At 34.5% G+C, this 60,948-nt stretch overlaps 6 protein-coding genes, 3 long non-coding RNA genes and 1 pseudogene across 15 annotated transcripts; 5 read left to right on the top strand and 5 right to left on the bottom strand.

Annotated features, from left to right (window-relative positions):
* The first annotated feature begins 5,161 nt into the window (after positions 1-5,161).
* LOC129896453 (LOB domain-containing protein 41-like) lies at positions 5,162-6,377 on the top strand. The gene is made up of 2 exons (XM_055972365.1): positions 5,162-5,475; positions 5,565-6,377. Exons 1-2 carry the CDS (start codon positions 5,286-5,288, stop codon positions 6,098-6,100), a joined length of 726 nt encoding a protein of 241 aa, XP_055828340.1. The 5' UTR covers positions 5,162-5,285; the 3' UTR covers positions 6,101-6,377.
* Positions 6,378-8,968: 2,591 nt separating this feature from the next.
* LOC129893780 (uncharacterized) lies at positions 8,969-9,519 on the bottom strand. Its single transcript, XR_008767591.1, has 2 exons — positions 9,386-9,519; positions 8,969-9,188 (listed from the first exon to the last, which is right to left on the bottom strand). It is a non-coding gene; the product is annotated as an uncharacterized LOC129893780 (long non-coding RNA).
* Positions 9,520-18,700: 9,181 nt separating this feature from the next.
* Positions 18,701-21,223, top strand: LOC129895568 (uncharacterized). Of its 2 annotated transcripts, XR_008767804.1 has the most exons (3): positions 18,701-18,882; positions 19,782-19,832; positions 20,923-21,223. It is a non-coding gene; the product is annotated as an uncharacterized LOC129895568 (long non-coding RNA). The 2 variants fall into 2 exon arrangements; XR_008767803.1 differs by lacking the exon at positions 18,701-18,882 and having other exon boundaries at positions 19,673-19,832.
* Positions 21,224-22,909: 1,686 nt separating this feature from the next.
* Positions 22,910-24,675, bottom strand: LOC129896452 (zinc finger protein CONSTANS-LIKE 16-like). Its single transcript, XM_055972364.1, has 2 exons — positions 23,464-24,675; positions 22,910-23,304 (listed from the first exon to the last, which is right to left on the bottom strand). The coding sequence occupies exons 1-2, from the start codon at positions 24,433-24,435 to the stop codon at positions 23,059-23,061; spliced, it is 1,218 nt and encodes a 405-aa protein (XP_055828339.1). The 5' UTR covers positions 24,436-24,675; the 3' UTR covers positions 22,910-23,058.
* A 3,844-nt stretch (positions 24,676-28,519) lies between these two features.
* LOC129895196 (lysM domain-containing GPI-anchored protein LYP6-like) lies at positions 28,520-30,743 on the bottom strand (annotated as a pseudogene).
* A 311-nt stretch (positions 30,744-31,054) lies between these two features.
* On the top strand, positions 31,055-31,396 carry LOC129893895 (uncharacterized). Its single transcript, XM_055969320.1, has one exon. It carries the CDS (start codon positions 31,055-31,057, stop codon positions 31,394-31,396), a length of 342 nt encoding a protein of 113 aa, XP_055825295.1.
* Positions 31,397-31,450: 54 nt separating this feature from the next.
* On the top strand, positions 31,451-31,897 carry LOC129893894 (uncharacterized). The gene has a single exon (XM_055969319.1). The coding sequence runs from the start codon at positions 31,451-31,453 to the stop codon at positions 31,895-31,897; it is 447 nt and encodes a 148-aa protein (XP_055825294.1).
* Positions 31,898-33,333: 1,436 nt separating this feature from the next.
* LOC129896891 (uncharacterized) lies at positions 33,334-36,016 on the bottom strand. 2 transcript variants are annotated; one of them, XR_008768067.1, is made up of 3 exons: positions 35,862-36,016; positions 35,680-35,752; positions 33,334-33,544 (listed from the first exon to the last, which is right to left on the bottom strand). It is a non-coding gene; the product is annotated as an uncharacterized LOC129896891 (long non-coding RNA). The 2 variants fall into 2 exon arrangements; XR_008768068.1 differs by lacking the exon at positions 33,334-33,544 and adding an exon at positions 35,166-35,216.
* A 4,695-nt stretch (positions 36,017-40,711) lies between these two features.
* LOC129894416 (carbon catabolite repressor protein 4 homolog 5) lies at positions 40,712-47,550 on the top strand. Of its 4 annotated transcripts, none has more exons than XM_055970106.1 (14): positions 40,712-41,139; positions 41,298-41,413; positions 41,856-41,921; positions 42,018-42,070; positions 42,286-42,367; positions 43,078-43,124; positions 43,266-43,347; positions 44,409-44,501; positions 44,582-44,614; positions 44,724-44,800; positions 44,958-45,063; positions 46,233-46,318; positions 46,420-46,504; positions 47,097-47,550. In XM_055970106.1, exons 1-14 carry the CDS (start codon positions 40,806-40,808, stop codon positions 47,163-47,165), a joined length of 1,329 nt encoding a protein of 442 aa, XP_055826081.1. In that variant the 5' UTR covers positions 40,712-40,805; the 3' UTR covers positions 47,166-47,550. The 4 variants fall into 4 exon arrangements, with proteins under 4 accessions (XP_055826081.1, XP_055826080.1, XP_055826083.1 ...); XM_055970105.1 differs by having other exon boundaries at positions 41,250-41,413; XM_055970108.1 differs by having other exon boundaries at positions 40,887-41,101.
* Positions 47,551-48,170: 620 nt separating this feature from the next.
* On the bottom strand, positions 48,171-50,441 carry LOC129896904 (ethylene-responsive transcription factor RAP2-2-like). Of its 2 annotated transcripts, XM_055972895.1 has the most exons (3): positions 50,333-50,418; positions 50,082-50,129; positions 48,171-49,863 (listed from the first exon to the last, which is right to left on the bottom strand). In XM_055972895.1, the coding sequence occupies exon 3, from the start codon at positions 49,695-49,697 to the stop codon at positions 48,462-48,464; it is 1,236 nt and encodes a 411-aa protein (XP_055828870.1). In that variant the 5' UTR covers positions 49,698-49,863; positions 50,082-50,129; positions 50,333-50,418; the 3' UTR covers positions 48,171-48,461. The 2 variants fall into 2 exon arrangements, with proteins under 2 accessions (XP_055828870.1, XP_055828869.1); XM_055972894.1 differs by having other exon boundaries at positions 50,082-50,441.
* Positions 50,442-60,948: the final 10,507 nt, after the last annotated feature.

The following is a 60,948-nucleotide window of genomic DNA, read 5'->3' as shown; positions in this document are numbered from 1 at the left end:
GAATAAAGAACTTTCAATAAGTTCTACCGATGATGAGATAAATTTATATCGATCCAAAATTATGGTGGATAATATTTTTGCATATAATATTACAATTAACATTATACAAGATAGTGAAAGTCTTGAGCCTAATTCCGTCGAAAAATATCGACGTAGATATGATTGGCCAAAATGGCAAAAGGCAATTCAATCAGAATTAGATTCAATTGCTAAACGTGAGGTTTTTGGACCTGTAGTCCAAACCCCTGAAGGTGTAAAACTAGTTGGCTATAAATGAGTTTTTGTGCAAAAATAAAATGAGAGAAATAAAACTGTAAGATACAAGGCATGCCTTGTTGCACAAGGATTCTCTCAAAGACCCGGGATCGATATCTCATCTGTTTAGTTGTACATATTGAAATACATCTAATGGATGTAGTTACAGCTTACCTTTATGGTTCACTTGATAATGAAATTTACATGAAATTGCAGAAGGATTAAAATTGCCTGAAATATGTACTAAGTCTCGGGAGATGTACTCAATAAAACTACATAGATCATTATATGGTCTGAAATAATCAGGACGTGTGTGGTATAATCGACTTAGTTAGTATTTGATAAATGAAGGTTATATAAATGATGTCATTTGTCCATGTGTTTTTATTAAGAAAACAAAATCAGAGTTTGTTATACTCGCCGTTTATGTTGATGACATAAATCTCATTCGAACCCTTGAAGAGGTCCAAAGGGCGATTGAATATCTAAAGAAAGAATTTGAGATGAAAGACCTTGGAAAGACAAAACTTTGTCTAGGTCTCCAAATTAAACAATTAGCAGATGGGGTCTTTGTCCACCAATTTGCCTACACTAAAAAAATCTTAAAACGATTTTACATGGACAAAGAACATCCATTAATTACTTCAATGGTTGTTCGTTCACTTGAAGTGGATAACGATCCATTTTGACCCCTAGAAGAGAATGAAGAACTTCTTGGTCCTGAAGTATCATATCTCAATGTTATTGGTGCACTTATGTATTTTACTGATATAACATTTTCTGTTAATTTGCTGGCAAGGTATAGCTCATCCCCAACGCGAAGGCATTGAAACGGTATCAAACATATTTTGCGATACCTAAAAGGTACCATTGATATGAGTTTGTTTTATACTAACAAATGTTGTTCAGACCTTATTGGTTATGCATATGCAAATTATTTATTAGACCCACATAAAACTCAATCTCAGACAACCTATCTATTTACATACAAAGGAAATGCTATATAATGACAATCTACAAAGCAGTCTATTATTGCTACTTCTTCGAATCATACTGAAATAATAGCAATTCATAAAGCAAGTAGAGAATGTGTGTGGTTGAGATCGATGATACAGTTTATCAAAGAAAGATGCGGCCAAGAAAATAATGTCAAAGTACCCCCAATTATATTTGAACACAATGCCGCATGCATAGCTCAATTGAAATATGGTTTCATAAAAGAAAACAGAACGAAACATATTTCAACAAAATTATTCTTGACACATGATCTTCAGAATAATGGTGATATTGATGTACTACAAGTTCGTTCAAGTGATAATCTTGCAGATTTATTCACAAAGGCATTATCAACATCAACTTTTGAGAAGCTAAGATATAAGGTTGGAATGCGTCGTCTTCAAACTATCAAATGAAGTTTTCATCAGGGGAGTAAAATATGCGCTGCACTCTTTTTTTCCTTAACCAAGGTTTTATCCCACTGGATTTTTTTCTAGTAAGGTTTTTAATGAGGCAGCAATCAAGGCGTATTACCAGATGTGTGTACTCTTTTTTCTTTATTAAGCTTTTTTCCAGTAGGTTTTTTCTTATAAGGTTTTAACGAGGCACAACATTTATGGATGTTCTGGATAACTATGTATATTTGTTCTTTCAATAGAATTTTCTTTTACACATGGACATCCAAGGGGAGTGTTATAAAAAGTAGTAGTGTATGTCCATGTTATGAGACCCATTTTAGGAGAAAATTTACACACTCTCCCTTGTCCCTTAATAATTTAGGCTATAAATAGCCTTACGCATATAAGAAAAAATAGACGGAATTCTCTGAATTCTCTCATTCTCTTACTATCTCTTTTTCTTATTAATTTATTTTATAACACTATGAACATTTTGAGGGTCAATTTACATCATGCTTCAACCCAACACAATTTCTTTCACCAAAATATAAAGTATAGATTAATACATTTGTTGTACGCATACACTAGAGAGAGAAAATAAATGAATAACAAATTAAATTATCATGATGATAGTCTTTTATTATCGAAAAAATCTCCTTTTGATCGTGAGATTACTATCGAAATCTGCTCTAACAAAATACAATAATAAGTATATCCAACGTAATTTAACAAATATAATTTAGCGAGAATAGTATAAATTAGAGTTGAAAAATAAATAGTCCGAGGTGGATCTAGTAAGACTATAGCACTGTATAAGATAAATTCTATTTCAGTTAGGATTTTCTTGGAGGCTAATCTACACTAAATCCTAATTTATGCCTATATAAAGGTTATTATATTTTCTTGAAAAAACATCTCAAAATTTCCACTCAATGAAATATTCATAAAGAGATCAAAATATGTCAAACTCCTCTTGATAAATCAAAATATTCATAAAGAGATCAAAATTCCACAAATTAATGAAATATTCAAAAAGAGGCCAAAACATGTCAAATTACTCTTGATAAATAAAATACTTCAAGAAGATCCACAAATCTTTTCATGGAGAACAAGTTCAAATCATCCTAGCTAGTTCGAGAAATACGCTACTAACAGCCTTTGAATCACGAAAGAGATCAAATTCAAATCATCCTACATTTGAGAAATACGTCACTAACTGCACTCGAATCATGATGAAGATCAAATCTAAATCATCCTACGTTCGAAAAATACGCTACTAACGGCCCCCCTCGAATTATAGAAAAAATCTAAGAAAAAAAATTCAATGGATTAATAGATTTGTACGTGCACATTTTATTAATAAAATTATGTTTCTTCATATTTTATGTATGATTGATTTATTTAAAATAATTGCAAATAGTGTCACGTGACACGGCTTCGTCAAAAAATATTGTTCAATATGTATATATAATGGAAAGCCATCAGAAAAGATATGATATATATATAGCAAGTGACATTATCCGTAAAAAATTTTGCGTCCACCGCTGAATAAAGAAAAAATGGTTTGGTTTAGAGGAGAAGAAAAAAGAAATGAGTAGGAAAAAGGTGAATTCCAGGAAAATAGGATAAGAAGTATGAGGAAAACCAGAGAAGCAGTTCTAAGGGCGCCCATAGTCCCCCGCGTACGGTATTCCACTTAACCGGGAATTCTTTTTTTCTTCGGTCCCCCCATTCTTTTTCACTTTACCTCCACGCGCCTCTTTTAGTTTTTATTTTTTTAATTTCTTATTCGATAATATCCATCCTATTTATGAAATTTTACTCATATATTATTATTTTTATTGTTGTTGAAAAATTTCAGATTATTTGAAAATTAATATCCAAAATATTTATTGTTATTGATCATTGGAACATTCTCGATTACATTATTCCTAAGTCATGCTGATTTACATCCCTATTTCAAGTCTTGAATGGAGAGGCACCAAAAATTAAACATGATCAAGCACTTTATTCAATGTCATTTTGTTGAGCTAGATATAATTAGACTATAATTGCCCTACGTTACCTTCTGATATATCCAAATTTCGAATTCATATTTTGACTTATACAAGCATTATAATTAATCCTAGATAGTCTTGTACTTCCTTTATCTATTCTCAAATTGAATTTAATTTTGTTTCAAATTCGTATGAGTTTTTAATCTTAAAACTGTCTTATAAGTTGCTGGAAAAATTTATCTTGTATTTTTAAAAATTCTATATATAATCAAACTATATTATATAAATCAAAATTCCAAAGATATTAATGTGAAGTGCGTGAGTGAATATGCAGTAAGAGAAGTATGTGGCGAGCCGCCATGAGTTGTGGGCCCATGTCGACAGGCTTTACACGTGTCATTATGCTACAATCCCTGGTTTTGGACCAATTTGCATGTCTTCTCCGCCTTATTAGGCCTTTACGATTAATTTTGTTTCCTGTGAACATCAAAATGACCAAATTACCCTCAACATTCGTTTTGTAAAAGATTGCACCAAGAGTGCTGAAATTGTATAATAAAAATTAGTAATACAACAACAATTAAAATTATAAGAATTAATTATTGTTCTGTTGAAATCATTTGACAATATTAATAAAGTGAAGCAGAAGAAGTATGGAATAAAAAATCTTGTATTAGACAACAAAATAAAGATGTATTTATTAGTTAAGTTGAGAGGACTACATATGTGCCTTGATTATTACTTTTTGATTATATACCTTCCATTGGAAACACAGATGTAACAAAGATCCGTTTCTAAATCATCAAGAGGAGATATATTAGATGTTTTGAGAAATGGGTAACACTATTACAAGTTAAGATAAATACAATCCTGTTTATGGATCATTCATAACCAAGATAACAACATATAAACATTCAAAATTCCCAACAAAAAAAGAACATTCAAAACTCGTAAAAAAATAAAAAAATATAGAGTGTATTTTGAATACATATAAGTAATTAAGTATGAATGTTTACTTATTACTTTCACAATATATAAATAATTGTATGAATAGATTTCTTGAAATAATTTATGAATAGATTTGAAATTCTTACAAGTGATTATTTACAACTAACTTTGCTTTCAGCTTATATGTACCTATTTGCAAGTTATTCACAAATAACTTTTACAAGTTATTTTCGTTCTTCTATAAAAAAAAAATGAAAAATCTAATCTATCTATATGTCAATTCAAAATTGAACAATATAAAAGTCTTTTTCCCTATGTTTACTTTATAGTATGTATTTTATAGCAAGAATTTTTGTAATATATATTTGAAAATAAATGATTTATTTAACAGAACCAATTATAAATTGATCGACAAGTAAGCAGGGTTAAAATGGAGATTGCAGAAGTAGGTGAATGAGTTTTCCCAAATACTTGAAACTGCTCAAAATGATTTGAAATTTCCCAGGATACCACTGTTTAAAAACCACTTGCGGCGCCCTTTATAACTTCCAATCCCCTCACATGGAAAATCAATTCCTTCATCTCCTTCAACAATATATTTATATATATATATATAAAATATAACTCTTTCCCCTTTTCAACTCCCAAAAAACTCTTTTTCATTTCTTCAACAAAAAAAATTGATTAAGCTATGCGTTTAAGCTGTAATGGTTGCCGGGTTCTCCGGAAAGGTTGCAATGAAAAATGCTCCATTAAACCTTGCCTTCAATGGATACAATCTCCTGAAGCCCAATCCAACGCTACTCTCTTTCTCGCTAAATTTTACGGCCGTGCTGGTCTTCTCAATCTCATCAATTCTGGACCTGACCATTTGCGTCCTGGTTAGTTAATTTCTATACTATTTTGAAAGTAAAAAAAATGTACAAATACAATTGTATGTGGTAATGATTTTTTACTTTACTGATTGCAGCTATTTTCAGATCGTTGTTGTATGAAGCTTGTGGGCGTATTGTAAATCCAATTTACGGTTCTACCGGTTTGTTAACTTCCGGCAACTGGCATCTCTGTCAAGCTGCTGTTGAAGCTGTTCTTAGCGGTGCGCCGATAGTTAAACTTTCACCTGATTCGGCTGCAGATGCAACGAGCCCTTCGCTTAAAGCATGTGATATTCGCCACGTGTCAAAGGAAAATAGCTCGGATCCTGATCTGCACAAGGTTAAGTCGCGAACCCGGTTTAAGAGGGTTTCGGCGAAGCCGCAGCCGAGGAAACAGTCGCCGGATGTGGATGATGCGGCTAGGGTCATGTGGAGTTGGTGTCATAAGGAGGAGGCAGTCGGGTCGCCGAGCCTCAATTCGGGTCTGAGTCAGCAGAGGACGGAAGAGCCGAGCCGGGAAGGAGAAAACGGTGACGTGGATAGCGGCTCGGTGGAAACTGTAGAAGCCTCACCGTTGAAGCTGGATGAGAGCGATGTTGGCTTGGAACTAACGCTGGGTTGCTGCCGTTGATGAGAAGCTGATGAAGAAAATAACGGCCTGGATGAGGCCACGTGTACAATATTGATCAGCTGGAGCTTATTTTTGACGGGTTTAAATTTAAGATAATCCTGTGTGAGCCCCCAGTTTTTGGAAGGTGTTTTTTTTTAATATATATATTATTAGAGTTTATTACTAGCTTTTAGATTTGTATTTTGTTTTAATTCTTTTTGCAGTTAAGAAGGGCATGTGGAATGTGAATGTTATTTTAGATAATATAGAGAAATGAATATACAAATCTAAGTTACAACTGTCCTTTCGTTTATTTAGATTTATTACCCCTCCGTTCGCTGCAGTTTTATTAAAAATTTTCTCGTTCCAAGTCCGATATCTATCTAGATCCAAATTAAATCTGGATTTGAGAGTCGGTGTTAATGACCACAATCCATATAAGTGTATACAATATTTTAATTTTAAGTTACATGTTTTGGGTGCTGCTTATATACTTCAGATATACTTGTTTATTGGAGTAAGGATGACCTTTGTATTCAAGTAAACTTTAGTTTAGTACGTACCAATTGTGATGTGACGTTAGGATTTATGTAGTTGATATTAAGCACACCATTGAGAGGTTAACTTCTGTTCAAATTTATACATTTTCCATGTTTCTTAATACTTTTTTTAAAAAAATTGAATAATGTTTGGTGGGTTACAATCTACTTTTTTCCCCTCGAAGTTTCTGGTTTATTCACCTGTTATATCGTACAAAAGAAACAATATTTGTCATGTACATCATCACAACTATTTTGACATTATTTAAGTTATTTTGGGGGTGGGGGTTTGTAAAATGCCAAATGTAAAAGTAATTGGTTCTCTCCTCTTATGTAGCTGCTTTTTGAATTAGTTGGTTTGTAGAGTTTTCGTCCAATACAAATTGTAATGGTCTATCTATCTAGGTAGGCAATTGCTTATTCTCAAATTTATTTTAAGTGAGAGTTTGACCATGAAAAAAAAACGATTCTTTTATTTTAAATTTTTTAATTTGAAGTTGTGTTTAATTATATTTTGTAATAAAATATTTAGAATTCAAAGGATTTCTTATAAATAAATTTGAAAAAGTGAAAAAATAATTTTTATAAAAAAGTGGGAAATCCTCATGGCCAAAGGGGTGCTAAATGTCGACTGATTTCTCATTAGGTCCAATTCAATCTGTATATTGCCGTTGGATTCAGCATAAATTGTACGTCCATGTCAAATGTGATGGATGTTACCCGCTGAGTTGGACTTTTTATGTATCTGAATCCATACAAAATATAAAGGGAAAATTTTCAAAATAGCGACATAGCATTTAATATGATTTTTTAGCTACACTTTCAATATTTATTAAAAATAGTTATATTTAGTTTGTTATTAGATCTATTTCTTTAAAAGTTTCAATTAACAGGAATACAAATAAGAATTAACCAATTAGAGAAAATCAGAGAAGACAATCTTTTAAAATAGGTAAAAATGCTTAAATTTCTCGGTATCTTACAAAGATTAGGAATCTCAAAATAGGAGATTCTCCTTCTTTCTGAAACACAATAATCGATCGAAAATTTATATTGGATTGAATTCTCCATTGATAATCATTCTTCTTCCTCAAATTCAATTCAGGCAATCAAATGTTGTTGCTAGAATAATAAAAATCTTCATCGATCTGTAACGAACTGTTAGGTCGTTTTGAACGTACTAGACCTATTTCTTTCATAAAAGAATTATCGTTGTATTTCAAGTTTGATCTTCTAGCTCTACTCTAAACTACAATATTTCAAAAGTTTTGTTGATTAACCTATAAGGAAGAACAAATAAGTTTTAAAGAAAGAAACCATTAATTTGAAAATGATTACAAATTTCATGAAAAAAAGACCAATGTAGTATGCAAGATACAACATGTAAAATTGAATTAAATACAAATACAAACCATCTATAAACTTGAATGAATACAGTTTCAAAAAGGATGCTAAATTTTGAAAAATACAAATAGACTGTGACAAAAATGCATGGATACAATCATGCTTAAATAAATACAAAATCAAATGGCATACATATGGAAATAATATAATTTAAGAAATGATACTATTCTGAAAACGTACAAATAGATTGTGAACAATAGGATACATATCTGCTTAAAAATCCTAACCAGCATACCTATTGACTATTGTAATGAATACAATCTACAAATAAATACAAATTTATCTGAAAACCCAATGTGGTATGCAAGATACATCATGGACATTATAATTAATACAAATACAAAATAGCATAAATATTGTAAAGAATACAACTTGATAAAAGATACAATATGTTGAAAAGTGCAAATAGATTGTGAAAAATACAAATGCTATGTAAAGAAAAATAGATCACAAACAAAAATTGATATTAATACAAACTAAAAAAGAAAGACAATATTCTTAACAAAATACAAATGTTATGTAAAGGAAAAAATGCTATGTTCTTCCTCAATTTGATCTTCAACAAGTTCTTCGACTTCTTCTTCAAATGCTATGTTATTCCTCAAATCTCTAAAAATTCGACAAAATCGTGAAAGATATATGCTGAAAATTTATTTACCTGAATCAATGAGATTGTGATGTATATCTTTTGGAAGAATTTAACAATTTTTGGTAAAAAAATCGTGACTTTTGATGAGAGAGAAGTGGGAGTTGAAATTTTAATAATGAAACATGGAGGGATTGGAATGAGGAAATAGAATGAGAGAGAACGTGGGTAATTATTAGGTGTTGTAGGTTTCAGTTGAAAATAATATTTTTTAAAGTGTAGCTATTTTTAATAAATAAGTTAGAAATTTTGACTAATTTTCCCAAATATAAATAATAAAAAACTGAAGACGGACGAATCTTACTGGGCCCAAAATAATCTCTCATACTCAACAAACACAAGAAATGGGTTGAGTCCCAACTAAATATGGCCTTTCATGTCTAAAAAACAAAAGGAGAACATGTAGTTTACAAAGAGCAAGTCCTAACAATTTAATGTCTTATAATGTACTATACATTATTGCATTGCTCATTCTTAATTTGTGTTCCTCCACGCCTTGCTGATGTCTCTCTTCCACCCTCTGCCACCACAATAATTAGAGATTTTTCCATTCATCTTTAAATAACAAGAATACGACAGATATTAACAGGAATTAAATGGTTTTGTGAGATACATAATACATATATACCACTAATTAATAAGGCCATCAAGCAGAGTATTAATTATATACTGATATTAATCAATGGTAGATTTAAAAAAATAAGGAAAGAGGTTTACCTTTATCAAAAAGTTGAGAGCCATGGAAAGGTCGATAAAAAAGTTACCTAACTATTATCAAAATGTTAGTAAGTTGCCTAATCAATTATTACAAACATATATGGCATGATCATCTATCTTTTTCAAGCTACAAATTGCACGTGATATTATATGTGAAAGGTGATATTATACAATATTGATTGAGTATATATGATGACATATAAAATTTAGGAGGAGCTCCCTTCAGTCCAATAAGTGGGACAAGTTAGCGGAAGTAGTTGCTCCCTTGGCATGCAACTGGTTATACTTAACACTATATTTATTTGTTTGTTAAGCTTAGCCAATATGCATGACTAGGCAGCTCTTGCCGCTTCTCGTCCCTCGGTCTTGGCCTGAAAGGAGCTCCTACTTACATCTACATATTCTAACTATAACTAGTTGAGCAACATTTCTCTCTTTTTTTTTTTCTTTTTTTGTGTGAATTTGTGGGACTTAAAGCTTTCCTCCCAGCTCCTATTTATATATAGTAATACTAGTTAATTAAAATGCTGGGGTAGGTAGGTGTGGAATCTTTGAGCTACCTAGTAACCTATAGCAATAGGCAACATAGCTTATGCCACTTCTAATCATTTTTTGAAGTTTGGGAATCATGATTTATGCAGAGACGTGTCTGTCCATTGCCTAATACATACTTTGACTGAAGAAGCTTATCATGCCAGGCCACATCTGGACAAAAATGCCTATATTAAATCATCTCTATGTGACGTTATCAAACCTTTCAGTGTCGTTTGCTTTTGTCACTTGATATGACTCTACATGGAAAAAAAGGCTGGCACAGTACATTAGTAGTAACATTACATGTAACTCACAAAAAGAAAAAAAAAATCTTTGACAAAATCTTGACGTACTAATATTGCTCTGGCGATAATGCTTGAGAGTAGCTACGCGTGCATCATTCAAACTTTTTCTTGATGAGAATGTTTACAATAAGGGAGCATACATAGTTCACTACTAATAAGGTAAAAATTCATATAGCCGATCATATAAATTTTCACATTATTAATGAGAATTTGATTTTCTATCTCATAATCCCCATATATATGACATTAGGTAATTATTTCAACATTCTTCATCCAGTAATATTGACAATGGTCTTTTTGATTGCGTATGGATGCAACATTATACAACATATTCATAAATCCCTAATGTTAGGTCTTTTAAAATTGATTCAATTTTGAAATCATACTATATGTGTATTTCAAAAATAGCGAATTTTCTTTAGGCATATCAAATTATCAATTCTAAATTTAATTTGAAAACCCCTTAGCTTAAAACAAGTTAATGAAGTAATCCTTTTCTAACATTTAACTTGGGAGTGTTTTGTTCAAATGATGAATGAATGAAAAAAATGAGACTACAATCCGAGGTCGTACAATGAGTTAGTATTTTGTTTCCTCCCTCCGTGACTAAATTGTCCTTCCCTTTTTTGTAAGACTGTCTACAACGGGACTTTTGTATTTGTCTTCCTTCTAATTTTTCAGGATCCCCATTCTCCCTTTTTCTTGACATTGTGACATCACCTTATTTTTGGATTACTTCTTCTCTTCCTCTCCTCATCTGCTTTGGACGGGTGATCGACTTATATGAACTTTGATAATCCCTTCCTAAGCTAACATTTGGAATTGAAATATGCCTATGCTGAAGTTATGCTTCTATGTAATGGTTCGATTTTGTTTCTTTTCGCTTGTCGGATATCATTTCATGAGCCCTCACAGGGATACTAAAAATTTGCCTAAATTATGATCATAATTGAGGATGCATCATATTTTCCCCTCTTTTGAATCTTGATATTTTATGTATAGGGTATTATTTTTTCGTATTGTCCGTGAGCATGGTGTCCAACCATTGCACTTGATATGTCATTAGCCATATTCTTGCACTTGATATATCCAAAAACTCTTTATTTGTGACATTGACATTACAATAGCGCCTTACTGTTTGCACTAGGTACGGGTATCAAATGGGCAAGTTGGGTTGAAATTGAGAATATTAAAATAGGTTGAAATAAAAATTGGGTAGGATCATAACCCGCCCAAATTAAATGGGCTAAAATTTGGGTTGGGTCATGACCCGCCCAATTTGACCTGTCTAATCTCAATAATTTTAACATGTTATTATTTACAGTAAAACCTCGATAAAGTAATATTCGATAAAGTAATAATTTCGCTAAATGAATATTTTTCTCCGGTCCCAACGTGGGCCAGTTATATTAAAGTAATATTTTCTCTAAACGCACTAGATAATAATTAAAAATAAAGTATTAAAGGTTCAGAAAAAATATAAAGTAATAGTTACTAGAATACATCACGAATTTATATATATTTAATTAGTCAACTATACTAGACCAATAACTATTTCTTGGTGAGAAGACATTATATTTGGATTATAATTTTTAAACATTTAACTTTTTCCTTTTATAGTTAACATAAAACCTCTTCATATTCTATATACATGAATATAATTAGAAACATTAAACTTCACTAAATTCGTCTAATTTTCCTAGATTTAAATAATAAATATGCAAAGACTACACTTTTTAGTTTCCTAGATTTAAACTTTTGAAATTCTTAATTTAAATATTTTTTTCTTTCTTATGGCACATACTGCAAAGTACTCTCTAAAATAATAAATATTTATTTATCGATAAATAAATATTTTATGCATTTATCGATAAACTAATAGTCTCGATAAATGAATATTTTTTTTCCGATCTCAAGCATATGCATTTATAGAGGTTTTTACTGTACTTTTTATAACCACAATTTGAATTTCAACTCAAGAAAATAAAAATAAAAATTTACATATGGATAGATTAATCCTAAAAGATATAAAATAGATAGTAATTCATACATTTAATATGAGAACATATATTACACCAATGCAAATAAAAAAACTTATGACAGATTGAAATGGGGATTAAGTTGGCTCAATTGAAGATGTTTTTTTTAATGGGTTAAAACTTGAATGGGTTGAGATTGAACCCAATACAAATTAGGGAAATTTACATAAATGTACTACATTAAGAAAATATTTACCATTTATAACAATAATATTTTTTTCCCACTGAATACTTATAATACAATTTTAATATATATTAGCGAGAATAATTTATAAAACTCATATAATACAAGTTTTATTCATGGATAATATATTTATAACATACTTTAATACACTTATAATACATTGTGTCAATTTCTTACCAAACAAGTATAATATATTTTAAAACACTTATAATACATTTATATTGCATACATAATTTACTTTTAATACATGGCAGATAGCCAGATATATAATAATATTGTTATATATTGTTATAAATGGTAATAAATAAAAAATATCGCTAAAATTAGTAATTATTTATTAAAAATTGTTTTCCTAGTAATTTTTCCTACAAATTATCTTAATCCTAACCCATAAAAATTTAAATGAGTTAGATCGATTACCTATATTTGTTCTCTAGTTTGCGCTGGTAACACTTGCGCTCGACATGTCACTAGGCAACGGACTTGTCCTTGACAATTGACATCCCAAAAAAATCTCTACTTTTGATGTTGACATTAAAATTAAATAACTTTTTTTTGTAGTGGTGACAAATTAAATAGGCAATACGAATGGAATTTGAGTGAATTGACTTGGGTCAATATGAACTGACAATGAACACTTGATATTTTATTTGAATAATAAAATATCTATATAACAACAGGATTAACTATTAGTATGGTAGAAAAAATAATGTAATAAAATGTAGTACTAATTAATAACATTAATTCATGGGAATATGATTATGTGTGCTAAGACATTTTATTTAGATCATGAAATGTTAGTAATAAACTAATAATGTAACTAAAAAATTCCTTAAAGAAAAAGCACCAATAATTTTAGGAGGGATGATTTTGCATCAAAGATGTAGCCTAATAATTAATAATGTGAGCGCGATAAAATTCAACGTCTTAATGGGGGAGGGTGTGTGTGTGTGTCCCATGTATTAATGGACTGAATTTGAAGGAACGATGAATCCAATATGTGTCACTCTCAATTTGGGTTTACAGTCTATTCCAAGTTCCCACATGCATCCCCATATATATATACTAGCCTTCCCAAACATTTCCGTTTTTACTTTATTGTATTCTTGGCATGGTCCCCATTAAATTAAATACGTATGTATATATATTAATCAACCTCACGCGTGTGTATGCACTGTCTTTTAAGGATATTACCCTCATACATTATCATCGCCATTTATTAATCAACCTAAATGAGAATTTTTAGTTTGACTGCATGTGTATGTATGTCTTTAAGGATATTACACTCATACATTGTCATCGCCATTTTGGTCGTAGAATTTCACTATTGAATCAGTATATTTTTGGGATTCAACAAGCTTGTCCAAATATTCATTGGTAATAGAGAATCTCACGAAGGAGAATACAAGAAGATATTAAACAAAGAATGAATTGGAAAATTTTGTGAATAGCTATCAAAATACCATGTATATAATCCACGAGGGATATTCCCTTTTGATATACAACTATTCCTCCAACTAATAATTTATCTTTGCTCTATCTTCCTCTTCTTTACTTTGTTACTTTGATTTTAAGGAATACGATAATAGCAAACTTACTTTTGATTTGGTGCACGAGTTCATGGAAACCCATGCCTTTTAATCAAGTTGTTAGGGGTCGTTTGATAGGACGTATTAGTCAAGGTATTATTTAATTCTTTGTTTGGTAGAATTTTTACTCTGTGTTACTAATACATGGATAAACATGATTAAAGACAACTATGTCTTTAATATACCAAATCAAACAACAACAACAACAACAACCACCCAGTGAAATCCCACAACGTGGGGTCTGGAGAGGGTAAAATGTACGTAGACTTGACTCTTACCAAGGTAGGACGGCTGTTTACGAAAGACCCTCGGCTCAGTAAAATCATAAAAAGAAGTCAGATAAGGATAAGAAGTACAAAGCGATATGGCAAAACAAATAATGAAAGCAACCCAGGTAAAATAGAGCAAATCAAAGTACAGAAAGTAATAGATAATATCAGAAATCGGACCACAAGGAGTTATAGTGCGCTAATTCGCCTACTAAAAAGGAAGAATAACGAGACTATGAACTAGCCTTCTACCCTAATGTGGGTCCTCCACACCCTCCTATCTAAGGTCATGTCCTCGGTAAGTTGTAATGCGCCATGTCCTGTCTAATCATCTCTCCCCAATATTTCTTCGGCCTATACAATATTGTTCTTATACAATCTACCGAACAATCCCTTAAAAGTTATCTATAAGATATAAGCATAAATACTAGAGAAGATAAATATTTAATTTGCCTGTTATATATCTGGTAATGCATGCAGTCATGCACTAGCGGGGCGATTTATGTATTGCTAGGGTACAATTAATAATGTGTTTAGTAGCATGAACTTTTGAAATTGAAGTTCTTGCAGATTGAATATATCTTCTTCAATTTTCGACTTTATAAAGTTCAACTCATTGAATGCTTACATATGATATATACACAAAAAGAAATTAAACTTCTACCAGTCTACTACTATGAAAAGTAAAAATGATATCCAGTTAGATGTTAATTTCCCCCAGCAATGTTTTACCTAATTTTTTCCTTTCTTTAGTGGAGAAATCTGGTGCTTAGCTTCTTCGGCAAGTAAATAGTGAAAGATTTGGGCCAATTTTTTTTTTTAGTAGTAACTTGAAAAGTTTAAGGTTAGTCTAGTCTTAGACGAAATTTGAGTGATGTGAGGTCTAGGGTAATCCAGAAATGAATTGGGATTGATGTCTAAGTTTGAGTTTGATTTTATGATTGCTAAGACATTAAATAATTCATCTGGCCTTTCGAAAGTGAATTCGAGTGAGTAGAATTTCCAAAATTGAATTTGGCGTGAAACAGATATTTTAGAACGTAAAAATTTGTGATTGTCTTGCGAAATGGGGGCTTGGGGAATGAATTCCGAGTTCTGCCTCCGTGGAAGCCGCTATCGTGGGGCCGCAATAGCGGGCCGGTCACGGAATTAATAGAAAAAAATCTCAAAACGTCATTATTTATGCAATTTCGTTCTTTGGAAAGCAAGGGGCTACTTAGGGCAATTTCCTTTAATTTTCCATCAATTCTTGATCTAAAGGTAAGTTAATTACTTTCCTAAACTGTATTTTGATTCTTAGACCTTAGAATTCGTGGGAATGTTCTTAGGGGAGAGTTCTTGACCTGAAATTAATGGTGGAAAAACCCTAGTTGGGTGGTAGGATCATAAAACTGTTAGTATTTGAGTATAATCTGGGTAATTTAGGTCAATGTTCATTGATTCTTTGTATTCTTGGTTTGTTTTAAACCAAGAACAAGCCAAGACACTTCAAAAAGGGAAAACTTAGGTTCTTTAGAGCTTTCAAGCTTTATTCGAGGTAAGTGATGAATGTATTTTTCTCATTTGTATTATATATGTCTGTTAACTACTCCATTAGTGTTACATGCATGATATATAATTAGGAAAAAAGAAAGAACGTGAATTGAATTGATAATTGTGATCTAATTGCATGTAAGGAATGTGTTACTTCGATGTACAAGTGTAATTATTGTTCATTGTGGTTGTGATTGTAATATGTGATTTTTTATTGGATCGGATACCACGTCGGTACATTTGGATCAGGTACCACGACGATACATTTTGAATGGGTACCACGCCTGTACACAGACTATTGGAACGAGTACCACACTGGTACATTAACAGTTTGTATATGTGTTCCATGAGAGGACCGTGTTTGATTGTTGTGTGATGTGATTGATCATGCTCATTGTATATATTGATTAAAATGTTAGGACCGGGAGTTCGGTGTTGTTTAACTGTGATGTGATTGTATATCATTAACTAGAAATGGACGTGTAAACCTACCAGTACACTGTGGTTGTGTAATGATACTGCACCTACTCTTTGTTTGTTGAGTACAGGGCATCTTCAGATGACTGTTGAGAAAACTCAGTTGAGAGACACTTGATCGATCGATCGAATTCAAGGATTAGCCAGTTCTTTAGGCTGCCATGGATTCTTCTTGGTTCTTAGTCCTTTGTTTTCTAACTCGGATTATCTTAGACTCTCTAGTTTACGTTTATTATTTTTGTTATTGCATCCCCATATCCTAGACTTTCGGTAGAATTTTGGTTCAATGACTTTCAGGTTCTAGCGAGTTTATTCTGCATATTTTGTTAACTATCTGAGTTTATGAGAACTTAGCTTTTAAACTATTTTAAATTGCTTCCACTTACTTATGCATGATTTTTGAGTTATAAAAATGGTGTTGGGTTAGTAATGGTTCTCCCACCGGAGAGTTAGTGTGGGTGCCACTCACGACGGATTAAAATCGTGACATATATAATTACTATTCCAATGAGAAGCTCAACAATCTTAAAATTCTATCTGAAATGCGAGGATCCAGGAAAAGGAAAATTAACCCAAAAAATTAGTCTGGACACTGGTACATATTTTAGCTTGGTCATTCTGTGATATTTATATTCCGGTCTCCGACTGAGCAGCTACAATATTATTCGATCCAGGTTTCACTTATTTTGCTTCGAATCTGAATATGTTATATGATTCACATGCCTTACCTAAACGTGTTTCTACACTTGTCGGGGATTCTGTGATAGTGTATTGGAAAGCATGCATGCTTTATATGGATGTCACGACCCGAATTCGAGTGTGATGGCACTCATCTCAATCTACCGAGATAAGTCAGCCTAATACCCAATGAAAAGTAGATGCGGAAGAAAAAGAAAAGAATCAAAATTTAACTTAAGCGAAAACATGTAAAAGAAACTCAACATCCCCCAAGATTGGTTGTCACGTGTACAAGACACTAATTTATTATCTAAGTACGAAAAGAAATACAGTCACAATGTCTTTGTCTTTAGAATAGGACTAAAACATAAGAAAAGAGCAAGTGGTGTCCGCTAGATGAATGTAACAGCTACCTCGACACTCGAAATGATAGCCTCGGATGTAGTAGAAAATGCTAGAAGATCAAGCAGGTCCGGGCTCACAACCTACACAAGTGTGGAAGCAAGGGGTGAGTACCAAACAACACGGTACTCAGCAAGTGGATAGCTAAAACTAAGCAAAGCTTAATAGATACAAGTACTCCTGTCCTCCCAACCGAACCTCCTTAACTACAACCTGCATAAAATCAGTCCAACTATACACTTGTACAATAACAACAGTAATACAGTCCACAAATACTCATCAATAGTCTCGTCAATGAATCATACCTGTTACATCCCATATTTTTGGATTAGAAAATTTAATCGTTCAACATGGGCAAATTTACTCGAGTCTGAAAACTTTGATTGTATTCAAGCATGAAAATTAAGAACTTAATGTATACGAGGAATGAAGTATCGAAATAATTTAAGATGGAAGAGTGTGACGACGATGATTGCAAATAATATTTTATGTATGACAAACGAGGCTATGGACTAGTGTTCTATTACATGGTCATGATAATGGGTATATGAAGTATATCAAAAATGATTACTATTTAAGTGGATTGAGATTAAAAAAATTAATTATGTGTACAAACCATTAAGTGAGAAAGTTGCAATGGAGATTAAGAAATTAATTGAGATTAATGGATAATTGTTAGTGTGGGCAGATTTCATACGTGTTATGAACAAATAATGGGCAACAAGGTATAATAGAATAAATTATACAAGGTTGATGTAGTTACACATGGGTATAGGGTTATATATGTGTCTAATGGTGACACCTTTAAGACAAAAGTCATTATTTCAAGGAAATGGTCAAAAAGGGAGTGGACCCCACTGTCCACAATGAAGAATTTATTTATGAGGGTGTATATAATGAATATTATATCATGAAGTGGGCAGCATAGGACTTTTCATATAATTTTGAAAAAAATCGTGCAACTTAGCTACTTTTTTTTCGGAAATTAAATGTTATTTATGCGTCGAACTATTCGAAAGCGAGTTGAGTCAAGTTAAAGATAGAATTATTTTCGGACATGAAGTAGAAACCTTTAAATTTTAAGTTTAAATTAGAGCATGAATTATTTATAAATTTTATTTGGTGTGGAAATATTATTGGAGATTATGAACTAATTAATTATGATTAAAATATTAAGTAGGGGTTAGGGAGTAATTAATTAATTAATGTTGATGAGTCACAAAGGAGGGGCACGTGTATATCAATGGACAACCATATATACATAGTGGTCTCAAGGATAAAAAAATTACAATTCATATTCATTTTTGCACAAAACTAGTTCAAGGAAAAGAAAGGCAAAGAACCTTGCCATGATTGTCAACTTTCGGACAACCATGGCTGTTTGAAAAAAAAAAAAAATATTTTGTTCCTTGTATTGATTAATATTCAAGTGTAGTACAAATTCAAGGAGGTGATGGCAATATCGGATTTTAAGTTGGAAGGAAAAGGTAAGAATTAATCCAATTTCTTTGTGTTATGAAGTTTGTTTATGTTGTAGTAAGTAGAGATGTGTAGAATCCATGAAAATATGGAAGTTATATGGTTGGATTTGGACATATGAATAAGTTATGTGTATGTAAGATTGTTGGTAAGAAGACTTGAATTTTTGTGTAGTATTTTTGGTGTAGTATTTGAATAGTAGTATGATAAATATTTGATGTTGAAAATGGAAGTTGGATAAAATTAATTGAAGTTGGAAATATGGGTTAGGTGATGAGATGGGAAAAATTAAGGTTGTATAGCTTGTTAATTATTGTTGTGATTCTTGGAACATAAGGGAAGCTTAAATTGTTTAAATTGGTATTAAAATGGATTGTAGGGAATTATGTATTTTTAGTATGATTTTATAATATTATGGAAGTAAAGTTGTTCAAGTATGGATTGTTGTTGTTGATTATGAAGTTGAAAGAAGGAAATGAATTTGATTATGGAGTTGAAAGAAGAAAATGAATTGTAATAGTTTTGTTGCATTTATGGAATTTTTGGGTGAAATATGGAATTGAGGAATAATGGAATAGCTTACTTGGAATATTTTTCACCTATGTTTGAATGAGTTTAAATTAGTTATGGACATGAAATATTCATATTTATTTGGAAATGCAAAGTTGGGTTGAAAGTTATTGCATTAGTTAGAAAAGAAATCAATTTATGTTATGGTGCGTTTTAAATTGATTGTTGATGGTATCAGTGTTGTTGTTGGCTTGGTTGTTAATATTGTGGCCGAGTTATAATCTCGGGGTGTCATATATATAGGGGAGATGCTGCCGAAATTTTTGTAGACAAGTATTGGAAAAATTGAATTCTTAAAGTCTTATGAATAGTAATTGGTAAATGTGACCAATTGTAGATTTTGGAGGAAACGGGAGTTGAATTTGGACAAACGTGAAAAGCCGATAAGGTATGTAAAGCTTTACCTTTTCTTCACTTGGCATGTCCTAGATGTAATAGGATTGAATACGAACCTCGGGGATCACTCTACTCTTTGAAATCGACGCTCGAAAATTTCCCTTTTCTATTCAATAGAATTGAATTAGGTAATTATGAATAGTTTTGAAAAAATTGTCTAAACTTCTAGATTTTGCACAAATGAATTTCGAATACCTTGAAACTCTTCTAAATAATGTTATGAAGTCTAACGCACGTGATTTGTATACGCCACCTCATTTGACCGAGGTGGGCCCCACTATTCCGAATTTTTCTTCGTTATTCCGTTTGAATTACGGTAGGTACAATTTGAAAGAAACTCTTTGCTATGCTTCCTAATATTATATGAATAATTATTCCGTTAATTTCCATAATATATTTAGAAGTACAGAGATGATTCGGAAAATACTATTTTTACATAGACTATTGTGATATTGGAAGTACTTGTACTACTATTATTATTCAAGTTTCCTTTTATGATTTGTTATCGAAATTATGCCATCGAGTCTGTATAAATATTTTGTAATTTAAATTGCATTTAGTTTCTCACTACTCCACTCGTAGATGCCTCAATGCTTCTTTCACTGAGCCTGGGCCAGGATATGTTTTCGTGCGTATTTCTCTGCATTATTCGCCGTGTCCCGACGTGAGGGGACAGGTATGACATGTACCATGGGGTGGTAAATATTATGCCACGGAGTTATGCTGTGCCATGTACATATATGTTTGTGATATGATATGATTTGATATAGCCATCTGATATGATATGATTTGTTACGGAGATATTCCCTACTCTGGTGTTATGATGTGCTGTGGCGCCAATGACAGGAGGGCGACCACGTTTTGTTCACCGAGTCCCATAAAATGGGGCCGGATACGGCATATGTATTTGTATATATGATTTGGGATTATGAAAAGTATTTTGAAATTCTGAACATTTATTTTATTTTCTACACATACTATTCAGATTATGATTTTATTTATTACAATTCATGCTTTACATATTCGGTATATTTTTCGTACTGACCCTCTTTCTTCGGGGGGGCTGCGTTACATGCCCGCAGGTACCGAAGTTCGATTTGCTGATCCACCTGTTTAGGATATTTGCTGCGTCGTTGACAGTGCTCCCTTGTTCGGAGCTTGTATTTTGGTACTGACTTTATCTCTGTATATTTAGATATATTGGTCAGGGGTACGACGGGGCCCTGTCCCGTCGTATGACTATGCTATCATCTGTAGAGGTCTGTAGACAGAGTTATGTTGTGGGTTTTGTATATATGGTTTGGATTTTTGTGTGTTTTGTGACAACCTTTCAACTCTCGTGCGTATATCTACTTTTATGATATATTTAGCAATTTCTACTAATCACTACATTTGTTTATTCGGAAAAAAATAGACTAATTTGGGATAAGGGTACGTTTGGGTGCTCAAAATTGGGCACTAGTCACGGTCTACGGGGTTGGGTCGTGACAAAACCAAGTCAAGTTCAGCACGCACAGAGCAATATGGGGATAAACACAAATTCACAAATATCAACAAAATGCGATGCAATGCAATGAAATGAGCATGTCTGTTCTATCGGTACACATCCGCTGAATCACAGTCCGGAACCCATGGGGGACATTTCTATCCTTGTTACCTGCCACGGAACGTGTGGCCCGTCCCCTCAATATATATATCCTGCCACGAAGCGTGTGGTCCGACCCTTTTATTCATAATACCTGCCACGGAGCGTGTGGCCCGACCCCTTTTTATTTCATATCGTTTCTAGTCTCAACACAATATGTCAGTACCAATGCAATCAATTCATGTTCATATAATTCACGATAATAACATGACAACAACAATAATTTTTTCCTATCTCACATCAACATAGTCATTTCACATGTCCAAAATCACAACATATCAATTCCACCAATACATGTCATTAGATTACCATTTTATACCCCTCATCTCCATTTTTAAGGTCAATCATACAGTCAATAACCCAGTTCAATTCTCATTACTCCCTAGTATATATGACACAGAAATACAAGCATCTATAAGCTTAAAATGAGGTTTAGAAATTCACTTGTCTTAATTAATCAAGCAGTCACTCCGGGACTTGAGCCTTCCCTTTTTGTTGGGCCTCCAAATAAGTATAATCTAATCAAATAAATAATCACAATAAGATTTTCAAAACTAACAACACCCTTAGTACCATATGTCTAGCCTAGACCCAAAAATTTAAGCAAATCTATAAACACTTCCTAATCTTAATGCCACTTAACATGTCAACTCTCATATTTCCTAAATTTCAAGCCTAGATTAAGTCTTAGTTTTTCTTAATATCATAAATCTAGTGGTATTCATATAATATAATACACCTACTATTTAATTAGATATAATAAGATATCAAAGCTTTAATGATAATGTGATAATACTAATAAGAAGAAGAAAAAAAAATATAAAAAAAATAAAATTGAAGAATGCTAAAAACGCAGTGTCTCACTGCACAACAAAGTGCAGAACTCCTATTCCTGCACACTGTAATTTACTCTTTATAACTTACTCATCCAATCATTGGCCTCAACTCATTTTTTTCTTCATTATTTTCATGTTTTTTTTTAATTCACCCACCATTGATATTGACCCCACCTGAAGAAAAGAAAACCCTTTTGCCTTTAAATTTTCCATCAACATATAAAATTTATATAATCCCTTATCTATTACCAATCAGTGTTTTTTTTTTTTAACATATACAAGAATTTGAGAAATCAGAATTCGTACCTGCGGGCTGCCGTTTCTCGTTGTTCTTTCTTCTCTTTCTTTTCTTAATTAATTAAGTATTAAAAATGACAAACTTTCGCTAACCTATTTTAATATATAGGCTAAGTGTATTTAAATAAATTAACAGTTTAGCCCATCAATCAAATTAATTATCTAAAATTACCCGTCAATTAATTAAGTGTAGTTACCGAAAAGTCCAAATTTCTAATTTAAATTTACGAAGAGAGTATTTAATGAAAAAGAGATGACTCATTCTCAAAATGACCAAACGGGTCATTACGAAAAAACAAAGGTGAATTAATTATTTTATTGATTGAATAAAAACATAGGTTATAATAAAAGAACCTAAGTCGTTCCAGATTGCTAGTGGAAGCAAAATGGGGATGGTTATAATACAAATTCTATCTACTGCATGCAAGATCAATTCATCATCATCGTTTATTCATCAGGTAAGGAAAACCAGGCGCTGAAAACGACGATGATGTCCTTTTAATGAATCGTCCTTTAAGCCGAGGCCTTTTTTCTGCATTCAATTTCCTAACTTCATATCGAATTTTCTTGGAAAACAATCTTGTCCGTCTCTTCTCTCTGTAACGCGATACCCTCGCTTCTCTTCCTCCATCGCCACCTCTTACATGCCCACCATAATATCCTTGATTACTACCTCCACATGTTTCCTGAATCAACATGTAAAAGATATACAAGAACGTCAATGATAAATCAACAAAAGCGTGCAATGATATGTAACTTGTTCTGCTTTGTTTTTATTATATAACTAGTTCTACAACTGTACTGATTGTGGAGGAAAAAGAATGGATCGGAGAAGAATAAAATACCGAGAAATCAGTCCAGTAGTCATCAGGATTGAAATGGGGTCGGATTCCATTTGTCCATGGCGAAGATTGATTTGGCCAAGCACTAATAACCGCCTCATGATTAAGCCTGAGAAACAGCCTCTTTTTTTCATCAGCTTTACTACTGCAACCACTGTACTCTGCACTAGGGATAAATTCTGTTACTGCTACTGCTTTCTGTTCAACTGTTTCTTCATAATATTCATCAAAGTTCCAATTCAGTGCTTCCCTTTCCATGTCCAATTCAGGATCCAAATGACAAGCAACAACAGCTCTCATTTCTTCATCTTCAACTTCAATTTTAATCGCCTTGTTATCTTCAACACCCGCAATTAATAACCGAGTACTCTGTTCTTCTTCGCCTGATCCCAAAAAGGTTTCAACATCGGCAGCATATTCAGCAAGCTCAATATCAGATGAAAGAAATTCAGGAAGGTTCAAATCATCGCATGCATCTTCAGTGTTCAACAAGATGTCCAAGTCAGTAATAGATCCGGCTTCATCTGGCACATTGCACAGTTCTGCTTCAAACGGATCGAAAACCGGTACCCGATAAAGAAGCTGCTCTTCGTTTTCGAATTCGTTTTCATCAGGTGAGTTTTCTTCGCTGCCAATTTCCGGGACCCGATTTTCTTCTTCCTTTTTCCGTTGCCTGATTTGTGCCTTTCTTCCATTCCTCTGCGTTCTGGGCTTACGGGTAAATCCCTGGTGCCAAGCAGGTTGATAAGTGTGGTCGACTAATTTGGTAGATTTGTTAGAAGATGTTTCGAGACGAACACGTTCATGGCGACTCGCCAATTGGTTCGCCGAATGAACTGAAACATCGCAGGATTGACAAAGAAAAGCATCATCAGCTGGGCAAAACCAACGAGCCCTCTTTGATAAACAGCTATCACAAGCTCTAGCTGTTTTTCCTCCTATGGCATTTGCTGTTTTGCTTTCGCTAGTCATCATTTACAATAGTTTTAGTATAAAAATAAGAGGAATAATATCAAAACGAGACTCTAATTTCGAAATGAAAGAAGAATATAGTGAAATTGGTAGAGGCTACGGACTTAATTTGAGTGAATTTGAACAGTTCAGTATATATAAAGGACTGTTTAGAGACTTAAAAGGATATATAGTTTGTACAATAATTGTTCATTTGAGTGTGCCCACAACAACCGCTTTTGATACACACAGTTTGTTGTTTCAACTGTTGAGCCCACGCACTTTTGTCTAATATTTCCTTGAAGAAGAAAATAAGATTAAGCTCTTTTGGGTCCCATAAAATGGCTCATCTAATTGTTGATTGGTTGAATTTCTGAAATCCATCTTGAACACTGTATTCTCATTGGTTAAATGTCCATATATTAGGATTCTTATGGGACCTATTTGTAATATGTGAATGAAGAAGACCTGCTATTTGTGTAATTTATGACAGTTTTGTCTCTATATTTCAATTATTTTAGTTATAAGAATTTTAAAAACTTTTTTTTGTGGTCCTTTATTTTGTCTCTTTCAACTTTCCCCATCTTGGCATCTTCTATAAGCAGCTTATGTGGGCTTGATGAGAAAATTTGAGCCATTGTTCTCCTCCACTTAATCCACCAGTGGATGTTGACTGATTAAAAAAAATGGCCTCAAAATTTGTTCACAGGGTAATTTTATTTTTATATGTGAAAAAAATTAAAATAATCTGGAAACAGCTATCACAATGGGCCATGCATGGAGTAATACTCTTGTGGTAAGAATTCTAGAAACAGAATCTTGATAATCAGATCCACAAATTTTTAAATGCAAAAGACAGAGACATATATATCAGAAGAAATATTAGGCTTGATACATAGTTAGTTACCTAAATTTCATCAAGATACCCGAATTATTGTTTACTCCAATTGAAAATTTGAACACATAACAAAGCGTTTCAATTAGAAACTTTTGATTCAAGTTTTGAAATTGTTTTGATTTTGTTCTCAAGAATCAATTAGGTAGTTAAGTTAACCACATTAAATATTTCATTTTTTTTAATTGTATACATCAACCTCAGTTAAAAATGCCTGGGTTTTACGGCTTTTTGAGATGAACGTGCATAATTGAAACAAAAACGTCTAATTTAAACACTTTATCATATGTTCAAGTGCTGAATTGATACATGTCAAAAATCGAGTGTTTAAATAAAATTTGATGGCAATTCTGGATAGAAGCTGTAGATATTTATAATTTGTATCAATGGTGAAGCCAACCTACATACATCAATCTCTTTAATTTTCTGTTAACATGAGTAACGGTCCATGATAATCTAGACTAATACTTTGAAAAAAAGGCAGATAATTAATCTACTACAACAAAATTAAGTTGTATACAACAACAACAACCCAGTGAAATCCCATAACGTGGGGTGTGGGGAGGGTAAAGTGTACGCAGACCTTACTCCTACCAAGGTAGGATGGTTGTTTCCGAGAGACCCTCGACTCAATAGAAGCATAAAAAAAGGTTAGATACTGCTAAGAAGTACAAAAAGTTCAAAGCGTTATGTGAAAGCAAATAACGAAAGCGACACAGATAAAATAGAGTAATCAAAGTACAGAAAGTAGTATATAATAACAGAAATGAGAGCACAAGAAATTATAGTGCGTTAATGCGCCTACTAATAAGGAAGAATAACGAGATTTTGTACTAGCCTTCTACCCTAATATGGGTCCTCCACACCCTCATATCTAAGGTTATGTCCTCGGTAAGTTGTAACTACGCCATGTCCTGTCTAATCACCTCTCCTCAATATTTCTTCGGCCTACCCCTACCTCTTCTGAAATTATCCATGGCCAACCTCGCACACCTACGCACTGGGGCAGCTGTGTCTCTCCTCTTCACATGCCCAAATCATCTCAGTCGCACTTTCCGCATCTTGTTTTCCACCGAGGTCACTCCTACTTTGTCCCGAATAGCCTCATTTCTAATCATGTCGCTCCTGGTATGCCCATACATTCATCTCAACATTTTCATCTCGGCAACTTTCATCTTTTGAACGTGAGAGACCTTAACTGGCCAACACTCCGCCCCATATAACATAGCCGGTCTAACCACCACTTTGTAGAACTTGCCCTTAAGTTGTGGTGGCACCTTTAGTTACATAGCACACCGGAATCAAGCCTCTATTTCATCCACCCTGCCCCAATACGATGTGTGACATCATCGTTAATCTCTCCGCTGCCTTGCATGATAGACCCAAGGTACTTGACACTACTTTTCTTTTGGATGACCTGGTCACCAAGTCTAATTTCCTCGCCAACCTCCCGAGGTATCTCACTGAACTTGCACTCTAAGTACTCTGTCTTGGTCCTACTCAACTTAAACCCTTTAGACTCCAAGGTATGTCTCCAATCCTCCAGCTTAGCGTTACCTCCGCTACGAGTCTCATCGATCAGGACTATGTCGTCCGCGAAAAGCATACACCATTGCACCTCATCTTGAATTTGTCGCGTCAATCAATCCATCACCAAGGCAAATAAAAATGGACTAAGAGCTGATCCTTGATGCAACTCCATCACAACTGGAAAGTGCTCTGAGTCCCCTCCTACTGTCCTTACCCTGGTTTTGGCACCCTCATACATGTTCTTGATCACCCTAATGTACGTCACAGATACACCTTTAGCCTCCAAACATCTCCATAGTATCTCTCGTGGAACAAAATTAAGTTGTATCAATGTTGTAAATAAATTTTACAACATTATTATATATAAGTAATAAATTTAATAATGTTATCTTAATAAATTCCAACACAAGATAGAAAGTGGTGAAGGTGAATTGGCTTGTGGTGCTTGCAAGAAGTCAGGGCCATTCACCTAAAAAATCATAGTACAACAATAAATTGACAGTAATAAAATAGACAGGCATGAAAAATAAGTATTGTGTAATTAATGTAGTAGAAACATGCTGACACTTGTACCGATTTGACGTGGTGTATACGTTGAACTGTCTAATTCATGCGTATGAAATCCTCAAAATCACACGATTTTATGTTGAGATGAAAGCTACTACTAATTGGAATAATAATGTCATAAAATTAATTATTATTGTCTGGTACTTTCTTATTCACAGTGTAAAATAAAAAATATTTATCTAATATAAGATTGAGGGGGCGTTGTAATAGTAAAATCATTTGTCTCTGTGTAAGATGCTTAAAAAATACAAATCACCGAAAGGTTAGATTTTCAGCACCCAAAAATAACATATCATCGTGGCTTCAGCCGCGGTATATATAGACATAATATATAAACGTGTCATTTAATTTAATTTTAGTTGTCGTCTATGTCTTTTAAATTTGTCTGTGCATAAATAAACACTTAAATTTATATAAAGTTAAACAATTAGATATACATGTCCTACAATTATGACGCATATGTTTACTTGTTCAACTTTATACAAGCTTAAATATCTAATAGTGTATACTAAAAAATTAGATAACATATATATATCTGTTAAAGTCAAGTTAACAAATACATTTATGTATTATGCCATGTAGATACCTTTTATAAAAATAAAAAAAATCATATAATGCCGTGTCCTACAAGTGATTACTGTGTGCGGCAAAACGAATACTGAAGTTAAAAGGCAAAACAGGATTTCTTTGAAGTAAATTGATTTCATATTTGACTTCCCAAGTTCCCAAAACACAATCCCTCTTTTATTTTTTGTCCCACTGTTGGGGTCCCTAAATGAGAAGGTTTCTAAATTTGATTTAATGGGGGACCTCAATTCACTATCCTAAGAGCCACTGCTATCAGCCCATCAATGTGCCCCATCATCTTGATTAATGAAATTCATTACCAGTTAAACTAAGGCCGGTGGAAACTGATTGAAACTTATCTACGTCTACTCTTCATTTCAAAATAAGTATCGTTTTAGTAACAATAAAAAAAATATTTCAAAATAATTAATATCGATTTAAGTATTCAAGATAATAATTAGGTTTCCAACTCTTTAAGAACTACTCTTTCTCCTTAATAATGCTCAATTCTCAAGAAACATCTAATACTGAGTTGATCTAATTCAATTCAGATTCAAAAACTAATCAAAGTGTCACATAAATTGGGACGAATAGAGTAATATAAATCTTTTACACAATAGGTGTAAGTAGGATTTTCATTATTATCCTTTTTCTCCAAGATAACCTTTTTACAAGAATTATTTCAAAGATAAGCTCAAAAACCAACAAGATTATAAAATGTAATGCTTGAGACAGTGATTTTTGACCATGTCTATGAGCAGGACTGGAATTGAGTAGTCCTAATGAATGACTTTTGGCTGAATGTGAGTATTGAGGTGGAGATAATGGGGATGGACTAAAATATGGTGCTGTGTAATTAATTGCTGGAGACTCCATTGGTGACCCTGCACCCTCACTCTCTTTACCTACACACACACCAAAAAATTAAAAAACAAGTAAAACACCAATATTATAACTGAGAAGATTAAAATAAAATTCAACTACTGATATACTACCTAAACACTTGATATCAGTTGAATTCACCAAACTGCAAACCAAACAAACAAAAAAAATTACTCTAGTTTATCCAAATTAACAACGAAAATGAAGTGTTCTGACCCTGGTACACTAAATTCTTTCACATAAATTGGGCTAGAGAGAGTATTAATTATCTTCTTATTTCGGGACGGAGGGAGTGCCTTCTAAATATTTTGCCTCCAAGATGTCCACGATAAATGCAGGCTGTAGCATTGCAGCCTGATGTTGTATCATTTTCTCCAATAAAAATATTGGAGTCGTTGCATTGTAAATGTGAATATTTATCCACAATTCCAGAGGGTGAACACTCCAGGTTATGTTCGATCAAACATCAAAAGATTTTAAAAAAAAAATCGAAATTTATCACTAAATTGATCATAGCAAATCAGTAGCATTATAAAAGATTTTCATTATCGGTTACCTGAGATCAGTAGGTCTGCAGCCACATTTGATGCAATTGTTAGCAGTTAAAGCATAAGAACCATTCGGAACTATAAGGCTTTCATTGTACCAATTCAGATTTGCTGATGAACAGTCTGCAGGGGACATCATCTTAGTGGCAGATTAATAAATTCAAATTTACTATCCAAAATATCTTAATTCTACGATGGAGCTATTATGAGACGATTTACTAACGACAAGAGTATTATATCCTGACGAATAGCACAGGGCGAAGGTAGGTTTGGTCAATTGATCCTTCAACAGAAAATACGACAAAAAATACTTTTTTGTTTTGTTTATATAGTAGTAGCAAAGGGGTTCAAAAACTGGGTCAAGTCACAGTTCCAAATTCTTGGTGTGACATTTTTTTTTAAAAAAAATTACTTATACGAATATAAAATGATCCTTTTCTCTATAACTACTTCTTTTTGTGTGTGTGTGTGTGTGTGAATGTGTTTGGTTACTTACCAGAAGGTGGAATAGCCAGTATATCCCCAGGGTCAATTTGAGTTTGGCCAAGTCCATTTATCTCCAAATTGCCAATTGTGACACCATACTCTGCTGCAATTCTTGTTAATTCATCTCCACTCTGCACCACATAAGACATGTACACACTGGCTGCACCATTATTGCTATTATTGAAACAAGTACATGGCAAAGGAATCACAAGACTCTGTCCACTTGCTAAAGGATGTTCTTCATCAATCCCATTAGCACTCCCAATTTGTTCAGCACTAACAAGTCCTCCATACACTTCTGATACTGACATCAAAGTATCTGTAGCACCAATCGTGTAATGCGTGGATAGAGATCGCCGTATCCCATCCACGCATGAACACGAAATTGGTATTTTTACAAATGATTTTTCAGGTAGGATTTGGTTAGGTTGATTTGAGTCGATAGAGTTTGCAACTAAAAGATCAGAGACGTTGACTCAGGAATCTGAAAGCTATTTCGGAAACCTTGGAGTCTCATGGTAGGCGATATAAGATATAAGAAGCGCATGAATCAGATGCATTACAAGGTTCAATTACTGATTTTGCTAGCATATAATGTGGTAGAACGAGAAATCAAATTGAGAGGTAAATAGGAACAAGAAATTTGTATGTCATTTTTCTGATCTGATTTCGTGTTTTTTTTTTTTGGTACACAATGACAGTGTTTCTTCAATTGAACTGAAGTATGTTAGGTGAGGAAATTATTGTTAAGGACAGAGAGAGAACAAAGAGATAACTGAGATTTGTAGTAGTAGAACAATGACATTAAAATATATTGGAGGACCAGGCAATTGTCAGGTGTCAGTCATTTTGTTCAAACAACTATGTGAATTCACACTGCTAGTTTTTATATTTTAGTACAAAGGTTATGTCAGAATATATCTGAAAGATTGTAGCAGATTGTACATATTTAGTTTATAATATATAGATAGTTAGTTTTTTTAATTGTAGCCTAATTATACTCTTGTATTGGTGTATATAAACTCATTATGTTAATAAAATAAAGGAAGGGGGATTAATTTCTTTCATGATATCAGCTATCTAGGGTACGATCCGACCTTCTTCATCCTTCTCGGATTCCCGCCGCCGCCGCCCCTCTCCTCTCCCTCTTCCTCTCTTCTCAATCACCATGTCTGACTCAAAATCTTCCTTTCATCCTGCTCTTACTGTATACAACATCAAGAACCATGTTCTCATAACTCTTGAGATGGAGAGCGTACAATATACTACATGGGCGGAACTTTTTAAGATTCATACAAAATTCCATCGGGTAATTGATGATATTATTTTTCCAGCAGCGGGCACGGAGAAACAGCCACAACAAGAGAAGGACAAACAATTGTGGTCCACCCTTGACGCCATCGTTCTCCAATGGCTCTACGCTACTATCTCTCAAGATCTTTTGCATACAATTTTTAAACCTGACACCACGGTGATGGAGGCTTGGAATCGCTTGCGTGACATATTCTAGGATAATAAACACTCTCGTGTTGTCACCCTTGAGTACGACTTCACTCATGTCGACATGACAGATTTTTCAAATGTCTTTGCCTATTATCAACGTCTCAAATCTCTGGCAGATCAACTCAAGAATGTCATCTCTCCTGTCAATAAGAATCGACTAGTTCTTCAACTGGTCTCTGGCCTTACCGAGCCCTACCAAGGTGTGGCCACTCTTATTCACCAACGTGACCCTTTGCCACAATTTTATCAAGCCCATTCGATGCTCACTCTTGAAGAGGCTGACCGTGCTAAGAAAGCGGCCCAAAGCTCCTCTATTGCCTTCGTTGCTCGCTCGTTCGAGGGTCCTTCTAATGTTCCTGATAATTTCTCTTCCAACCGTAATACTAATGGTGGGAAGAGGAACCACAACCGAAGTAATAATGACATAAAGTATCGCAGGAACAATAGTGGTCTTGGAGGCGACAAAGGGTCTGCCAGCAGTGGTAGTAATGCAGGCCATGGTGGTTAGCTAGGAGGCGGCAACAGCCGCGAAACTGGGTAGCAGTTAGCAGGGCAGAACCCTCCGCCCTATTCTCCATGGGCTAGCGGGCAGCAGTGGTCGTGGATGGCATCATGAGGTCCTTGGGCTATACCACCGTGTCCATATCCTTCAACTTCTTAAATCCGACCCAATTATGGATAACAACAGCCACCACGAGCGGGTATTCTTGGCCCCCGACCTTAGTAGGCCTATACTGCAGGCCCTACTCCTACGGTCATTGAAGCCACCATGCATACTCTTGGGATCACTCCTGCGGATGCAAATTGGTACATGGACACCAGTGCCACTTCTCACATGACATCCACATAAGGTAACCTCACATGTTATTTTACTAATAGCAATAAACGTGGTATAATTATTAGTAATGGTCAATCAATTCCAATTCATGGCTACGGTCACATGACTTTGTCTTCCCCGTGTCCTTCCTTGCTCTTAAATAATGTCCTTCATACCTCTCACTTAGTTAAAAATTTGGTGTCAGATTGCAAATTTATCACTGATAGCTCTGTTTCTATTAATTTTGATCCCTTTGGATTTTTTGTGAATAATTTTAATACGGGAAAGCTGGTAATGAGGTGTAACAGTCGGAAAGAGCTTTGTCCAATCACAAATCCAGTCACTTAACCATCTATTTTTGCTGCTTTGGCACCTTCCCTTTGGCATGTTCGTTTGGGTCACCCGAGAGCACCTGTGCTGAATTCCCATAGAAAGAATAAATTGATTGATTGTAATCAAAGTAGAGATGTTTGTATTTGTCATTCTTTTCCTCTTGAAAAACATGTTAAGTTGCCATTTTATGCTTTGTATTCTAGCACTCTTATGTCATTTGATACTATACATAGTGATCTTTGGACATCACCCATTTTGAGTTCCTCAGGTCATTGATATTATGTCTTGTTTATGGATGATTATTCTAAATCTTGTGGACGTTTCCTTTATCGCAAAAATCACAAACCTTTTCCACATTTTTAAATTTCAAGATATTTATTCGAACTCATTTTGAGCGGGACATAAAGAATATACAATGTGATAACTGCAGAAATTTGATAATGGCCCCTTTTGGGACTTCTGTAAAGCCAATGGTCTGTCGTTTCGTTTGTCATATCCTTACACATCCCCTTAAAATGGTAAAGCCAAAAGATAAATGTGTACGATTAATAACATTATCCGTACCTTATTGGTCCATGCTTGTCACGACCCAATTTTGTAAGTCATGATGGCACCTACTATAACCCTCTAGTAGGTAAGCCAACCCGTCAACCCGGAACTTCAAGTAATGTGTTTGAAGGCTAAAACTATATAAGAGCATTGAATTATAAAAGTAAACAGAATGAATAAGCGAAAGTAAACCAAAACATGTTTTAAATAACTAAAGATCCCTCCCAGAACCTGGAAGTCACAAGTACAGAGCTGCTATAAAATAAAAGATGAGTACAAGTCCCGAAAGTGGACCAGACATATATATACAACAACTGGCTAGTCTCAAAAGGCAAAAGACGGGCCATCCATTCTGAAGGAGACAGAAGTGATCCAAAAACGCCAAGTTATCACCCTAGTCTCTGAATCTGACTGCAACAAGCTCGATCTATTCATGACAGTAGCTGGTACTCGGTCCTGCATCACGAAAGTAGATGCAGAGTGTAGTATGAGTACCAAAACAACAGGTACCCAGTAGGCATCATAGGCCGACTGAGCAGAAAAGGTGAAAACAATATGAAAAAGAGGAATAAGCCTAAATAGGAATCAACATAAGCATCTAAAGTGAAAAGAGTACTATCTACGAGAGCTACAGCTAACTATACCCAACTGGGCCCCCATAAGCCCAGTCAGGACACTCGTACGCAAGTTAAATAAAAACCCGGACGAACCCCCATAAGTTCGCCGAGTACACAGAATAGCTACAACTACCAAGGCTAGGAACCAAGAATCTGTGATGTCAGGAACCGAAGTACTATATCATTTCCAAAATCCAGAATCTCCAAGAGTTAATCGATCTAGGGGTGACTTAGGGGTCGAGGCCGGGACTGGGACCCAGATGCTCGCCCGAATATTCAAAGTGGCCAAGGCCGGGACTGGGTACCCGAATGCTTGCCATAATACATAAGTGCGGGACTGGGTACCCGGATGCTCGTCGTAATACATCAGTGCGGTCGAGGCCGGGACTGTATACCCGGATGCTCGCCGTAATACATCGGTATGATCGAGGCCAGGACTGGATACCCGGATGCTCGTCATACTAGCAAGTCGGCAGAGGTCGGGACTGAGTACCCGAATGCTCCCCGATAATTCAGAACGGAGGCCGGGACTGGGTACCCGGATGCTCCCCGATAATTCAGAACGGAGGCCGGGACTGGGTACCCGGATGCTCATAGATAATTTATCCCATGGTTTCGAATATATCCTTTCCAACTAATCAACAACAGTACCGAGAATTTCCTCCCCAATGTGTCAACTGATAAGCCGCCAAAACTTAAATCGGAGCCGAAGCCAAACGATCACGAATTCTAGTATTGCCAACGCATCTCAAAAGTTATGACTATACCGAGTTATGGGTGGGAGTATTATTAAGAGCAAGGGTATCGCCTAGCTAAGGCCAACTACTAGGCACTAGCCTGCTACACCATTCTACAGGGATCTAAGTCCACCGGAGCGACGCCGGGCATATAAAGCAAGTTTACATCCTATACTAAGGCCAACATACTCCACAGTATCAACAACATGCTCATTCAACTCTTCTTATAATACTAACAAATAACGATAAGATACACATGCTTCTAAATACCTGAAAAACCTAATAACAAGACTAAAGCATGATTTCTAACACCTATACTAAGGCCAACATACTCCACAATATCAACAACATGCTCATTCAACTCTCCTTATAATACTAACAAATAACGATAAGATACACATGCTTCTAAATACCTGGAAAACCTGATAACAAGCCTAAAGCATGATTTCTAACACCTATACTAAAGCCAACATACTCCACAGTATCAACAATATGCTCATTCAACTCTCCTTATAATACTAACAAATAACGACAAGATACATCTGCTTCTAAATACCCGAAAAACCCGATAATAAGCCTAAAACATGATTTCTAACACCTGAGATATACAATTAAACTACCCAACCAAAATCCCAACTATTTCAACATGCTTTCACACAATCCAACTCAATCTAAAGAAAGGTAAACCGTAGGCTACTTGTAGGCTAAACATGCGAGCTTCAAATCACTGTGCTGGAGCTTTTCCCTTTCGAACGACCTCGGAACGCTGCCAAACTGTCAAAAATAGAACCACAACGTCGATACGGTCGTTTAGACACTAATTTCATAATTTTTGGAAATGGACCAATTTTTGGGTCGAAAACGGGAATTGTGGGACCCACATACGAAATTCCGGATTTGACCCCCAAAACAGGTTCTAAACGTCACCCCAAACTCAAAAATCAGATTTATAATACAATTCGGGGTGGGAAATTATGCAAGACGATCAAACAACCAAAACTCATAAATTCGGACTAAAAGACCAAAAATGGCAGCATCGAAATCAATAGATTCTGGAAATACGAGACTCTTTCAACCCAAACAAATTGCACTATGATGATCCTTGCGAAAAACCCCACAATCTAGCCTCAAGAATCACTCAAAACGAAGTTATATTGACCAAGATACACTCTTTCAAAATTCAATAAAATTTCATTTCGAAAATCACTAAATCTGCAGCTAAAAATCAATTTATTACCTCGAACGACATGCCAAAAACAGATTCTGAAACTTCCACGATGTTCTCCTTAAATTTCCACGCAAGATAGCCTCTGAAATCACCCAAATCGGATTTATATTGGTCAAGAAATAACTTGTCAAAGTTCTTCAAAAATCCATTCCGAAAATGGATACTGCTGCAAATAAAATCACGATTTTTACCTGAATCGAATGCTCCAAATCAGTTTTCAATCTCTCCAATGCGTTTTCCACGAAAAACCTCACAATTTTGCCTTTTGAATCACCCAATTTGGAGCTCTAGAACTCAAGAAATGAGGGTTCAAAGTTGAGGAGAAAAATCTGAAAATCTGGTGCAAAATCTGCACTATTGCACCAGATTTTTCTGGTTTTCCATTATTTAAAGTCTCCGAATGGACCCTCGGAATTCGTTCGGAATCCGATAAAGATAAACCAGATATGCTACCCTACTAAATTCGATATTTCGGACTCAATAGCGCATTCAGAATTCTCATACGAGGTTATTATAATAAAAAGTGGGTCCACATCCAAGAGTCATTTTAAGTCATATTTCACAGCGGGCCTCGATATTAGTCCGGAAGCCTCAAAAAGCGAACGAAGGGTCGTTCTAGACTAAAATCAACATTCCGGAACTAACCGCGCTGTCAGAATTTTTATTCGAGTGCATTTTCCAAGAATGTTGACCAAAGTCAACTATAGGCTAAGTTTCAAAGTCAAAAACGCCAAATAGCCCCAAACTCGTATCGATTGACTCGATAGTTATTCCAACAGTGTTACTAGCCTAATTTGGTCATTCCGGAGCTGATGGAACCATCAGAATTTGAATTCGAGATTTCGTTAGCCCAAAACTCAAAAAGTCGCAACTAAACTAATTTAGGCCTTTAAAATACCAAAATGGACTCGGGACCTCTAAAAATTCAACCAACACTTCTTCTAGACCAAAAACCATCTCTTGAATCCAACGGAGTTGTCGGAATTCCATTCCGAGCATCGAAACTCCAAAAGTTGACCAAAGTCAAACCTTGGCTTAAAGTTCTTCAAATTCTCAACTCAAGGCCTCAAATCTTCGTTACAGCTCCAAAACTGATTCCGTAAAGTCTCCTAAGCCTATTTCGACATTTCGAAGCTGCTGGATTCGACGGAATTCCATTCTGAGACCCGTAGCTCTAATTGACCCCAAATACCACTTTTTAACACTTAAAGCTTATGAAACTCAAAATTTCCAATGACTTAACTTTTCATAGGATTTTCTAAAAATCAACACCCGGTAACAATTAGAAATGACTCGGGGTATCTAAAGGGAGGGGTAAAATAGTCATTTTACAAAAATTCCAAAAATGACCTTGAGGGTCATTACAATGCTTCTCTTCCTCCTTACTTTTGGCATCATGCTTTGCAAATGACAACTTACCTTCTCAACATCCTTCCTCATAAACTGTTAAACTATCAATCCCCTCTTAGCATTTTTTTATCAGAAGGATCCATCTTATTTCCATCTTCGTGTATTTGGGTGTTTATGTTATCCTTTCATTTCCTCCACACTTATCAACAAACTTCAACCTCGGTCAACCCCGTGTGTCTTTTTAGGATATCTATCACATCATTGTGAGTATAAATGCTTTGATTTGTCATCTTAAAAAATCATCATTAGCCGTCACGTAATATTTGATGAGACGTAATTTCCTTTTGCCAAGTTACATACTCCTCTAAATCACACGTACCAATTTCTAGACGATGGAACCTCTCCCTATGTGGTTCGTCATCTCACTATCCCCACAAACCCACTGGATCAACACCTTCCTCCCGTATCACTGCCCATCCCTCCATGCCCAACTATCGGATCTGCTCCATCAAATAGGCAAATAACTCATTCGCTGCCTGCTGGGATGAACCTAGCGTCTTCTTTCTCTCTCCCACCTAGCTCTCCTCCTCTACCAACTCCCTTCTCTCACTCTAGTCTAGCCACTAGTCCTGTTGCTAGGAGTCAGCATGGGATCTATAAGCCTAAGAGGTCTTTCAACCTACTTATATCCATCTCGAAGTCCCATCTACTTCGTAACCCTGTGTCTGCTCTTCGTGACCCGAATTGGAAAATGAATATGGATGATGAATATAATGTTTTTATTCAAAATAAGATATGGAAGTTGGTGCCCCGCCCTTTAAATGTTAATTTTATTCGGTGTATGTGGATTTTTGCTCATAAAAAAAATTTGATGGTTCATTTGAGCGACATAAAGCTCATAAACGGTTCTTAGTTTGACTCTCTCCAAGGCGTGGTCGATTCATCAACTTGACGTTAAAAATGCTTTCTTACATGACGAACTCAAGGAGACTGTTTACATGTATCAACCTTTGGACTATCGGGATCCTGATAGACCTAATCATGTGTGTTTGCTGAAGAAATCTCTTTATGGGCTGAAACAGGCTCCGCAGACTTGGTATAAGAGATTTGTTGATTATGTCCATACCTTTGGGTTTTCTCACAGTAAGACTAATCATTCCGTGTTTGTTTATCGTCGAGGTACTTCTATGGCTTATCTTTTATTGTATGTTGACGATATTATTTTAACTGCTTCCTCTGATGAGCTCTATCAGTCTATCACATCGCTTCTTAGCTCTGAATTTGCTATGAAAAATTTGGGCCAATTGAGCTATTTCTTGGGCATTGTTGTCACTCGTTATACAGATAGTTTGTTTTTATCTCAAAAAAAGTATGCGGTTGAGATCATTGACCGAGTTGGCATGTCATCGTGTAAGCTATCTCCTATTCTGGTTGATACAAAATCGAAGTTCGAGGCTACTACAAGCAAATCGTGTGAGGACCCATCACTTTATCAGAGTCCTACGGAGCACTACAATACCTCACGTTCACGAGACCCGATATTACTTATGTTGTGCAACAAGTATGCTTATTCATGCATGACTCGCGGGATGAGCACATGCACGCTTTCAAGCGCTACCTACAAGGTACTTTGGATTATGGTCTTCACCTTTATCTATCTTTCATAACCACTCTTGTCTCGTATACTAATGCTGATTGGGGTGGGTGCCCCGATACACGGCGTTCAACATCGGGTTGTTATGTCTTTATGGGTGATAACTTGATCTCATGGTCCACCAAACGTCAAGCTACTTTGTCCTGTTCGAGTGCAAAGGCAGAATACCGAGGGATTGCCAATGTGGTTTTTGAGTCATGTTGGTTGCGAAACTTAATTTTGGAACTTCATTGTCCTATTCCACGGGCTACTTTGGTTTACTGTGATAATGTTAGTGCCATATATCTGGCTAGTAATCCTATTCAGCATCAACGCCCTAAGCACATTGAGATGGATATACATTTTGTACGGAAAAAGGTGGCTCGTCGCCAGGTTCGAGTGTTACATGTCCCCTCTCGTTATCAGATTGCAGATATCTTCACCAAAGGCCTTCCGTTGGTGTTATTTGAGGATTTCGGGACAATTTTACCATTCGGCGACCTCTCGCTTCGACTACGGGGGTGTGTTAGAATATATGAAAATATATTCTAACAGATTATAATAGATTGTATATATTTATTTCCTAATATATAGATAGTTAGTTTTCTTAATTATAGCCTAATTATACTTTTGTATTTAGTGTATATAAACTCATTATGTTAATGAAATAAAGGAAGGGGGATTAATTTCTTTCAGGTTATTATATTACTCCCTCACTCCCAATTTATATGATTTAGAGAATCAAACCTTTTTATTTTTATCATGCATTCGGACATATAATCCTTATAACAAAAGAGGCATACAAAGAACCAAGTGTTGTGAATCAGTGTTAATTATCATACAGTGGAAGGAATCAGTGATGAAATTAGTACATAATTGATTATTATCATTAGTAGATAATTGATTATCATTATTAATTCCTAAGTTATTTGTTAACAGCAAGGTGTGTAAAAACTTCACAAGAGTACCATAAATTGTACTCTTTTTGTTTCAATTAGTGACACACCGTATGAAACAAGTGGAGTAACTTTGTCGTATCAAAATGATTAAAAAAAAGTATACTTAAAAATAATTTTGTTTGACTTTTAATAAAACGGAATGTCATAACTATATTGGAATGGTAGGTAAAAATAACATTCAGTTGATTAATTTCGACTTTGTCCTTTCAAAAGATTTAACATCTTTTTTCCTTCTTTTTTTATTTGTCGTATAACCAAAAATATGATCTCTTTTTCTAAAGGGGCAGTTAATTCCCCTTGACAATTCAAATTACTATAAATGGACAACCTTCTAACCCATCTTTGTCCTATTCAATATCATTACTTCATATGTCTGGTGTTTCAAACTAATTATAGCATATCTATGTAAGTATAACTAATAATAAGCATAATTAATACACTCTATTTGATATTATTTTAATATATTTTATCAAATGTTTCTTAATTGTAATTGATTTTATATTCTATTACTTTAACTCTAAATAAATTAATTATAAAATTAAGTTGTAGTTGATTTTCTATTCCATTATAAATCTATAATATACATTGTTAGTAGGACAATATATCACATGCTCCCATATGGAAGCAATGGTTGTAGTCAAGACGAAATTCAAGATCACTAGTAAAGTTATTATAGAGAAGTTAAGCGAAATCATGATTAAAATTAAAATTATTGAATTGAAAATAAGTATGATTAAACTTTTTCTTAATATTACTTAATTTTAATTCCATGTGGCAGTGTCTATTCCTTGTATGTTTTTGTTAGTATTGCTTACTTAGAGCCCGTTTGGATTGGTTCATAAGTTATTTATAAGTTGTTTTCAGCTTTTTGAGTGTTTTGTTGACCAATTTAAAGTCTTTTTGTATTTAAAATAAACCTTAATAAATAATTGAATTTGTTTAAATAAATTTATTTTAAACAATTTATAAATTGAAAAACAATTTATAAAAAAAAAAAAGTTGGATAGCACCTATTTTTTAAAAAAAACTTATAAGTTACTTAAACTAAATTGATCCAAACAGCCTGTTAATCCGATTGATACTAAAGGTTTAAATTATAACTGTTTACAAATATTTGTGTCTTGCAGGTTTCACCCCTATTCATCCGATAAAGGGTGTAACACGCGCAGCCCAAATTTAAATCTCCTGGCAACATGGTCCGAACCTGTGACGGCAGAGATTCACCGGCGGAACAGCCTTCTCGGTCTTCCCTTTCAAAGAAAAGTAGAAGTAATCAACATGATATTGATCAACACCGTAGCAAAAAGAAGCAAAGAGTAACAATACGTCAAACTGAGACTGAGACTGAAATTGCAACCGTAACCCTAAATCATACTGCCATTTCTTATACACATACATATGCAAATTCTTACTCAAATTCGTACATTAAGGGCAAAGAAAAAGAGCATAAAGGAAAAGCAAAGAGGGCAATTGCAGATGATAAGCGCAAGTGGGTATACTCTACTCACGACATTTCCCCAAATCAAGGTTACCAATTGATAAGAAATTTCCTTGGTTCTTCTAGTTTTGTTTCCTTGTAGTTTGGCTAATGTGTAGCCCCATTTTGCTGTGTCTGAATAATCATCTTAATTTTGCAGATAGATTTGTTTTTATGTCGTATAACATACTAGGGGTAAAAAATGCAGCTGCGCATGAGGACCTGTACCGCAATATCTCACCAAAATATTTGGATTGGGATTACCGGAAGAAGCTCATATGCAAAGAAATTAGGAAGTATAATCCGGGTATAATGTGTTTCCAGGTAAGTTTTAAGTTCAAAGTTTCTAGCTTTCTGTATATTTATTCATCAAAAATGGAAAGGGGAGGAAGATAGAGCTAAGAAGTTAAGAAAGCCTAATCTATATGTTATAAAAACTAACATCCTAAAAGATGCTCCAGGGGCTTCTTAAAAAAAATTAAAAAGAACAATAACATTGTAAATGAGGCACCCAAGATTTGGTTCAGTGTTAAAGGTAGGCCACATCATGAGTTTGAATCTTGTTGTGATCTAAACCTGGTATTTAAGCAGAGAAGGATAGAGGAGCGGATGCATTATTGGAATGTGTAAACAACTGATTTCTCGATTATCCAAATAAAAACATTGTAAATGGAATCATTACGAGAAAGTTTGTGTAACTGGTTGAACACATCATGAAGATGTTAAGCTATTTTAGAGAAACTTATTTCTACTTGTATACCTGCAGGAAGTTGATCGTTTTGATGATTTAGACCATCTCCTCCAGAAAGAGGGCTTCAAAGGGGTTTATCAGGTACAATGTAGTGGGACTTTTTTAGGGTTGACCTGTATGTTGATTTTTTTATATCACATTTTGATTCAAATACCTATTTTCTTTTCCCTTTATTAGGCTCGTACAGGTGATGCATGTGATGGCTGTGCAATTTTTTGGAACAGCAAACTGTATGGTTTCGATAATTTCTTTCAGATCCTGTTGTTGCTTACTAAGCTAGGTTCTTCTTATGGGATAGGAAGACCTACTGCTAAAAGCTGCAGTTTGTGCTTGTCATTTTTGGCTACGTTTATGGAGATTGAAAACTGACTGCTATAATCATTTCCATCTATTTTTATCTAATTTATTCTACTCACAGTTGACAAATATATATATCTGGCTACAGATTTGACATTATGCATGAGGAGAGCATAGAATTCCAGAATTTTAATCTACGCAATAATGTTTGCCAACTTTGTGTTTTCAAGGTAAACCTGCTATGTATTTCATTATTAGTTTCATTTTTTGGGGGTTGTCTTTGGAATAGGGATAATATTGTCCAGTGTAGTGATGTCATGCTTAATTTATTGGAGGCTTCGGTCTCTTTTAGTTTGTCTAATCTCTTTCTTTGGCACTTCCAGTATGCTTATTATTTTAATAAGTTACTATAGACAATGTTGATTTTGGTAGTTTGTACTTAAGCAAAATCAGCAGATCAAACAAAACAGTGGTAGTTAGTAGATCAGCTGATCAGAAAAATCAGTTTGCTGTAGTGCAGAACTACATGTCTTTTTATGGATTTATTATCTCTTTGAGACAACTACATATCTTCATCTTATCAGGCATTTTAATCTTGTTAAAAAAATAGGCTTCTAATCTCAGAGGTAACTCCAGTGTTAGACTGCTTTAGTCAACTGACTCAACCCTCCGCATAAGGCCCCATTCTTGCTAAGAATAACAGCGTAGTGTCATGACGTGCATGCACTCTATGCATGCTGCACATGTTATGACATGACAGGATAGATCATTTCATCATTCCTGTGCTGGACATGGATGTTATAGGAAGTTTCTTTAAGTATCATGCAAGCCTGCTCTTGTTTCCCATGCGCACTACAAGATGGTTGCAAAGAGTTAATTTTACTTGAATGTTCAATGGGGATCTACTTTGATCTGTTGTTCTTGTCATTAACTTTTTTAGATGAATGTGAAAAGCTCAAGTAAGGATATGAGTGCTTCAAATTCAGAGTAAGTCTGCTTTATTTTATCGTTATTCTCAAATGTTGAATTTTGTATGTCGCTTTGTATTTACAGTTGTTTATGTAAGTTTTAGTTTCAGTTTTCCAATTCTAGCCAGTTTGTTATGGTTGTTCGAATGTTTGTGATTAGGAGTGTATCCTTGACAAGATTTCTGGTTGGCAATATTCATGTACTCTACAACCCCAATCGTGGAGACATCAAGTTGGGACAGGTATAAGTTTTCAGCAACAACGAATGTTAAATCGTTTTATGATGAATCGACTTAGTACTTTGGATAATAGTATCGTCGCTGAACACTTGGATGTATAATCCATCATCTCTAGCTTTTTATATTTTACAGCCAGCACCAATTTTCTATCCCCTCCAAATAAAAGTATTGATTTGTTTAGGCATGCAGAAATGAATGGTATTTCGTCTCTTTTCTGCTTTGAAGTTTGTTTTTTTCCTCTTTTATTCGAATAAAGCAGGATAAATTCTGCTTGGGAAGTTAGATCACAAATGTTTCCATTAATTTTTGAGAAAGAATGCTCCCATTAATTAGACTGTATTAATTCCCCTTCGATAGGGTTGGTTTAACTTTTCAATTCCTTACAAAGGCTAGTGGTGTGACCGTGTCATTGAATTTGGTTCCAGGACAAACTATTTGATTTTGACAATTTTACATTCCAGACGAACTGCATCCCTTCTCCGTGTCCCCTCGTACTCCTTGCAGAACAATTTGCATAAACCAATTTTCGGAAGAAGTTTAGGTTTTATACCGGTTTCGTGTCCTATAGCATCTCTCTTAGAATTATTATTTTTTTGTAAGGAGCATCTCCCATAGGATTCTTACAGCTTGCATTGCACTTTTCTTGTTCATTTTGCTCAAGCACTAGTTGTTCACTTGTTCTAAACTTATTCACTCTCCGTGTGAAATATTTAAATTTTATACCAAATCTTAAACTGGTTTCGAAGGGTGATCTTGTAGTGATCAAGCATCAAAGAATTAAAAATAATCAGTTGACAACTTGACATGAAAAGCGGATAATTGAGAGAATGTGGCTGTTTGTGGTTAACCATGAAAAAACTTAGCTAGACTTCTTCCTTTTTTCTGATCAAGAAGTCTTTCCCAGTCTTATTCGAAATAGACAACGTTCCTGTAGGTTGAAATCTTGAACTCTGAGAAATTTTTAAATAAATTATTAGTTTTTGATCAGGGAAAGTTTCAATAAAGTTGGTCAATGCTTCTCTGAATTAATTGATTCTTGCAACTTATCTTTTAATGTAATATAGGTTAGACTCTTTCTTGAGAGTGCCCAAAGGCTATCTCAAGAATGGGGTGATATACCAGTCGTGCTTGCTGGAGATCTAAACAGTATGCCCCAGGTGATTTACCTATTCCGAAAAGTTGGATGTGTTATATTTTGAAGCTTGCAGGTCTAATTTTTGATTTATTGCTTGCTCAGAGTGCAATGTATCAGTTTTTGACATCAAATAAGGTGAGACATAGCTACCAGAAGTTTGTGTTTTTTTATGCTTTTTACATCGATGTAGTTTTAAAAAAATTGAAGTTTTTGCATTTTCTAAATCACTTGGCATTTGGCACAGTTGGACATCCAAATGCATGACCGAAAGCAAATATCTGGCCAAATTCATCCATTGCAAAATAGAAGCTTCTACCCGAGGTTCTTTTTATGTGTGTTCTATCATTTCTGGCACCTAATTGATGTTTCGCTAATTTTTAATAACAAATAGTTCTAACTTTAACAATTAAGTGGCTAATGTATTTTCACTTGTTGAGTAGTAACTGCACATGCATGAAATCCTATAAGCCTTGAACAGATTAAGTTATAGATGGAGTAATGAAGAGCTAATGCTTGCTACCGGAACAGGATCTAGTCTCCTGATACATCAGTTACAACTGCACAGTGCCTACGCTGGAACTCCTGTATGTTCTATTTCTTCCAAATTTCTCGCTTTCTAATTTTTTTTAATGAATATCTGCCATTATTTAGTTGATAATGTGAAAGGTTTATCTTCAGTTGTTGAATTCAGGAAGCACCAAAATGCTTTGACGTCAATTAAAATTTTATGTTCTTTTTAGAAAAAGGGTAGCACCTAAACTTTGGTTTCCCTTGGCCACTTCTGTTAATTTTTCAATCCGGAACTGTTAAAATTTAGAGCAAGAAGGATATATTTCCCCTTGGAAGTGAAAGTAAAGAAAGGTTAGGGGAGAAAAAAAGGAAATTATTATAAGGCGGAAAGGAAGAGGGAAAATGGCAAAATGAGAACAAATAGAGAAGAAACAGGAAAAAGAAAAGCTGAGCAAAAGTGTTTGGGAGCTGTGAAACTATGGTGGGGACAGTTTCCTTTACCATCTTATTCTTCACTATGTCTTCCTTCCTTTTTCCTTCTTATTCTTCGTTCTCTTTTTGTTTTCTGTCCTGCTTTTATTCTTCCACTGTATATTTTTTTTTTTGGGGGGGGAGGGGTAGGGGGGAACAAGAGCACTTTTTCCCCTGCTCTGGCTTCCTTTTGTTGTCCTTTTCCTAGTAGCATTTTTGCCCTTCATTTGAGCAGTTTTTCGTAGAATTACGAGTAGAAGTTATATGAGCCCCAAGGTGGAACTTCATTGGCTTTGAGGGTCGTTTGGTTGGTGGGATAGGTATAATAATCCCGGGATAAAATGTGACATTATTTTATCCCACCATTTGTACTAAAATGATGGGATTAACTATCCCGTACAAAATGTGGAATAGCTAATCCCATGGGATATCTTTGTTTATCCCATCGCACCAACCAAATGACCCCTTAAAGAATTAAGGTGGGATAGCTAATCCAATGAGATTAATATGTTTCTTTCTCAAGTTTTCTTACCTGCTTATTATTTTGCCCATGTGACTTTTGAGCCGAGGGTCTTTCGGAAACAGCCTCTCTATCTCCATGAGGTAGTGATAAGGTTTGCGTACATCCTATACTCCCCAGACTCCACTTGTGGGATTTTACTGGGTATGTTGTTATTGTTGTTATTATTTTGCCCCATATCAAACAGGTGTCAATTTTATAGAACCTTAGCTCCATGTTGTTGCTTATAAGTCTTTGTATTTTAATTTTTAGGGAAGCTCTAGAACCAGGGAAAACTCTGGAGAACCCTTGGCGACATCATATCATTCCAAGTTTATGGGAACTGTTGACTATATATGGTACTCTTTACTTAAGAGGAGCAGTGCATTTGCCTGAATTTGAAAATTACCGTTTTACCTCAATGGTATTTTTCCCTTTTAAACATTGTGAGCTGATGCAGGCACACAACAGAGTTTGTTCCAGTAAGAGTTCTTGATACCTTACCTGTTGATATTTTAAGAAGAACAAGAGGGCTTCCTAGTAAGGTAAGTTAGCTATTTGATTCAAGGACTATTTCGGAAAAATTGCCTTGTGAGATACTTCTGTAGAGAATGTAATGTTGATGAAAGCTAAGAGATGTCTTTCTTTCGGAAGGCGCAATCTCAGAAGCTACCACAATGTTAAACATTCCCTTAGCATGTGGTTGAACTTTGAAGCTGAGCATGAAATTCTGTTTTGCGTAAAATCACTTTGATGTGTAGTATGTCAGCCATGCAGGAGTTGCAGCAATTATTTAAATGGAACTCCCACTAGCTTGCGTTGAAACTTGGTTATTCTATGCAACGAATTTACTAGTTTGAGTGTCTAACCAACATCGATAAGTAAGAAAAAAGAAGAAATGAACTCAGTGGATAATCTTTATAACCTATGCACCAGCTGTGATCTCTTTAATTTCTGCACTACAAGGTTATTGCTACGAAATGTATCAAGGAAGAAAATGTCTGGGCTCTAACAATAGGGCCACATCTTTTAAGTGTCTTCTACTTTTTCCCATGAAGCTTGCTGGCTAAGATCAACTTCTTCAACTATTTTATGCATAACATAGTATAAAATCTTAATCAATTTTTTTTCCTGCAGAAATGGGGAAGTGATCATCTTTCTCTAGTGTGTGAACTGGCTTTTGCTGATGAAGAGTGTGAGACTTGACCATTCCTTCCCATGCAAGTTAAAGTTTGAAATACAATGCAGAAGGGCCATCTTATGTGAATCTGCTTCATGGGATAAGCAGATTCAGCTCCGGTGCATAGAAGATCCTTGCGCAAACACAAGGAACAGACGTGTACAAGGAGGAACATGGCAAGTTGGACCAAAGGAGTAGAGACTCGCGAAGATACATTATAGGGGATTAAAAAGATGAATTTTGTCATTTTTTCCCTTTCTAATTATCGATTAGAAGATTTAGCTTGTATGAATCGTTATTGGTTTGATACCAATAATAGTAGCCATTTCAGTATATCTTATATTCAGTATACGCAGTTAGTCTTCATCTTAGTGTTACTATTTAATAATACTTCATCATTTCCCATCTGAATTATAGTGCTGGATTCACCTGAAGAAAACAGTTTCCATTCCCAACAATGCACTATTCATTGTAACTTGTGAAGAAGCATGGTAAGTTGCAACCTTAAAAGGAGAGATTGTAACATCTTTCACCCGTTCAAATATCTAGTCAACTGCTAATTTAAAACATATTCAACATTTGACCATGAGATATCTTAATTATCTGCAAATTTTGTAGTTTTCTGAAAATTGGTTTTGTACGTATCTGAAATTGTTTACAGGAAATTTCAGTTAAAATTTTAAAAATTGAAATATTTAGGTACTTTTTAACAGCATTTATGAGTTACAAGTAATACGACCTTCTTTCAATGTAACAGCAGTAGTGTGTCATCCTCCACTATGTAATTCTTTTCCTCTTTGATATTCTACTTGCTCATAAAATGGTAGATATCCATCATTTTCAGAAAATATTTTATAGCATCAAAGTAATTCAGTTCAGGTCGTGCCACAATTTCCACCACCCACAACCAGAACGGAAAGCAAAAGATCATCTATTCACAAAACACATATTCGAGTCGAAAAAAAAATTCTTTTCTGGAAAACACGAAAAGGTTCCCTAATGAAAGACAAAAGAAAAAAGGAATAGAAAAAGAAAAAGAAGAGGCTCTACCTTTCACCTTTCAGATTCTTCACATGAAATCAAGAAGCCACAAACATATGTGCATAATGTAACACATCTAGCATACACAATTGCTCTAATATATTGGTAATACCAATAACTAACAACATAAATAGAAGTTCCTCTTCCTTTTTGGGTTAGGAACTGGAGGATTTGAGTAAAAAATCCTGGGAACATCTTTTGAGCAAAGGTGAAAATCCCAAGAACCACCCCCTTCATTGCCAACATTTTCGACTTTACAACTCTTCAACTTACTCCCATACCTACGGAGCTGATTGGTCTTGTAACAAAAGATCATCTAACCATTTAAGGTCAACTTCATCTGTGAAGACTTCGCAATAAACACATTCATTCAAACCATCACAGCATTGAAAATTGTTGTCCAAGCCTATAACATCTGTATATGGATCAAACGTTTGTGCTAAATCCTGGTCAAATAAAGCATCGTCATTAAAGCCTAGTAGTTTCAAGTTATTACCCGTAACTGCAGTTTCCTCGATGTTCAAGTTAAGCAGTTCTGTACTAATAGGAGACATGGTTAGGGGCTCGTCTAATACACTGAAAATGGACTGGTCATTGTGGCGGTCCTCAATTCCCTTTGTTAATTTTTTACAACTTTCTATCGTTGGTTGTCTGGCTTTTGTTTTCTTCCTGATATTCACTTCAGTCATCTCCACAAGGCTATTGCTAATGGAGCCTTGTTCTATCAAAGGATCTTCGATCAATCCCTCTCTTCCCTTGTCAACAAATTCATGAAGCATTTGATCCTCAAATCTCAAGTTAAAATCTTCACAACCTGAATCTAGCATTAGAGCCATCTCTCTCATTGGATTGTCATTGGACTCGAGTGTGGCAGCAGCTGATGATGTGGGTACATCTAGCACCGAAGACGGGGATGGGTGTGAGTACAAACGATTAGTCCCATTTGTAGGATGAGCTGAACAACCCATAGAACAATCAGCAGGATCTCCAACAAAGCTCAAATTCTTACCCTTCCCCAATGAAATTTTTCTATCAAACTCAGCCCTCTTTGCCTCGTATGCTTGTGAAGCCCCTTCCACAGTCTCAAAAGTCCCTAACCATAATCTTTTCCCCAGCGAGGGGTCTCTGATCTCCGCTGCATATTTCCCCCATTTTCTCATCCTAACCCCTTTAGGCAAGGACGACGATTTTAGCTGCACCCTCTTGTTTTCAAGAATCTTCTTGGAATTCTTTATCCTAATGTCATCAAGTTTAGAACATTTTTCAAAGTCCTTCTCCAATGAAACACAAGGAATAACAACTTCCTTAACAACACGCTTGATTCTAACGACATTTTTATCAACACGAGCATTCTGATCATCATCGCTCTCAGAGTCAGTAGCATCGGGATCATCGTAGATGATCCGAACTTTCCTCACTGAATCAATGCAACCATCCATCACCCTCTCCCTTTTAACATCCTTTTCCAACTTCTTACACATATCTGGACTAACCAACTCTTTGGGAAGCCAGTTCATATCTTGAACAATTTGGGAAAAAAATAGATAAACCCTAAACCCCTCCAACACAGAGAATTAAATTTCTGGTAAAATCGTCAGTTCCAAGAAAACCCCACAGCCAAATGAGAAAAACGGAACCTTTTCACATGAAAAGCCCCAAAGCACAACTCCAAAACAAGTCCTCCTGCAAAGTGCAAACACAACAAAAACACAAAAAAACCTTTAAACCCCATTGAATGTCCATGTCTCACAAATAATAGAAAGAAAGAAATCATGTAAATCTTTTCTTTGAAAAAAGTACAAACAAAATCATGTAAATCATACATAAACAAGAATTTGTACAAACACCATCACATGCATAGATATGTTTGTAAAACACAAATTGAAAGATCAAGATCATACCTTTTGGGTCTAAAAATCATGGAAGAAGGTAAGAGACACTTTTCTTGCCTACAAAATTGAACCAAGAAAAAAAAAACACAACAGTAAATGAGAAAAAGGCCAGAGTTTCTCTAATGCTCTAGCCAGATCAGTTACACCTGTGATCACAAACGACATATAATTCCTTTCTGCCTCCTCTTAACTCCAGAAGGAAAATGTCAAAAAAATAAAATAATAAAAAATAAACAAATAAAACTGGGAAAAAATCTCACTGTAAATAGAAGTGTAGAAAGAGTAGAACATATCAGTGAGAGGGCTCTGTTCTTTTTTTCCCAAAGAAAGTGGAGAATTTTGGGGGTAGAATGACAATTTCAAGAACCATATAAAGTGTCCGCGTGGACTCTCTATGGGACCATAATTATAATATATGTAGGACTCCTATTTCTTTTTATTTATATTAATCAAAAAAATCATTGAATTAGTTTTTTTAAAATAAGTTTGATATTATTTGTATTTGTATTTATACTATTTAGTTTATGTTTATATTAGAATCTAACTAATTTAAATTTATGTTGAGTAGTACTCGGGGAGGAAGGTTCTCAATTAAGGAATTTTCTATATCAACATTAAAACTTTCTATGTTTCTAGTATTTGCTTCCTTTTACCTTTTCAACTTTTACGTTGGAATTTAATTATTTTTTTTACTATAATTGGTTCAATTAATGTTTGAAAAATAACGTCCTATTTTGGGAAGAACAAGCGTTTCCTTATTTATTTATTATTGCTAGTTTTCTTTGGTGTATGGGTGATTTTTTATTTATTTATTTTTTTTTTGGGGGGGGGGAGAGACACGTGGGTGAATTTAATTTTTTAACAGGAAAAAAGGAAACAAAATAATTGTTGCTACTTCATGAATATTGAGGGAAAAAATAATCTTAATTCCATATATAATCTTAATAATAAAAGAAAAACTTTTATTGTTGCTAATGTTGTGTTTGGAACTTGAATCAGCGTGCATTTTTAATGGATAAACACATGTATTCGAGGAGCTTTTTGGCTTGTTGTAAATATTTTTCCATAGTTGGAGAGACAATTAATTTATTGACTGGTCAATAATTAATTATTATTTTTCCAACTTTTTATCACACGTTTAGAGTAACTGATTAGTCCTTTTTTGACAAATTTTCAATTAATTTTACTACCATATTTAGCATTTTTGTGAGCATTATGACCAAAGGTACAAGCAAACCATGTATGAATGGAAATGTTTTTGTTACTTTTTTAAGTTCCAAAAATACAAGATGCAATGTTTGATATTTATATTGATGTCTCATCTGATGTAAATTTGCACCCTATAAAGTTATTAAAACAGGAAATTCTATCTATTAAGATGTGTTTTATACGTAATTCAATTAAGGAGAGATAAATTATATTCATCTCATTATAATTTTAATGATTATCATAAAAATAACATCAAGTTCGAGTTATATTTCAATAATAATTCTTATTTTCATCCAAGGGCGTGCAAAGTATAATGAAATTAGAATTGATTGTATATTTGGGAGATTATAGTTTAAATTTTAAAAGAGATAAAAAGTGTTAGGCGATTTTTGTGCATTTATCTAAAAAATGTATATATTTATTTGTTATTTTAAGAGACCATTTGGTTAAAGAATAGGTGAGTTATTCCGATTTTGAAATTGATATAAAATTTATCTCATGCTTAGTTGAAAGTATTAGCTAAAATATTATTAAAATCATAGCAATAATTTGAGTAACCTATCTCGTAAAAGTTAGGATAGATTATCCACGTCATAGTCATGATTTTAACTGTAGAATTGTAATTGGGATGTATTAGTTTCAAATCAAATGGCCTCTGGAGTATTGATATCTGGTATTACATCTGTTCCAATATGATTTGTTTTGTTTGATTCGATATGTAGTTGAAGAAAAATGTGAAGACTTGAAGAAAAACGTGAAAACATTAAAACTTTATTATTTCAAATAAATCATAATATTTTTGTGATTATTAAGCTTTTAACACTTATAATTTTACACCTGTCAAATAAAAATATCTTCAGTTTAAAAATAAGTTAATAAAAAATAGAACAAAAAAAATTGAATCAGAGATGATAATAGAATGACGTGGACGCACGGTGCAGTGAATTTGAATCTCTGGGCGGACGGATTTGGACATGCGCGAATACGGGGCGAGCGGTTTTGACATGTGCGGATGCGGGGCAGATTTAGAATTTAATATTTATAACTTTTTATAAGATTTTATTGATATATAATAATAATTGGAGATAATTAAATATTTATAAATACTCGTTTAATTTCTTAATACTTATAAACATAGGATGTGAATAAAAAAATTTAGATTCACGTGAATGTTCAAGTGACATGTAGACTCACTCATGGATTAGATTTAGAGCGTGAATAACATAACATTTACCTCAATATTAGATAAAAATAAGTCGAGAAAAGTTTTTAGATTCACGTGAATGCATAAGTGACACGTAGATTCACTCATGAATTAAATTTAAAGCGTGACTAACATAACATACGCTTAATAGTAAATAAAATCAAGTGGACAAAAACTTTTAGGTTCAAGTAAATCCACATATGATACTTAAATTCACTCATACATTAGATCTAACGAGTGAATAATAAAAGTGGTTCAATTCTACATAAAATCAAGAATGTAAATGAATTTTTTCGGATACCATATAATAAAAAATAAGAATCTTGTTCAAATCGAATTCTAAAAGTTAACTCATGACGTAAATTATAAACATCAGTTAAAGCTATGAATAGACAACAACTGATTCTTTCAACTAATGCTAGATATTCCATCAAGTTATGTGAAGTAGAAAGATCATTTTTTATAGGAAAACTTACATAAATATACAATATTAAGAAAATATTTATCATCTATAGTAATAATAAAAAAATTCACTGAACACTTATAACACATTTATAATACAGTTTTAATACACATTGCAGAGAACTATTTATAAAACATATATAATACAAGTTTTATAGATAGATAATACATTTATCACATACTTTAATAGACTTATAATACATTATGTCAGTTTCTTACTACACAAACATAATATATATTTTAAAACATTTATAATACATTAATATTGTATGCATAATTCACTTTTAATACAAGTGTAGATTTATCATAATATTGCTATGTATTGCTATAAACGGTAATAAATAAAAAATATTGCTAAAATCAGTAATTAATTTTTAAAAAGCACTCAATCAATTAAGTAATTTTTTTTATATATAATCATTAGTTTATATAGATTAATTTAAATTTTTAATATTAATTAGTTTCAGAAAGCCCAATGCATAACAGATGGCCTTCTCTTGCAAAGTTACCAACTTATTTGGGCCATGCATTAACACTGACAACATTCCAATGGATCAAGTGCATTGTGGCAAGATTTGCAAAAATAGGATATTTCAGTGTCATTTTAACATTTGACCCAAGATTTAAAAGTTTTGCAATAATATATTTGTAAACAGATTTTAGTAGTAAAATCTAACGAATAATTTTATAGTGACAATGATGTTCTAAATCTTCAGGATTTTAGAACAAATCCTCATGATTTTTAAATTATTGGCGAGACTTAATTACTCTTTCATAAATATTTAAAGATCACAAAAAAGTTATGATCAAAACTGATTGATCGTAAAAATTATGTGAGAATAAATTATAAAAATTCTGACGCATCATCACTCAATATAATCACTTTGTAATAATTTTATTAAAACTATTTTACTTTAAAGTTTCTTTATTAAACCTTCACAAATTAATAGACTCACTTTGTCTTCTTCAACAAAGTGATTCTCTTGATTAAAAAAATGGAAAAAGGGTCTAATATACGTCTCAATTTTGTAATTTAGAGTTGATATAAAGTGTCTCATATATAGTCCTACAGTTACACAAATTGCTCACATATATCTTTTTCTTCTAACGGAAGTGAAAAAATAATTTTAAATTTATTTTTTAAAGTTTTTTATTAAAAAATAATATTTAAAGGGGTATATTTGATCCTTCTCACACATAATTTTTTTTTTACTTTTTTTGTTCAACGTCTAATTTGAATTTATTATTTTCATGGTCAAATTTATTTTTCTCACTACTTTTATTGTAAAATTTATTATACATGCCCAAAATTTTTTATAATATAAAAACTAAATTACAATATAGCAGCAAAAAAATTAGTTTTAAATTATAATATAATTGCAAAAAATAGTTTTAATTTTATTTTAAAAAAAAAAAAAAAAATTGGGTGGGTGGGGGTAGGGGATCTGATAGCGTGGTAGGGTAGAGAGAGGATCGAAAAATTTATTATTTTTATTAAAATTATTTTAATTTTAAAAAAAATTGTGGAGGGGGTAGTATGGGGTCCGAGTGGGGGGTGGGCGGGAGGGGATTGGGGTGGGCAAAATTTTTTGATTTTTTTTTTAAAAAATGGGGTGATGGAGATTGGGGGGTGGGCGAAAATTTTGGTCGGTGAATGGGTGGGGGTGGGGTGGGGGTGGGGGTTATGAGGGTAGAAGAAAAATTAAATTTTGTTGTTAGTCCAAAACAAGTAAAAATAATTCGATCAATTTTGCCTTTTTAACTGTTTAAAATAATACAACTTTTCCCTTCATCCAAAGTTCGGGAGAAGTGCTCTAAATTGTTGAAACTCGAGCAAAAAACTTATATTAAAGATTATGAGATAATTTATATCAATCTCAATTTTATGTTTTGTAGAAAGTTTAATTATCTACATTAATTTTCAACTAAATATTTATTTTATGATTTCTTTTCAAAAATATTATACCAATCCTCGAGAAAAATTAATAAAAACTTGATATGACTTAAAGTTACAATGAGTAATACTCCTTTCGCTTTTGAATTGTTAGTCTTACTTTCAATTTTGGAAAAACTACTAAATATAGCAAATATCAATATGTATTTAATATAAATAGCTATAATTTATCTTATTTTATATTATATGGATACAATTAAATTATTAAATAACAAAGTCAACTATACATAAATAATATATTTTTCTATTTATATACGTAATTAAATAATTATTTAATTCAAGACAATTCATGCATTCCTAATCGTCCATAAATATATCGTTTTGCTTCTCTCTCCAAATTAGTGTATAACTCCAAATTAGCACCTTCTATCATTTTTCATGGATTATTATTTTTCTTCTTCTTTTCTTCCATGTACAATTCTTTCAAATACTTTTTTTTCAAATTCAAACTTAATTACGCTGTGCTTCCTCTCTTTTTCTCCAATAAAGCGTCGTCATCATTGGCTCGAGATGATTTACGAAACTTTATTGTCAGCCATGACAGAAAGTTTTGAAACTTAAATTCAAATTACGGATTTATGAAATTGTTACTAAAATTAATGGGCGATGTTTTGAAAGATTGGATATATTACGAGGAGTTCATAGCTCAGATTCGAGGAATTGTTGGTGAAAATTTAGAGACTTTTCAAGGAATCAAATGCATGTATATGCATTCTATTCATGTATTAATCTACTTGTATCTGCGTTGTATTTATGTATTGTATCTGCGGTGTATTTACGTATTGTATTTATTTCACTGTTATTGTATCAAATTTATTTGTTTGTATCTGATATTGATTACACATTTGTATCAATATATCAAGATGTATGTACTCCTTGTTATTCATTTTGTATCAATGTATTGTGTATATTGCAACTTGTTATACATTCTATCAATGTATTCAAGTCTATTAGTTCCTTGTTTTACATTTGTATCATGTATTTGAGTGTATTTTTGTTCACTATTATATATTTGTATCAATGTATTTGAGTATTTCTATAGTGTATTCATCATAAAATATATTTATATCAATGTCGTACTAATGTATTCAAATTAAAAAAAGTCTAACAACAGGAAAAATTGTGTATCAATGTTGTATAAATAATAGTTGGTGATGCAACAAAATCAATGAAGAAGAAAATATTTTGTAGTGCAATTTCTTTGTTTGTTATGGAAAAAATACTGTGAGATTTCATAGTTCCATTGATTATGAAAGATTGGGCTATTATGCTAAATTTTCTTATTAAAAAGATATTGCTGCACAATTTATGTGATGCTAATAAAAAGTTGAGAGTTTTTGGGACGTAAATATATGGATGTATATTATACTAACAAATTTACCTTATTTAGTGCATTGAAATTATATTTGTATTAATGTATAAATAAATAAAAATAAAAATTTACACACACATACATCGAATTATAAATAGAAACTGCTTTTTTTTTTAGTAAATAGCATATTTATAGCTATTCAAATTAAATAACCCTATAATTATAGCTATTTATGTAAATTTCTCTTTCTTTTTATTCCGTTTAAAAAATAGTTACAACAACAACAACAACAACCCACTGAAATCCCACATCGTGGGGTCTGGGGAGGGTAGAGTGTACGCAGACCTGACTCCTACCAATGTAGGACGGCTGTTTCCGAAAGACCCTCGGCTCAATAAAAACACAGAACAAGGTCAGACAAGAATATTAGAGTAAATAAGTAGATAACGAAAACGGTTCAAACAATAGTATAATCAAAGCACAAAAAACAGTACATATTATTATTGGATAATAACATAAATACCATAAATAACATACAGCAGAGTACAAGAAATCATAGTGCGTTAATACGCCTACGAATAAGGGAGAATAAAACCAATATGTACTAGCCCTCTACCCTAATGTGTGTCCTCCACACCCTCCTATCCAGGGTCATGTCCTCGGTAAGTCGTAAATGCGCCATGTCCTGTCTGATCACCTCTCCCCAATATTTCTTCGGCCTACCCCTACCTCTTCTGAAACCATCCATTGCCAGCCTCTCACATCTCCGCACTGGTGCCTCTGGGACTCTCCTCTTCACATGTCCAAACCATCTCAGTCGCGTTTCCCGCATCTTGTCTTCTACCGAGGCCACTCCTACCTTTTCTCGAATAGCCTCATTTCTAATCCTGTCACTCCTGGTATGCCCACACATCCATCTCAACATTCTCATCTCGGCAACCTTCATCTTTTGCACGTGGGAGACCTTAACTGGCCAACACTCTGCCCCATATAACATAGCTGGTCTAACAACCACTTTGTAGAACTTGCCCTTAAGTTGTGGTGGCACCTTCTTGTCACATAACACACCGGAGGCAAGCCTCCATTTCATCCATCCTGCCCCAATACGGTGTGTGACATCCTCGTCGATCTCTCCGCTGTCTTGCATGATAGAACCAAGGTACTTAAAACTACTTCTCTTTTGGATGGCTTGGTCCCCTAGCCTAACTTCCGCGCCAACCTCTTGAGGTGTCTCACTGAACTTGCACTCTAGGTACTCTGTCTTGGTTCTACTCAGCTTAAACCCCTTAGACTCCAAGGTGCGTCTCCAATCTTCCAGTTTAGCGTTAACTCCACTACGAGTCTCATCGATGAGGACTATGTCGTCCGCAAAAAGCATACACCATGGCACCTCGCCTTGAATTTGTCGCGTCAATCCATCCATCACCAAAGCAAATAGGAATGGGCTAAGAGCTGATCCTTGATGCAACCCCATCATAACTGGGAAGTGTTCCGAGTCCCCTCCTACTGTCCTTACCCTGGTTTTGGCACCCTCGTACATGTCCTTGATCACCCTTATGTACGCTACAGGTACACCTTTAGCCTCCAAACATCTCCATAGTATCTCTCGTGGGACTTTATCGTAAGCCTTTTCCAAGTCGATGAACACCATATGCAAGTCTCTCTTCCTCTCCCTATATTGCTCCATTAGTCTCCTCATAAGGTGGATGGCTTCTGTAGTTGAACGTCCCGGCATAAATCCGAACTGGTTCTCTGAAATAGACACGCCTCTCCTCACCCTCATCTCTACCACTCTTTCCCACACTTTCATAGTATGGCTTAGAAGCTTAATACCTCTATAGTTGTCACAGCTCTGGCGGTCCCCTTTATTTTTGTAAAGCGGGATCATGATGCTCGATCTCCATTCTACGGGCATCATTGCCGTCGTAAAGATGACATTAAATAACCTAGTCAGCCATTCCAAACCTACCGAGCCCGCACTCTTCCAAAATTCTCCAGGGATCTCGTCAGGTCCGGTCGCTCTTCCCCAGCGCATCCTACGAACAGCATCCTTAACCTCATCGACCGTGATACTCCTACAACCCCCAAAATCGTGACTCCTTCCTGTATGTTCTAAATTTCCCAACACAATTTCTCTGTCCCCTTTGTCATTCAAAAGTTTATGGAAGTATGACTGCCATCTTTGTTTGATAAGGGTTTCCTCTGCCAATACTTTTCCGTCTTCGTCTTTAATGCACTTCACTTGATCTACATCGCGTGCCCTTCTCTCCCGGGCCCTGGCTAGCCTAAATAATTTTCTTTCCCCACCTTTCTCTTCCAGTTCAGCATAAAGACGTTCAAAAGCTGCCATTTTTGCCGTTGCAACCGCCAACTTCGCCTCCTTCCTCGCTATCTTATACAGTTCTCCATTCGTCCACTTCTCCACCTCATCCTTGCTCTCCATCAACTTAACATACGCCACCTTCTTTGCTTCCACTTTCCCTTGCACTTCTCCATTCCACCACCAGTCCCCTCGATGCCGACTACGACTACCTGTCGAGACTCCTAGCACTTCCTTTGCTACAACCCTAATAAAACTAGCTGTCCTATCCCACATATCGTTCGCATCCCCACTACTATCCCAGGCCCCCATATCCTTCAATTTCTCCCCCATCTCAAGGGCACTAACCGTTGTCAAACTCCCCCATCTGATTCTAGGTCGTTCTTCCCCGACCCTCCTCGTCCTTGTCATCTTTATCCCTAAATCCATCACTAAGAGCTTATGTCGGGTTGTAAGGTTGTCGATCGGGATGACCTTACAGTCTTTGCACAAACCCTTATCATCCTTCCTAAGGAGTAAAAAATCTATCTGAGTTTTAGCCACTGAACTACGGAAGGTTACCAAGTGGTCCTCCTTCTTTGGAAAACTCGAGTTGGCTATCACTAACCCGAAAGCTCTTGCGAAATCCAATAGTGCGGTTCCTCCTCCATTTCTGTCCCCGAAGCCAAAGCCCCCATGCACATCATCATACCCTCCCGAAATAGATCCGATGTGCCCATTGAAATCCCCTCCTACGACAAGCTTCTCAGTAGGTGGTATGTCTCCCACTAACTCGTCCAACTCCTCCCAAAAGCGCCTCTTATCCTCCTCGCATAAGCCCGCTTGCGGCGCATAAGCACTAATAACGTTCAACGTGATCCCTTCAACGACCATTTTAATCGACATCATCCTATCATTGACTCTCCTAACCTCCACCACCTGATCCCTTAAATCACTGTCTATTAAAATGCCTACCCCATTTCTATACTTCGATTTACCAGAAAACCAAAGCTTATACCCGTCTACCTCCTTAGCTTTAGAGCCGACCCATTTTGTCTCCTGGACACAGGCTATATTAATCTTCCTTTTCTTTAGAATCTTAACCAGTTCTATGGATTTACCCGTTAACGTCCCAATGTTCCAAGAACCTATTCTCAGTCTAGACGCTCCTTTAACCCACTTACCTCTCCTTACCCTCGTCCCCGTCCATGAGCGAGAACATGACCCTAGTCTACCATCACTATCCAAAGCCACGAAAACACGCACGAACTAGTAAATTATTCACAAGTCTAAAGTTAGCAAGATGCAACGATAAGTGTATGATCAAAAAATATATGAAAATCGGAGGTACCAACTCCAATCGAAATGAACCTGGTTCACGCCGGAAAATACTGTTCACACCGAAAACAATAAATCTAGGCCAGATCTGAGAGAGATGCACGATTTGTATCTCTGATTTGCGATGGTAGAATTTCTGGAGTAGATTTGGCAGCAGTGCGTGGATTTTTGGCTCCTTCTAGGTCACTGATTTTCAACCTCGCCGGAGTTGTACAGATCTGTACACCTGCAAAACAAAGAAAAAATAAACAGGAAAAGGGGAAAAGGGGATTGTTGTTAACCTCGTTGCTCGCTGTGTTGGAGACGAGGACGACGGAGGGATTTTTGGCGGAACTGGTTGCTCGTCGTCGGAGGCGTTGCTGCCTATCGAAGCTGCTGCCGTCGATGGGAAGCTGCTGCCGTCGATGGGAAGCTGCTGCCGTCGCAGCTCGTGGTTGCTTCTCTCTCTAATAGCTCTTATACCTCTATCAGTGCAGTTGCACAGTGACAGTAAACGGAGCGCAACGTTTTCAGTCAACTAAATCGTTTTCCGATATGAGTTCGCCGGAGGAAGAAGAAGAAAGTATATAAAGGTTGTCTACTATATGATGAGTAAAACTAAAAAGAAAAAAGAAAAGGAAAAGGGAATACTAAAATGAGTATGGTTTCTGAATGTTCAGGCACAGTACGGTGTTTTCCGGCGAGTTTAAAAAATAGTTAGATTGTGTAATTTATTTCCATTCATAACGAAACATCGAAAGTGAAAGCAATCTTAGGAAAATAAATATTTCTGGCATGTAATGTTGATAGGCAAGTAGCTCAGTGCACTCTTTTGAAAGGGAGCCAAAGTAGTTTCCCTGTACGTACTTCTGCAACTTCGAAGTAAATTTCCTTTTGGGAAGAATGTTGGTTAGGTCACTCACCTTAAAACAATCTTTTCCTAAATGACTTGGAGATTGACAGAATTTATATGAATATCCTATAGCAGTTCAATGGGTTTTCTACCAATGAAGATGGTGTGGTATGGTTAAAAGATGTATACTTTTTTTGTCTCAATTTATGTGACACTATTTAATTTGGTATAAAATTTAAGAAATAAAGGAAGACTTTTGAAATATG

This window comes from Solanum dulcamara, chromosome 7, assembly GCF_947179165.1.
Source record: "Solanum dulcamara chromosome 7, daSolDulc1.2, whole genome shotgun sequence".
NCBI classification, from domain to species: Eukaryota; Viridiplantae; Streptophyta; class Magnoliopsida; order Solanales; family Solanaceae; genus Solanum; species Solanum dulcamara.
Note: the sequence above shows the minus strand (reverse complement) of the source record. Positions and strands in the feature narration are given on the sequence as shown.

Coding starts and splice junctions, on each gene's coding strand:
- LOC129896453 (XM_055972365.1), top strand. CDS start 5,286: ATGCGTTTAAGCTGTAATGGTTGCCGGGTTCTCCGGAAAGGTTGCAAT. Junction 5,476..5,564: donor ACCTGACCATTTGCGTCCTG/GTTAGTTAATTT, acceptor TACTGATTGCAG/CTATTTTCAGATCGTTGTTG.
- LOC129896452 (XM_055972364.1), bottom strand. CDS start 24,435: ATGATGACTAGCGAAAGCAAAACAGCAAATGCCATAGGAGGAAAAACA. Junction 23,305..23,463: donor ACTACTGGACTGATTTCTCG/GTATTTTATTCT, acceptor ATGTTGATTCAG/GAAACATGTGGAGGTAGTAA.
- LOC129893895 (XM_055969320.1), top strand. CDS start 31,055: ATGTCTGACTCAAAATCTTCCTTTCATCCTGCTCTTACTGTATACAAC.
- LOC129893894 (XM_055969319.1), top strand. CDS start 31,451: ATGACAGATTTTTCAAATGTCTTTGCCTATTATCAACGTCTCAAATCT.
- LOC129894416 (XM_055970105.1), top strand. CDS start 40,806: ATGGTCCGAACCTGTGACGGCAGAGATTCACCGGCGGAACAGCCTTCT. Junction 41,922..42,017: donor GCTTCAAAGGGGTTTATCAG/GTACAATGTAGT, acceptor TCCCTTTATTAG/GCTCGTACAGGTGATGCATG. Junction 43,125..43,265: donor ATGAGTGCTTCAAATTCAGA/GTAAGTCTGCTT, acceptor GTTTGTGATTAG/GAGTGTATCCTTGACAAGAT.
- LOC129896904 (XM_055972894.1), bottom strand. CDS start 49,697: ATGAACTGGCTTCCCAAAGAGTTGGTTAGTCCAGATATGTGTAAGAAG.